We start from the raw sequence: 72089 nt of genomic DNA, 5'->3' as shown, positions 1-72089 counted from the left end.
TGCACTATAGTGCCTTGGAAAAATGACCTATTTTATAGGATTGAGGAGTTTCAAGATTGTCCAAGACTCCAAGGTGATTCTAGGCATTCTTTGTGTGATGAGAGAATGCAAAAACGTAATTTGTTCTCTTGCGGATGGGATGATGGTGTTCTTATGGTCTTTGGTATGTCTTCGACCTCGTTCTACATTTGGACGACTAGTACCGTTTCTTGGAGTTGGTTCTCTGATCTATACGGATTGGGAATCTGTTTGAGTTTTTTTTTTCTTTAGTGAATATTTGTTCTAGTGTATCATCTGGTAATGCTATGTGCGTGTTTTTTTTTCTGTTTCATTAATTTTATGATCTCGTCTGGACTTGCCTTCACTTTCTTCATCTAATAAAATTGACGACTACTTATAGAAAAGGAAATGTAACAGATACTTGGCTTGGACATGTGTGCCGACACCATTGTGGGTGATGAAATGAGAAGGGGAATTTCTGGTGGTGAAAAGAAGCGGTTAACCATTGGTATGCATGTATTCTTGAATTCATACTTTCTTTTTACAGTATATTACGATTGATATTTTGTTTATTTACTGAATTTCAATTTTGGTACAGGGGAAATGTTGGTAGGACCTGCAATTTTTTTTTTGATGGACGGGATATCAACAGGTTTAGATAGCTCGACTACATTCAAGATATGCAAGTACATTAGTGAAATGGTCCATATTCTAGACATGACAACAGTCATATCTCTCTTGCAACCAACTCCCGAGACATACGAGCTCTTTGATGATATCATTCTTCTTTCGGAGGGTCAAATTGTGTACCAAGGACCAAGGGATCTTATCCTCGACTTCTTCGAATATGTCGGGTTCAAATGCCCCAAAAGAAAAGGAGTAGCCGATTTTCTCCAAGAGGTCACCTCTATTAAAAACCAAGAACAGTATTGGTCTAGTAAGGATAAGCAACCTTATGAATACGTATCTGTGTCAGAATTTGTCCAACATTTCCGATCTTTTCAAGTCGGTCAAAAATTGACCTCTGATCTTGGTATTCCTTATGATAAATCTGACGCTCATCCTGATGCTTTAGTGAAGGATAAGTTTGGTATTTCCAGTTGGAAATTACTGACTGCTTGTTTTTCGAGGGAGTGGTTATTAATGAAAAGAAATTCATTTTTGTATATATTCAAGAGTGTCCAGATAACAGTTATGTCAATTGCTACATTGACTGCCTTCTTTAGGACAACAATGAACAATAAAACGGCGGCTGATGGGGAAAAGTACTTGGGAGCTATCTTCTTTAGCCTCACAAATTTTGTGTTCAATGGAATGGCCGAAACTACCTTGACTGTAATGGGCCTCCCTGTATTCTACAAACAAAGAGATTCTTTGTTTTATCCAGCTTGGGCTTATGCATTACCAGTTTGGGTCCTTCGGATTCCTATATCGTTTATGGAGTCAGCAATTTGGGCAATCCTTACTTATTACACAATTGGATTTGCTCCCGCTGCAAGTAGGTAAAACTCAAATTTCATTATCTGGCTCCCATATTCATTTTTAGTTTTTTACCTTTAGGTTTTACAGCACTAGCTGGTCCGCTTGATACATATCTTGATCTACTATATGTTTGTAGTTCATCATGTGGTAATGAGTTTCGGGATCACTCTAATACAAACCTGCCATAAATAATAGGTAAATTTGATTTCTACATGGGAAAACATGCATAAAACTAGAACTCCTGATGACCATTGTTCCCATATTTATTATGCTCATTTGAATGTCTCTTTGTGTTGGTAACACCGAATAAGTTGCTTATATGTAATGCTCATGTCTTTGCTATGGGTGGAATCATTTGAGATAATTGGATAATATTTTTATTATTTTATTATTTCAGGTTCTTTTGTCAATGGCTTGCTTTCTTTTGTATCCATCAAATGGCTTTATCCATATTTCGGTTCATTGGTGCCGTTGGAAGGACGATTGTGATAGCTAATGCTATTAGTATGATTTCAATGTTGGTAATTTTTGTCCTCGGTGGTTTTATCATTGCTAAAGGTACGTCCCTAACTTGTTTCAAATACCTCTAGTAGTACATTAAACAAGAGTTATGCCCTTGCTATCATTAGCTTTCTTAGAGAGTTCAAGAGGTCTGAATTATGTTGCTGTCATAACATTTTTTTCTTGTCTAGTCAAAGGCAAATTGCTGTAAACATATCCAAAATAGTTGCTGTTCTAGCTTTCTCGAGTAATTTCAATCAAACTGTTCATTTTTAGCCTGTTATTAGATATTTTTTATACATTTTCCAACAAATATTAATTTACATAATAATACTCCCTCCGTCCCGGTCAATTGTTGTCCTTTGGTTTTGACACAAAGACCAAGGAAAGAGGGAGGGGCCAATTACTAAATGACAAGTGGAACAAATTGAGTGTGAATGATCAAATTACTCATCAAATTCATTCTTAAAATAGAAAGGACAACAAATGATTGAGACACCCCAATATAGAAAAGGACAACAAATGACCGGGACAGAGGGAGTATGTGTGCTAACTGCTAAGCATTAAAATAACAAATATTACATAGAAGTATTAGATTTAGTATGGTATAGATTTCAAGCCTCCTGGCACCTTTGAAATCAACTACAAAGTAAGAATTTGAAGTTAGGGGGCTATATTGTAGATCGAAATTCTAGGGTGAGCAAAGTAGTAATGCAATTGTATGGTTATGGAAAAAAATGAAAATTTTAACTAAAAATTCATTTATTTTATTGCCTATGGAGTTGTAGCCCCCTACTAGCCCCCTTAATCTGCCAAAGCAGTAATGCAATTGTATGATTAATGGATTCTAGTCATTCTAGTGTTTGGTTGGGATATTTTGGAATGGAAATCCCATACCCATCTCCTCCTATGGATTCAAACTCCATTCCTTTATATTTATTTTTCTCATCAACCAAACATGTTTTGAAAGGTATGGAATTGGAACCCCATACTTCTATGGTTTCTCATTCAATCCATTCTATTCCTAAGCAGTGAACCAAACAACCCCTAAATCTTCTCAAGTAAAAATGTCCAGTGAAGTTTTATACAAGTTTTTTTTATTTTACCTCTTCTAATTTTTGTGGCCGTGTATTTGACTATTTGTATAGGTGACCTTGGCCCTTGGATCAAATGGGGGTACTATCTTTCTCCTATGATGTATGGACAACATGCTTTAGTTATTAATGAATTCGTCGACAAGAGATGGAGCACGGTAGGGTATTGGCGATACTTTGGTGTTTCTTCATAACTTGTGAAACATATTCAACGCCCTAGCAAAGATAACCATTGTAATAATGTGATAAGTTTAAATCAAAAATATTTTTAACAAGTATCACCCAATTATAAATTTAATAGCAATATCAATATATCCTTTTTTTTCGTAAATATTAATTGCTTGGTATTAATGCAGCCAAATACAGACTTAAGAATCAAAGAACCAACTGTTGGCAAAGTTGTACTTGCATCAAGAGACTTCTTCGACCAGGAATATTGGTTTTGGTTAAGCATCGGAGCACTCCTTGGATTTTCTCTTCTTTTCAACCTACTATACATTCTGGCATTAACCTACTTAAATCGTATGTGGCATTATTCTCATTATATTTTTTTTCTTTGTTTTATGAGATTATAATAAATGAAAAGTCAATGTAGTAAAACTGTCAATTCTGTTTTTCGTTTTTGCAGCTTCCATTGATGCAAAAGCCAGAGTGCAAGATCATGATGGTGCAATCAAAGATAAAAAGGTGTTCTCCTCTGAAGAACCTAATGCCATAAATATTGATACTCGAACTGATAAAGAGTATTCAAGTCTAGATACCAATGCACCGAAAATGGGAATGGTGCTACCTTTCCGTCCACTTTCTCTAGCATTCAATCACATCAATTACTATGTGGATACCCCATCTGTGAGTAACTCAGCTTTCTGTTCGCTATGAAATGTTGGTCTATTTTGTTTTTCACAAATTCTTGTATGAGACAACCTCATGTAGGAAAAATATGATTACCAACATAAATTAGTATATATGCCTCATTTAATATATCCTTAATGGGTTAGTCTCTCATGTAAGACAGTCTCATGCATGTTTCTAAATGTGTCTTTCTTATAATATGTTCTCCTCAAATTTTAAGACATCCTATTACTCCCTCCCATTTAGCGGATTCTTTATGTTTTATTAAAATACTCCTCACAAAAGAATAAAAACGTAAAGAACCTGTAAGGGACCATTTGTACAAGATCTCTGAACGTTGTAGGGTTTCATAATATTTACACGTATATCTTATGAGGTTTCGAGGTGGGATATTTGTACATGGATCCTGGATTCCTGTGTATGATGGGAAAAGGGTATCAAATATGCCTAACATTTCCCCTTGTTAAAATAACAAAAATATTTAGCTTGTTCGCAGGTGACACATAGCTTGTTTTTGGGTGACACATAATAGAAACTATGTTTATAATGGCACTCAGATCAACTGCTATTTCACAATATAGCAACCACATACTTCATACAGTTTATTCGATTATTTAGTTACTTTATTGTATCATTACAGGAGATGAAAAGTTTAGGCTATGGGGATGATCGCTTACAATTGTTAAAAGACGTGAGTGGAGCATTTAGGCCAGGCATATTAACAGCACTTGTGGGTGTAACAGGAGCTGGGAAAACTACTCTAATGGACGTGCTAAGTGGGAGAAAAACAAGTGGTTATATTGAGGGCAACATCACCGTTTCTGGTTATCCAAAAAATCAAGCAACATTTGCTCGAATTTGTGGCTACTGTGAACAAATTGACATTCATTCTCCAAATGTCACAGTCTATGAATCTCTCTTGTACTCTGCCTGGCTTCGTCTCTCTTCAGATATTGACTCAAAGACAAGACAGGTTTGTTGCATATTTTGATTAAACAAGCATGTTGCTATGTTATTATGACTTAACTGTAAGTGCAGACGCGGGTTCATGTCTGTGTCCGGCAGTATTTTGTTCTAGAATATTTACATAGTTTTGCCTTAATGTCAACTGTTATGTTGACAGTTGACAGTACTTGACACAATTGACTCTTCATATGATCTGTGGCGCTGGGATTTAAATATTGGGGTAACTAATTGGCCAGACTTGAAGGGGAATTTATATATTCAAACTAGAAGTCTAGTGAATATTTGGATCATATTCATTGGCAACACTGTTTCTCTAATTGGCCACACAAATATTTGCCAGTAGTCCGATAATATTCGAATCAACTTTAACTGAAATTTGGGTATTATTTTTTTTCCGCTCTAATATTTTTGGTATTCTAAATTTGCAGATGTTTATTGAGGAAGTAATGAAATTGATCGAGCTTGAGCCGCTGAAAGATGCTATAGTTGGCTTACCAGGAATAAGTGGGTTGTCAAGTGAACAAAGGAAGAGATTGACAATAGCAGTAGAGTTAGTTGCAAACCCTTCCATTATATTCATGGATGAGCCTACCTCTGGTCTTGATGCTAGGGCTGCTGCAATTGTTATGCGCACTGTAAGAAACACAGTTAATACTGGAAGAACTGTGGTTTGTACTATTCATCAACCCAGCATAGACATCTTTGAGTCCTTTGATGAGGTACTCCATCTAATTTCAATGTCTCAATGAAATGTGGCTGTTTGGTTGCCAACTAAATAATACAGGAACTTCAATTGACACAATTTGTAAAAATGATGAGATGTTGGTTAACGTAACACACAGGGATTGGAATTCAATTCCCATGAATTCCAATTCTTCCAGAAATGTAGAACCTGCTTACCTTAGTTACCTATGCCCCCATAATCCCATATGGCCTAGGTAAGTGAGAATTCCCATGGCATTCCATTTTCAGTTTTTGACTGGCAGTTTTCGCCAATTCATGGAAGTCAGAAAATCACTAGAAATACTACTTCCTAGGCATTGAGAATTCGTGCGGTGAACCAAATGCTGACTAAATATCAACCTAACAACATCATCCATATGCTAATGCTTTTGTTTATGATTACGCAATCTTACTCCCTCTTGCATTGAAAAGGCAATGAAATTGTTTTCAGATTATTCATAGTAAATGTCGAGTATAGTGCCACTTCAAAATACTGGAAATATTGAAATTTCAGCAAGTAATGTTTTTACCATCCTACTATACTACAAACTTAAAGAAGGGTGACTATTAGGTCTATGGATATAAGAATATAGCGATCTGCTGATCTACTCCATAATCTATTGGTATATGTGATTGCAGCTCCTACTAATGAAGAGGGGAGGACAACTAACCTACGCAGGACCCCTTGGACGTGATTCTCATATACTTGTTAAATACTTTGAGGCAAGTGTTTTTGTTTACGTTTCATAGAGCGTCTTTATTATCGAGATTGTAAGGGACTCAATTTGAATTACATATTCAATTATATTCACAAACATGTCATCTATTATTAACTTGTAAGACTGTCATTTACGTCGCAATACCTTTCTTTATTCACGCTATATCTAAAATTAGGGACCTCTCTAACGGAAAATAGAAGGTAGTGTTCGTGGTGATAAATGGAGGAGATAAATTGAGAATAAAGGGTTACCTACCCCGTAAAGGAAGCCATTGTTACCCACCTATGATCTACCCCTAGGGTAATAATTGTCCGTACGTAGGTTGCTTCACTTAAAATTAAACTTGAAAAGTTTGATGAAAGATTGCACTTATGGTTATTGTTGCAGGCCATCCCTAAAGTTCCTAAAATAAAAGAGGGTCAGAATCCAGCCACATGGATGCTTGATATAACTTCTCCTCAGATGGAAGCCGAAATTAATGTGGATTTTGCAGAGATTTACACCAATTCCTCATTCTACATGTATGCTAAATATTTTCTGTTATAACTTCTAATGCTTGAAACTATGTTTAATTTATTTTTAATAATACTTGTCTATATACATATAATGGATAATGATAAATATGCGGGCCTAAATAAAGTCCGCGGTTATGGGACTGTGTGTGTATTCACATGTAGCATGCCGTGCTACAAGTCTCCTGAAAGAGGGTATTTAAGAGGGGTCCGATCAATAATACTGTATTATAGGAAAAGTTATGGATGCTGAAACTAATTTGAAAAAACGCAACCATAAATGGAATATTCACACCATTGTGAGACGATCTTGTATGAAATTTTGTACTTCATTTCTCTGTGCTCGTGACGATATTGTTATATGTATCTTATGCAACTTTTCATTGGCTGTTACATGTTTGTAGAAAAAATCAAGAAATAGTTGACGAGCTTAGTATTCCGAGGCCAGATTCGGAGGATATCCACTTCCCAACTAAACACTCTCAACCACTTGGTGTTCAATTTAAAGCATGTTTTTGGAAGCAGTATCGGTCTTATTGGCAAAATCCATCATACAATGGTGTTCGTTTCTTTATGATGACAGCCATGGGTATTCTGCTTGGTGTTATGTTCTGGAACAAGGGAAGTCAAGTGTGAGTTCTTCATCCTCTATCGATAACTCTTATCCCCTCTCCCAATAAATATTCCGAAAATAGTAGTTTACCACTTTACCTTGATCCCCAATGAGACTATTCGAGGAAGAATTCTAGTGCGTTATTATTTTCGCTTCTTTAAACAATCAGCAAATAAAATTAAATGCACCCCTCTCTCAAATTCTCAATACAATGAACAGGTATGGTTTGATGGGCAGTAGGACTTAGGGAGGGGTAATGTAGTCATTTTTGTTTATCGTCACGATTTTGATAAGCATTTCGTCAATAGTTAAGGTGGAGGATTTTTCTTGTCAACCTTTTTGAAGTTCTAGATACTTGTTATGTTTCACATTTGATACTTATAGTTATCTGTTTTGATATTTGTTAACAGGGTGAATGAACAAGGTTTGATGAACTTTATAGGAGTGATGTTTTCTGCCATCCTTTTTCTTGGTGGGAGTAATGCCTTAAATGTCCAAACGGTTGTTGCAAGTGAGAGAACTGTTTTCTACCGCGAAAGAGCAGCAGGAATGTACTCGGCTCTACCATTTGCCCTAGCTCAGGTGAAAAATATTGCCAAAAATTCCTTGATTCCAATCACATAAAAATACTGTAACTGACAATTCGATATGTCAAAATTTGTAAAATAAAATCGTAACCTAACACAAAACCCTGAGTTAGCTAGATAAAGTATATGCGAAGCTGGATTAAAAAAACCATGAATCAGCTAGATAAAAACAATGAGTTAGCTAGATAAAATCATAACCTAACACAAAACTATGACAAGAAAATAGATATATATTGTTGTAGGTATTGAAAACATGCATTTTTATTTGAAAATTTATGTGAAGCTTAAGGGTCCGTTTGGATTGAAGGAATTGGAGAGAAGGGGAGGGGAGGGAAAGGGAGGGATTTAATTTCTTTTGTTTGGATAAAAAATATGGGAGAAAGGAAATGGAAGGGGAGAGAAATGAGAGGACTTATTTTCCCTCCTATAGAACAAACTATAATCTTTCCAAGAGTGGCAAGATTTGGAAAGAAAACATTATTTGGACTCTAATTATACCACTAGCATCCTTCAATCCTCCATCCATTCTTCATCTCCCTCCTTCCTCCCCTTCCATTTCCCTTCATAATTTTTGTTATCCAAACACCCACATCCCATTTGCCCTCCCCTTCTCTCCCCTCCCTTCACCTCCCCTCACTCCCCCTCCCCTCCCCTTCCCTCCTAAAATTGTATCCAAACGGACCCTAAGTCTTACTATACCCTAATGATGATCAAATAGTTATATATGTGAGTTTATTAACTTGTTTTTTCATTAAAATTTCTACAGCTAGTGATAGAGATGATTTACCTCGCAATTGGATCATTCATCTATGTCATTCTCATGTACTCTATGATCGGATTCGAGTGGACATTTACCAAATGCTTCTACTTCTATTACTACATCTACATGTGCTTTATGTACTACACGGTGTATGGGATGATGCTTGTTTCACTGACACCACGACCAGAATTTTCAGCCATTTTGATGACTTTCTTTGTTACCCTGTGGAATCTATTTGCTGGGTTTTTACTTCCTAGAATGGTACGTCTATTTTCTCTTGTCTCGATTTAAGAAAAAGTGACGAAATAACATTATTATTCTTCAGAGATAAGCGCAAAATGTTGGTAGTTACTTGTGTAGGGGTAATCTGGGGTCTTTCCCGTTTATATTTACTATATTATGTTCAAGAGACCATTAATTTGGCAAAAACCAAAGAAAATAGAGAATATGGGAACGATATAATTGAGATGGAGTGCGTAAATAGATTACTGAGAAAGCGGAGTGTTTTAAATTCAGGTTACCAGTCTATCTTTCGACCTATATTTATAAAAATGTGAATATTGTGTAAATGCAGTTAATACCGGTATGGTGGAGGTGGTACTACTGGGCATCCCCAGTGGCATGGACAATGTATGGGTTAGTTACATCGCAAGTCGGTGACAATAATTCAATTGTTCTTCAAGTGCCTGAAGTTGGAAGTGTGCCCTTGCCTACTTACCTCAAGCAACTCTTTGGTTATGACTTCCATTTTCTACCTTTTGTAGTTGTTGCCCATCTTGGTTGGGTCTTCCTCTTCTTTATTGTCTTTGCCTATGGCATCAAGACCTTCAACTTCCAAAAAAGATAGTTCACTATTTTTCTTTTACGGAGTATTATTTTTTGCCATCAAAGAAGGCATAAAAACATTACGATATATAGGGGTGGAGATTCGAACATGATGTTGATAGTTGGTTGTATATAGGCGTCAGATGGGTCTGGACATTTTCTTTTGTTTCGGATTAGAATTCTTGTAATAGTAGCTTCATCTTAAATTTGTAAATACGCTGATATGTCATGGATTATTAAGTACGTCTTTTTTTATCAAATGTTTGAGTGCTTAAGTTCATTTATTGATATAAATTATAAAACTATCAATTCGTATCACGAGTCCTTCAAATTAAGGACCGTATACAAGGTTTAAGACGGTATTTACAACCTCAAATGTGTCTTAGTTAAACGTTTTACGCAATTTGTGTTGTGTTTTAGAAAGAGGGGCTCGGGAAAGTGAATTTTTTTCTTAAAACCCCCCTATTTTTTAACAGAGTTCCAAACTTGTTGCCCCTTCTTATTAGGCTTTGGTTTGGGAATCTAATCGGATTATCGAACACCCTATGAGCCATCCCTGAGCCCTCCAATATTTACAAAATTAGTGCTCTTGTATTTCTTATATATATATATATATATATAAAACTGGGTTGAAACGTTGTGGATGCGCCACGTGTCAACCCAGCCTTAAATACACACATTAATTACAGCTGAAATTAAATACAAACATAATAAATGATGTATAAATCTCAGAAAAATATTAATTATAGTTTAATAAATTTTATTATAAAATTATATTAAATAATTACGGTGATTTGATTCTAAATTTACTAAAAATTTATCTTGATAAAAATTCTAAAATGTAAATAATTAATTAATTACGTTCATTGTGAAAAATGCTTTCAATTGAGCATAATTTTCATTATATTTATTGAAATATTTATTTTGATATGTAGAGATGATTAAAGTGAGTGCCTCACATTGTTTTACATTTACGTAAAAAAACATTTTGAGAAAGTTATAAAATTTAGACTATTAAATCCATTAAGAAAAATATATTTGGAAGAGTCATTGTATATATTAAAAACACAACTTTAAAAAAACTACTAAAAGATAAGTTTTTATAGTCTAGAAATGAAAAAAAATTATATTAGGCAAATTGAATACATATGAGATTTTGATAGGTTTCAATAGTGTGATAACGAGTATGTGTACGAGTGTGTATGTACATAGTGATCACGAGTGCATTTGAATAATCAAAACAAAAGTAATGATTATTAAGTAATATAATATTATAAACGACATGAAAAAGTAGAAAACACGTTACATTTTTCTTTAATATCTTTAATTAAATATGTATAAGTCAAATATAAAATATTGATTATGACTAACCAAATACTCCGTATTACTTTTAGCTAAATATTTTATATGTTATCTTTTAAATACTTTGAATTTAAACATCAAAAAATAATATTTGAGAAAGTCCAACCTATTATATTTACAGGTAATAAACTCTTAAACATCATTATATATATTTGTTTAAAAAAACAAAAGGTGCAAATTTCTCATAGATATGTTTGACACATATCACATACAAGACACAATCAAAACATTTGAATAAGTTGAGTTTGAACTCTATATGTTTGATAAATAGTCACATGTTATACATAAAAAATTAAAAATTACATAAAATTATGTTCACATCATTTTGAATCCCCCTTAAACTAAAAGAATAAGAGATTCTCAAGTTTTCCCGCCTAAATGAGTTGCTTTATATTGGGCTTTGGGCTTCATTATATTCTATCTTTAACTAGGCCATACTGATTTATTTCATATAATAAATAATTCTATGACACTTTAAAAGGGGATAATATTTTTTTTTTCAACTTGCATTGCTCTTTATATTTAGAGAATAAAAATTTTCAATAGTTTTTCCTCCAAAGGAAGTTGGCTAAATAAGGAAACAAAACTCTATTTTTATTAAATTATTATCTTTTAGTTAAGATATAATCTTTAATTATTATAATTTTTTTAATTAAATTATAATCTTTTAATTTAAAAATAAAACAAAACTGGTATAAATCTAAAATTCGTATATGAAAAACCAAAAAATTTGATATTATTAGTTTCGCATAATTTTGTTTTACCAAGTACGGGTATTTAATTCGTATAAAAAAATTATGAACTTATATTATTAATTTCTTGACAAATTTTTTTTTTAAAAATTATTTGAGAAAATTTATAAATTGTAATCATTAGTTTTGTGATGAAAAATTTCATTAAAATGTACATTTCATGAATTTACTTAATTCTTTTATATAATTTTCCATTCAATTTTTATTCTTATATTAAAATTTGAAAAATTAATAATACGTTAATTTTAAATCTTAAATAATACATTATAAAGTAAAAGATCTATGAATACCGCGCATGTATGCGCGGGATCCATACTAGTAAATATTAATTGATTTGAGACATAAAGTATCGTGAAATGATATAATTGAGAACTTATTTTTGAGTGTTGCATTATTCGAATAAATTTTATTTTGAATAATATGATATTTCACCAGTCACAAATTTATTTATAAAACGTTGATCATGCATAATTAATTATCACTTATTAATTTTAATTAAAACTCTTATGTATTTTATTTTAAAACATTGAAGTTAAACCTACAAATATTAAATTTGAGAAAAAAATATTTATAAGAGAAAATATCGAAGGTCATATATGAATTATATAATTTTTCTTCAATTATAATCATAAAATATTAAAACAGGCTGCGCGAAGCGCGGGATACTACCTAGTATGAAGTATTTTTAAGGTTGGAGAAGTACACATTAATTATATACAGTACCACTGTTGTCTGTCTGGAAAAAATATCAACATAGTCGAAACTACCTAGCCAACATGCATACATACAAATACATTTAGTCTGCCTTAAAACATAGATATCCGTTTTATAATTGAAACGGGATCAAAAGCAACATTAAAAGTTTTATGCGTATAAAGGTAAAGAAGTTGATTTTCTGGTGAAGAGGAGGTTGCTTTTAGTTTCACACAATTTGTGCAGCATTTGTTTAGCCTGAATTCGAGTTTGGTGTACATTGAAGACGACGCAAACTTCCTTTCCTGATTTTTAATAATAATTCTGATTTTACGCATCGAACTTGAGACCTACTACCAGTTTAATACCCCATAGCTATAATGCCAAACGTTTACGAGTGTGTTACGAAAAATTCTAAGGTATATTGGGTTTTTGACATTACCGTACACCCCGGCCAATGATCAGTTTTAGTTATTATTCTAAATATAAGATTCTACTGTATTGTTTATGGAGGAATTGAGCCAATTTTAGTTTATTTTCTCATTGGTTAGAGTGTATGATATGTGTGTATATAATAAAGCTCTATATAAAAAAAATAAAGAATATTCAATCAACTTGTAATATACTCTCTCCGTCTCGATTATTTGTTTACCTATTTCAATCATTAGTGTCTCAGTCAATTGTATACCTTTCTTATATAATCATGAGTGTCTCACTCAATTGTATACCTTTCTTATATAATCATGAGTGTCTCAGTCAATCGTATACCTTTCTTATATATATTGACATTATTTTGAAGGGTAATTTGATCATTCACATAATTCATTGTACACTTGTCATTAAACAACAACACTTTTAAATGGTCCCTTCTCATCTTCTTGGCTTTTGTGTCAAAATCAAAGGTAAACAAATGACGATAATGGAGGGAATAAATAACTATGCACATCATGCACATATATGTAGTTATATATATATATATATATATATGAGTTTATTGACCCTTTCATAGATGTTACATTATTTGACATATGATTTTTATTTCTTTTGCCCTTATTAGTTGACATGCTTTTCTATGCTTTGTATATTCATAATTACATAATAATGACTTGATGAGTAGTAATCCACATGTTTTAGGGAGGTGTCCACATAAGTGGAAAGCAAAGGCAATCAAATGAAGAATGATGTTCAAAAAATGGGAAGGGAAGAAAGGAAGGCATTGGTTGATGCAATGCTCATAGATGATGATCATGAGAAGTTTCTCATCAAACTTAGAGAGCGTTTTGATCGGTGAGTTGCATAATTTACCATCTCTAGGCTGCGTACATTTGACCTTTTCTTATCCTATAATTTGTAGAACCCCTTAAAACTCTAGGATATGTTATTGATGTGGTATTATCTTAGCTAGTATTCTTTTTTCATCCTTACCCCTTACTCCGTCACTGAATGACATATGAATATAACTTGAAATGAGTAACATTATTTTGAATCATATGCATATAGGGTGGGAATTGAGATACCGAAAATTGAGGTTAGATATGAACACTTATCAGTTGAAGGAAACGTCCATATTGGAGAAAGAGCACGATCGACGTTACTCAACGCTACCATGAATACGATAGAGGTACGTGATTTTTCCTACACGAGTAAGGTATAGATTTAGAACTCGATACCTATTTATAGTTGTTTGGTTTGGATCTTGTAATGAAATGTTTACCGAGCATAATACTCTTTCCATTTTTCTGTTTTCTTTCCATTTTTCCAATATGTGAGGAGTATTTTAATAAAATGGAAATAAAACAGAAAAATAGAGGGAGTAGTAAACACTTTGGAGTTTGAATCTAAGTGTGCCCAACCCAATTGGCACTAAATTTGTATACTTCTTTTTGGTAGGTTTTAGTCCTAAACAACTTATTACGATTCAAATTCACATATATTATTTTTAATTTAATTATTTTTTAATTACTCCGTAGTTATTTTGAGAACAACTACTGGTTTAGTGGTAGTTTAATTAATTGGGTAACCCTTTTGGACGTGGGTGCTCTCACGAATAGGTAGACAGCTGATCAAGAGGTTTGTTTCATCTACGTGGATAATTGTTGACCTTCTGACTTAATGGTTAAGGAATGGGGTGACTGAGCAATGACGATGAAGTTTGTAAATAATAAGTGTAACACAAATTAATGATTTGTATTAGTAGCCTAATTATAATGTATAAACAAGGTGATGTATTTAATTATCATTATAGACACTAGTTGACTTTGTGCCTGCAATAATCATGAAATGAATAATGAATCATGTACATGATTGATTATTTGATTACGACATGGTTTAGGAGAGAATAATAGCTAATAGGTTGATTAAGTTGCCTCGTTTGTTGAAGTTTACTGATGCGATCGAAATTAAGACAAATAGAAAAAGATAGAGAAATGCAACTGTTCAATAAAACTGATAGGTTGCAAATGTAGAACTGTGATGAATAATTTCATCTAGGTTCCAAATAGCTGAGTTCACTCAGAAATTGTTGTCAAACATAATTCATAATCGATAAAAATGAAACTATAGCTAAGTAGTGGCTTATATAGCCATGAGGAGAATAACTAAAACTAAGCTGAAATGACTAAAATACTCCTCCTTGTATAATGGGTGTGTATCATTTACTGGTACTGAATATTCCTAACAAGTCCAGGCAAGCCGGACGTTAGTGAGTCTGATTTGTACACAAATTCTCATTTAAGACGACATTATACGGTTTAAGCTTAAAGACGGGTCAAATATCATATCATTAGTGTATACTATAAGACAAATATATTGCTTTTTCTATGCATTCTTATATACACAAGTGTCTAGTATTATATACTTGACGTGTCTTAAATTTAAGACGGATAGTGACATCTTAAAAAAGACTTACTACGATTTGAAAACGAGTTGCATAATACTAGTTGATCATCACCTGTGATTCTGTGAATTTGAGATATGTTGCACACATATGGCTCTTCCGTCCTCCCAGAGGACATCCTCCCTACTCACACATAAGGAGGACAAAAATGGAATTAAATATTGTATCCTCCTCATGTGTGAGTATGGAGGACGTCCTTCGGGAGGACGGAAGAATTTCTCATGGCTCCGAGTTGCATGCACCTGATGTTCTCGTACAATATGAAATGCAAGGGCAAGGTGTTTCGTTCTTAGTGAAATATTCGAGTAATTGAATAGTGAGTAACGACTTGTTGCGGTAGATGACAAGTGGTTTTATGGGTATTATATCAAGCTCGGTGAGAAGGGCACATCGTATTTTTTTAACTTAAATTTTTTGAACTTTTTAAAAATGAACTTCTAAGTTGAATTTATCTGAACATAATTTATAGGAAGTAAACTGAATTTATAAAAGTCACTCTCTTTTAAAGTGGATTTATATGAGTTAAACTAAATTTATAGAAGCTGACTTGTAGAAAATGGGGAGGATCCGTCTTCTTATAGGAGCTAAATTTACAAGTGGTTTTATAGGTATTATTATATCACATTTGAGTTTAATTTAAATTATCACATTTTTGGAAATTTATCTCATTACAGGTGATTACTAGGATAGCAAAACTTGGCCCTTCGAAAGAGAAGACGCTTAAGATACTCCAAGATGTCAACGGAATTGTGAGGCCCTCACGGTATATTTGATTTCAAAATTTCATGGAATAGTTGATCGTAAAGTGAATTAAAATATACAAGTGGTATGATACTTAACTCGTTTTAAATGAAAATTTGTGTTACACTATAAATTACGTACGGTTGCCTTGTAATTTGATCCAATTTAGTTAATACTCTGTATTTGTTATACGATTATACACCATATTATAAATTTATAATACGACAGATACATGGATTCATATATTCTATTCATAATACCCTGTATGAGACTAGCTACGGTAGGTTATATCCACAAAGTTGTGAATTTGTAATGCGATCATTATACAAGTCTAGAACTTACAACGTTTGTGATTTAGCGACATTTTTTTTTATTCTCACATCAAACGTGCGATACGATTAATAATTGAACACTTGAAGAAAAGGAATTTTATAGTAGTAAAGTTATATGTTTTCAAAAACACAATACGCTTTTTTTTTACAGGACTTATTATGTATGACAATTGACAATAAAATTCACCTTGTACTACCAACCATTTTTCCAATTAAATTTGAGTAGATTCATCATATCATATTCTTGACAATTTCGTGTAATTTAATTTGCTCATGAAAAAGCTCACAATTCCATTGCTATTTATGTTGTCTTAGTTTTTTTCGGTACAATAGAGGGGCAATTCCCAATCAATATATCTTACTAACGTGTTAATTTTGATGTGCTTAAATATCAGGATGACGTTACTTTTGGGACCTCCAAGCTCCGGAAAAACGACATTATTACTAGCTTTGGCAGGGAAGCTAGATAACGATAATGTTAAGGTGATTGCTTCTTTCGTTTAATTCTTAATATGTCAATACACGACTTATATGTATTCATCATGGCCAGGTAAGTGGGAAGGTAACATATAACGGACAAGAGTTAACGGAATTTTCTCCGAAGAGAACATCTGCATACATTAGTCAAAACGACCTTCATTATGGTGAGATGACCGTAAAAGAGACACTTGACTTTTCAGCACAATGCTTAGGTGTTGGTTCCAAACAAGAAATGCTTGACAAGGTTTATGAACTAGAAGAGGATATGAGAATCGAAAAAGATGTTGAACTTGATACTTTTATGAAGGCCTTTTCAATTGAAGGCCAGAATAAAAGCATTATCACTGATTACGTGATAAAGGTATGTCTAATGGAATTATGAGGCTCGTTATTATTTGATTTACTCCCTCCATACCACACCAATCAATGGTAACATTGACTTTTTCACACTTGTCGAGACATGTTTTGCAACGTGAATATCTTTAGTTACGTATTATTAAAAATTATAAAAATTTGATATTCTTATAGCATTCATGACGATAAATCAAACAAGATCTCACATGACTATATTGTGTCTTATAGATTAAGAATAATATCGAAGATTCCCTACGACCATGAATAGTGCCCAAATTCTCAATGTTACCATTGGTATGGTATGGAGGGAGTATTAAATTGTATGCATTTTTTTTTTATATTGATTGATGTTAGATATCAATCAAATAGGAAAAAAAGGATGGAAGAGAAATGCAATATCGTCCTGATGGTGTTTTGATATAATTTATCTGTAACACCCCCTCATACCAATGTGCCTTACCAGGACCACCCTACCATAAAAGTGTGTTACCATCTCGGTTTCCCGAGGTTAGTACATATCAAAAGCGTCTGAACTGAGCACATTTATTAAATGCCATAAAAGGGTTAAAGTTTACATCAACCAAAATCCAAAAACTAATTCAACAAATACAACTCCAATGTCTGACAACTAATAAAACAAAACTAAGACTCGAACGATGATGCTATGACTGGTGATGACAACGCTCCCATGACTGCCCCAAGCTCACCACTAGCATATACCTGTCAAGCCTGCTCACCATCCCCGAATGGATCACCGCAGATTCCACAAACAACAACGGGGTCAGTATTACTCAATCAATATAAGACAGACAAACGAGATACTAGCTGATCATCCTCCAACCCCAGTCTTCCGATCTCACACAGTAACCGACTACACACCAAAGTGTGTAGCCCTGCCAGATTACCCATCGCAACAGGTAATCCTCGCCGTCGTCGGTGGGTGACCGGCCGCTCCCACCTAGTCCCGGCTCATCAACGAGCGACTAACAATCCTTGTCCCTTAATGTGCACATCCCCTCCCGTGGCGGGTTCCACGGAGGGCAAACTAGGGTGTGAAGCCACTCCCGCAAGTGACTCCACCACAATCACAATCACACAACATCACAGCCGTCACAACATCTCCACACCAACACCATCACCACAACACTCATACTCCGATTATCAGCAGATAACAAGATTTACAAAACAACCATGTCTTAACAATGAACAGTAAACTGAGTAGGGAAACCCTACCTTAGCAATCAACAGTAGAATGAAACTCGGACAATCAGAAAGGCTCCTCTACAAAGTCTTCTCCTATACAATAATCACATAACACAATTACACATTGCACAATCCCCCATATTCCCAATTCCATATATGTATACAGTAATCCCAAAGAATACAAATAACATAGAGGTAGAACTTACCAACAGTAGAATGAGGAATTATACGCAAGAACCACGAAGATTACACACACAACGACCCTTAGAAATGATTAGGAAGTGATTAGGGTAAACGTAGAAATGATGAAGTTTGAAATAGGTTTTTAGAAACTGACGCGGGATATAAAATAACCTTAAACATTCCCTAATCAAACCGTCAAAATACGCTTCGCCAGACCGGATACTCGGTCGAGTAAAGTGTATACTCGGCCGAGTATCCTCTACTCGGTCGAGTATCCACTATATTCGGCCGAGTATTCCTCGGCAGAACCGAAACACCCCATACCAACAGCACTACTCGGCTGAGTAGACTCTACTCGGTCGAGTAGTCACTTAAGAAAATCCGTAGTATTACAGTCTTCCCCCCTTAAAAAGAACTTCGTCCCGAAGTTCACACTCCACCTCAAAACAAGACACTACACAACGCAAAAAGACTACACTAACAAGCATTTACCAACGCCAAAGGACCATAGAAGACACCACAAAACTCACTAACCCGACTCAAAATAAGACAAAACACAACCGCGACCATCTCCTACCCCCCTAAAAAGACAACGGTTACGTCCCCGTAACCAAACATACCTGATCAAAAAGACTAGGAAAACGTTCTCGCATGGCTTCCTCGGGTTCCCATGTGGCCTCTTCCACATTATGATTAGACCAAAGGACCTTGAGTAAGACCGTCTCACCATTTCTTGTCTTACGAACCTTGCGATCAAGAATCTCTTTAGGAATCTCGGCGTAGGACAAAGATTCATCAAGCTCGATGTTCTCCATCTCAAGGATATGCGATGGATCACTCACATATTTCCGAAGCTGAGAAACATGGAAAACATTGTGGACTCTATCCAAAGCTGGTGGCAAGGCTAATTTGTAGGCTACCTCGCCTATACGGTCCAAAATCTCATAAGGACCTATGAACTTTTGGCTCAGCTTACCTCTCTTCCCAAATCTCATCACACCTCGCATAGGTGACACTTTCAAAAGGACCTTGTCACCTACTGCGAACTCAATGTCCCTGCGGTGTAAATCGACATAGCTCTTCTGACGATCTTGAGCTGCTCCCATCTTTTGCCGAATTAACTGGACTTGCTCAACCATATCTGTACCAGTGTGGCCCTAAAACCCTTTGTCTCGAACTATCATCCCAACAAACTGGACGTCGGCACTTCCGGCCATACAAAGCCTCAAAAGGTGCCATCCCGATGCTCGTATGATAACTGTTGTTGTATGAAAACTCGATCAGATCAAGCCTGTCTTCCCAGCTGCCCCCAAACTCCATAACACATGCCCTCAACATGTCCTCTAAGGTCTTGATGGTTCGTTCCGTCTGACCATCAGTTGCTGGATGAAAGGCTGTACTCATCTTCAAGGTTGTACCCATCAACTCATGTAGTTCTTGCCAAAACTTGGATATGAACCTCGCATCACGATCAGAAACGATATCTTTAGGTATACCATGTAACCGAACCACATGCCTCCTGTAACCCGAGGTGCAGTGCATCTTAGACCAAGTATCTTTCATAGGAACAAAGTGAGCTGACTTGGTTAACCGATCAACAATCACCCAGATCATGTTGTTACCTTGCTGTGACCTAGGCAACCCCACAATGAAGTCCATAGAGATCGACTCCCACTTCCACTCAGGTACTCCCAAAGATTGTATCTTACCTTGTGGTCTCCTTTGTTCACCCTAGACCCTTTGACATGTCAAACATCTGGCCACAAACTCAGCTACATCTTTCTTCATGTTTGGCCACCAGAAAGTCTTCTTAAGATCTTTGTAAAGTTTGTCACCACCCGGGTGAACTGAATAAGGAGTACAGTGAGCCTCCGTCAAGATCACTCTCCTCAACTCTGCATCCTCAGGAACACACCATCTCCCATCAAAACGAACACTCCCATCTGTATGGATAGAAAATCTGGAAACCGTCCCACTCTCTACTCTCGACTTCCACTCTTGAATCTTAGGGTCAAGCTCCTGCTTACTCTTGATGTTCTCATACAACTTTGGCTCGATCGTCAAATCCCCGATGGTATCCCCCTTTCTTAACATAAAGATCCTCATCTTGGACATCTCATCCCTCAGCTTTAGCAAGGACATGGCTGTACATAGCGAGTGAACGCTCTTCCTACTCAGAGCATCTGCAACAACATTAGCCTTACCCTCGTGGTAGATGATCCCCATGTCATAGTCTCCGATAAGCTCCATCCACCGTCTCTGTCGCATGTTAAGCTCCTTCTGAGTGTAGATATACTTTAAGCTCTTATGATCAGAAAACACCTTAAAGGTTGCTCCATAAAAATAGTTCCTCCAAATCTTAAGAGCGAAAACAACTGCACCCAGCTCCAGGTCATGAGTAGGGTAGTTCTCCTCATATGGCTTCAGCTGCCTCGAAGCATAAGCGATGACTTTCCCTGCCTGCATCAAAACACAACCAAGACCATTCTTTGAAGCATCGGTATATACCTCAAAATTCTCACATCCTTCTGGAAAAGCTAGGATAGGAGCTGTGGTCAAGCGTTCCTTTAAGGTCTGAAACGTTGTCTCACAACTCTCGTCCCAAACAAATCTGGTCTCTTTTCTCATCAAAGACGTCATGGGCCGTGCTATGGTAGAGAAATCTTTCACGAATCTCCTGTAGTAACCAGCAAGTCCTAAGAAACTCTGAATCTCAGCAACATTCTTCGGTGATTCCCACTTGGTTACAGCCTCAATCTTACTAGGATCCACAGATACCCCCTTCTTACATATCACATGGCCCAGAAAAGCCACTTCCTCCAACCAGAACTCGCACTTAGATAGCTTGGTATAAATTGATTCTCTCTCAGAGTCTGCAAGACTATCCTCAAGTGCTCTTCGTGTTCTTCCTTAGTCTTAGAGTAGACTAAGATGTCGTCGATGAAGACAACCACGAACCTGTCCAAGAACGGTGTAAAGATCCGGTTCGTCAAATCCATGAAAGTTGCTGGTGCATTGGTCAACCCAAAAGGCATCACTACGTACTCATAGTGACCATATCGAGATCAGAACGCGGTCTTAGGAATATCCTCATTTGCTATCCTCAACTGGTGATAGCCTGACCTCAGATCAATCTTGGAAAACACACCTACTCCACTTAGCTGATCAAACAGGTCATCAATCCTAGGTAAAGGATACTTGTTCTTCACTGTGACACGATTCAGCTCTCGGTAATCGATGCACAGTCTCATAATCCCATCTTTCTTCTTTACAAAAAGAACTGAAGCTCCCCACGGTGACACACTGGGCCTGATATAACCCTTGCTTAGCAACTCATGTATCTGCTTTTTCAACTCTGCTAACTCTTTAGGTGCCATACGGTAAGGTGCTTTGGATATCGGACCTGTTCCCGGTTTAAGCTCCACGCTGAAATCAACATCCCTCTTGGGAGGCAAACTCGATATCTCCTCAGGAAAGACATCTTCGAACTCTCTCACCACAAGTATCTCAGAAGCTGTCGGCGGCTCTACTCGGTCATCCCTCACATGACAGAGAATCAAGGGGCACTTCTTCCTCAAACATGACTTTAAAGTCATCATAGCTATGAACTTACACTTAGGTTTCACCACAAACCCTCTATAAGACACCCTAACACCCTTAGGCCCCTTTAAAGACACTCTCTTTTGCCGACAATCTATCCTGGCATCATACTTACCTAGCCAATCCATCCCGACAATCACCTCAAACCCATCCATAGGAAACTCTAACAGATCTATCGGTAAATATACCCCTCCAACCACCATAGACACTCCCTTATACAACTTGAGACATGACACCGACTCACCTGAAGCATGAACACATCATCTTTTATAACCTCAAACTTACCCAAACCCATAGACATGGCATGACCCTTAGACACAAAAGAATGTGTAGCCCCTGAATCAAACAAAACAAAGGATGGTACATTATGAACAAGAAAGGTACCGGTAACTACATGAGCATCATCATGTGCTTCCTGTTTGTCCATCATGAAAAGCTTCCCACTGTTTTTCTGTCCTCCACCCTGAACTGAAGCATTGGAGGTACTTGGCTTGGCTGCTGAATCCTGGGTGGTGCTATTGTTCTGACGTTGATATGACCCACCACCATTGCGGTTATAACTGCCCTGGTAGCCCTGTCCACCTCTGTTGCCCCATGATCCTCCAGGTCGGTTACTAGCAAAGCTCTGAGTTGGCCCCTGAGAGAAATTCTCTTGCCGAGCTCTTGAACCAGTGTCGGGACTGTAATTCGTGCATTCCCGTCTCCTGTGGCCTACACCACCACAGTTGAAGCATGTAAGGTTAGAGTTGTCACTCACACTCCGACCTCCATTCTTGCCCCAGCCACGAGATCCCCCCGAGACACCAACTCCACCAGAAAAAGCCTTAGCATGATTGAAGTTCCCTTTCTTGTTGGTCGACTGACTGTTGCTTCCCTTGTCAGCCTTCCTCTTTTCAGCAGCAGTCCTCTCATCAATCTCTCTTGAGAGATCCACCATTCTCTCAGCTTGGCCCGCTCTCAGATACACTTCCTTGAGGTCAGTAGCAACCCCAGTTGGCATACGACTCACAATCTTGGCAGATAAACCCCTATCAAAACGGAGAGCTAAACCCCTCGGTCCTAGCTGCATGTCGTCAACATAACGAGATAGCTCCATAAACTGATGATAGTAGTCAGTGACTGTCATCTCCTCGGTCATGGTGAATGAATCAAACTCGGATCTCATCTTGTGTCGGATATGTTCCGGCACAAAATGCTCTCTCATAGTGTTCTTCAACCCGGACCAAGGAATAGCTCCCAGACCCTCAGCCTGGTAATAAGCTCTAGCATCTTCCTTGACGTTTTGCCACCAAACTGCAGCTTCACCTCTCAGGTAGTATACTACCTGCTCGACGATCATGTCTACGGGGCACTTAACCATTTCCATGAGAACTTCAATCTCACGGTGCCACTTCTCGAGTAGCTTTGGTTCACCAACCCCTTCATATGTAGGAGGGTTGAAGCGAGCAATGATGATGCTGAGCTGAGTAGCATCCATCGGCTTCTCATTCCCTTTTCCCACATTTCGGAGAGCTTCAAGGAGAGCCTCTTGTTGCTCAATCATGCGAGCAACCTCATCAAGAGTCATCTCAGAAGCTAGGATCTGTGCGGAGGTTCTTTTGGGCGGCATTTTGAGCTGATAAGAAACAAGGAAACGTAAGCACAAAAGCCTACGGCTCAAAATGTAACGCTCTTCCGCCAAAGGAACACTCGGCCGAGTATACTAAAATACTCGGTCGAGTAACGACTACTCGGTCGAGTAAAAACAATACTCGGCCGAGTAGTCACTACTCGGTCGAGTATACCTTCTTACTCGGTCGAGTAAACATATACAGTAGCCATTGCTACTCACTGCCAAACAACACTCGGTCGATTGCTTGGTTACTCGGTTGAGTACTCCCTACTCGGTCGAGTACCTGCCCTGCTCGGCCGAGCCATACTATAGACGGGTTTAAACAGTAAAAGTCCCCTATCATGCTTTCTATTTCCCCAACAAACATGTATCAACAGAAACTGAATGCCACGTTATAACATATAATCATACAACTCATGCACAAGCTAAATCCGATACACCAAAAGTTCACAAACCTGTCCCCTCAACTATTCTCAAATCACCAAACTACAATTTCCACGTATACGTTTCCAACCATCAATTATCATCAACAGTAGCCTTCACAAACATGCACATACAAGACACAACTCTCTCATCACACTTCCCCATGTGACCGGCTCGAGTTAATGAGGGCCAAATTGTGACTCCGGGACGTCTCCCGAGTCTTTGCGGTAGCTCCAAACAACTCTCCCCGGGTTCATTTTATTTATAATCCCTAAGTTCATTAGATTCATTTGTTTAGGTGCCGAAATCTTCGGCTCTGATACCACTTTGTAACACCCCCTCATACCAAGGTGCCTTACCAGGACCACCCTACCATGAAAGTGTGTTACCATCTCGGTTTCCCGAGGTTAGTACATATCAAAAGCGTCTGAACTGAGCACATTTATTAAATGCCATAAAAGGGTTAAAGTTTACATCAACCAAAATCCAAAAACTAATTCAACAAATACAACTCCAATGTCTGACAACTAATAAAACAAAACTAAGACTCGAACGATGATGCTATGACTGGTGATGACAACGCTCCCATGACTGCCCCAAGCTCACCACTAGCATATACCTGACAAGCCTGCTCACCATCCCCGAATGGATCACCGCATATTCCACAAACAACAACGGGGTCAGTATTACTCAATCAATATAAGACAGACAAACGAGATATTATCTGATCATCCTCCAACCCCAGTCTTCCGATCTCACACAGTAACCGACTACACACCAAAGTGTGTAGCCCTGCCAGATTACCCATCGCAACAGGTAATCCTCGCCGCCAGTGGGTGACCGCAGCCGCTCTCACCTAGTCCAGCTCATCAACGAGCGACTAACAATCCTTGTCCCTTAATGTGCACATCCCCTCCCATGGCGGGTTCCACGGAGGGCAAACTAGGGTGTGAAGCCACTCCCGCAAGTGACTCCACCACAATCACAATCACACAACATCACAGCCGTCACAACATCTCCACACCAACACCATCACCACAACACTCATACTCCGATTATCAGCAGATAACAAGATTTAAAAAACAACCATGTCTTAACAATGAACAGTAAACTGAGTAGGGAAACCCTACCTTAGCAATCAACAGTAGAATGAAACTCGGACAATCAGAAAAGCTCCTCTACGAAGTCTTCTCCTATACAATAATCACATAACACAATTACACATTGCACAATCCCCCATATTCCCAATTCCATATACGTATACAGTAATCCCAAAGAATACAAATAACATAGAGGTAGAACTTACCAACGGTAGAATGAGGAATTATACGCAAGAACCACGAAGATTACACACACAACGACCTTTAGAAATGATTAGGAAGTGATTAGGGTAAACGTAGAAATGATGAAGTTTGAAATAGTGTTTTAGAAACTGACGCGGGATATAAAATAACCTTAAACATTCCCTAATCAAACCGTCAAAATACGCTTCGCCAGACCGGATACTCGGTCGAGTAAAGTGTATACTCGGCCGAGTATCCTCTACTCGGCCGAGTATCCACTATACTCGGCCGAGTATTCCTCGGCAGAACCGAAACACCCCATACCAACAGCACTACTCGGCCGAGTAGGCTCTACTCGGTCGAGTAGTCACTTAAAAAAATCCGTAGTATTACATTATCTCCAAATCTTTCATATGATAACACCACCAATAGAATAACATTTATTTGAAATATTGGTCATATAAACTACTTAGTCAAATAAACTAGCTAAAATTCTCTATGAAACTAAGCTTATATTGCCACAAAAGTTTAATCATTGACAAATTTTAGGTAATCAGAGTGAAAATAGCCATAACCAGGACAACATAATGAAATTATCCAAACCATGCCATTAAAATGAAATTAGTCCAAAACTATGGATTTTTTTTTTTAGATTGATATATTTCGCACTTCTCTTCTATTCCATCCAATTAGATCAACTATTTTAAAATTATACAACAACAACAACATCAGATCCTTAATCTCAAAATGATTTGGGGTCGGTTGACATGAATCATCTTTTAGAACAGTTCATGGGTGCACGCAAACCTCAAAATGCGAAAAAAATAGAAAAGGAAAAATGAAAAACAAAAGGGAGAGCGAAACATAATAAAAAAGTCAAGGTAAACTTATAGGTTTTAAAATCGAAGTCCGGATTTCTTTTATAAAAACTTAAAATTTAAATCGAGAATAAAGATTATTAACGATTTTGAAAACCGAAGTAAAATTTAAGGGTCCGGATTACCTTAAAAGTAAACCAAGTAAAATATATAAAAAAGTGTTTGGTAAAAAAAGGTGTAATAAAGGAGAGAAGAACAAATATTTTTTAAAAATTAAATTAAAAACACTAAATATGTCAAATAACATCAAATACTAAAGGGTTTTTTGATAACTTAGGCTCCGCTTGGCAAGACATTTCAGGTACCTGATTTGGTCAAAGTAGCGTATTTGACCAAAATTTCAGGTACCTTATTTTTTTGGAAGCGTTTGGCAAATGGCTTATTTAACCAAATAAGCTACCTGGAGTAGCATTTGAGATTTCAGGTACCTGATTTGATTTGCTTTTCCGTTTTCACCCCTTAAATTTATACTATTAAATATCATATCCTTTTACGTCATTTCATCAAAATCAGTTACCTTTTCAGTTAGTTTGCCAAACACTTTTTTATATAATCAGCTACCTAATCAGTTCCTAATTTTCAGCTACCTTATTAGTTACCTTTTCAAGTTTCAGTTAGCTTTTCAATTTTCAGGTACCTTTTCAGGTTTCAAGTACCTTTTCAGTTAGTTTTACCAAACAGAGCCTTATACCTTGAATAACGCCCTTTTTCAAATCTTATACTTAAGATAACTTTCTTTAAAATCTTATACTTAAAATAACATTTTTTTACAAACTTGATACCAAATCTTAAAAAATGCTTTAAATTGACGATTTTGTCCTTACTAATTTGATGGTTTTTAGTGGTGGTAATCGTTGATGTGTGGATTAATAGGCGGGAAATTAAAGGATGATGGTGTTTAATTAGTAAGGACAAGATTGTCAATTTAGGGCTTTTTTTGAGATTTGATATCAAGTTTGGAAAAAAATATTATTTTAGATATAAGATTTTAAGGAAAGTTATCTTAGATATAAGATTTGAAAAAAGTGAGTTATTCAAGGTATAAGTTATTAAAAAACCCCAATACTAAAAATTCACATGTATCATTTCTCTCCATTGTGCCCTCTCTGTCACCATTTTCTCCTCAAGCCCCAGAAATCGCATATCGTGCTCTATCACTCTCAAGTCTCAAGCAACCATGTCTGTCTCGGTCTCCCTCTACCCCTAGGAACCTTTTCTGTCCTCCAAGTCTCCAGCCTCCTAACAGGTGCGTGTGCGTCCATAGGTCTCCTTCTCACATGGCCAAACCATCTTAGTCAATTTTCCATCATCTTGTCCTCTATTGGCGCCACTTTTACCTTTTCCCTAATTCCTTAATCGATCTTTCCTTGTATGGCCGCACATCCACCTCAACATACGCATCTCCGCCACACTCATCTTTTGAATGTGACAGTGTTTCACGGCCCAACACTTGGAACCGTTCAGTAAGGCAGGCCTAATTGTCATGCGATAAAATTTTTCCCTTTAATCTTTGGGGCATATCTTTATCGCATAAAAACCCTGAAACACTCTTCCATCTCAACCATCCCGCTTTAATTCTGTGAGCTACATCTTCGTCTAACTCTCAATCTTTTTGAATAATAGATCCTAAATATCTGAAGAAATATGACCTCTCAACAACATTCCCATCGAAAATAATACTCCCCACCTCTGTCGATCTCGACCCCGCCACGTTAGTGAACTGACACCTCAAATACTCGGTCTTACTTCTACTCAGTCTAAACCCACGAGTCTCTAAAGTATGCCTCCACAATTCCATCTTTCTCTCCACCCCTTCTTTCGTCTCATCAATCAACACAATATCATCGACAAACATCGTACACCAAGGGATGTCATCCTGAATATCCTTTGTCAACTCATCCATAACTATAGCAAAGAGAAAAGGACTAAGTGCGGAACCTTGATCCACCCCGATGGTAACGGGAAATTCTTCCGTTCTCCCAACATTAGTGCGAACACTTGCACTATCCCCCTCATACACGTCCTTTATGAGGTCCTTTTTATTTTCGAGACACACCCTTTCTCGCCAAAGCCCACCAAAGTACTTCTCTCGGTACCCTATCATATGCTTTTTCCAAGTCAATAAAAACCATATGCAAATCTTTCTTCTTGTCCCGACGGTGTTCCATCAACTGTCTCAGGATAAAAATCGCATCCATAGTCGATCTCTCAGGCATAAATCCAAATTGGTTATCCGAGATGTCCTACAAGCCTTTGCTCGATTATCCGCTCCCATAACTTCATCGTATGACTTATAAGTTCAATTACCCGATAATTGGAACACTCTTGCACATCACCTTTGTTCTTGTACAAAGGGATAAGAGTGCTTCTCCTCCAAACTGATGGCATCTTTTTTATCCTCCAAATCTTGTTGAAGAGCATGGTTACCAATTCGATTCTTCTCTCTCCGAAGCACCTCCAAACTTCTATGGGTATACCATCCGATCCTTCTGCTTTCTTCGACCCCATCTTTAACGCCTTTCTAACTTCACTCTTTTGTATTCTATGCACAAATTCCCAATTAACCATGCTTGTTGTTACTTCTAGGATCCCCAAAACCTTGCTCCCGATGTCCATTGAATAAAGTATCAAAGTAAGAACTCCATCTAGCCTTTATTTCGTTATCCTGAACCAGAATCTTGTCATCCATATCTTTCACACACACCTAACTCTCCCAATATCTCTCGTCTTTCGATCTCTTATGCGAGCCAGTTTATAGATATCCTTCTCTACTTCTCGTGTCCAACCTGGCATACACTTCTTGGTTAACTTTTGCCCTCGCATCACACACTGCCTTTTTAGCGGCTCGTCTAGCCTCCTTATGCTTTTCAAAGTTCTCACCACTCATGCATTTCCCCAAAACCTTATAACATTCACGTTTTGTCTTTATCGCTTGTCTCACCTCATCGTTCCACCAAGATGTGTCCTTTCTTGATGGTCTATTTCCTTTAAATTCCCCTAACACTTCTCTCGCCAAATCCTTTACAACATGCTCCAATTTATCCCTCGTTGCATCTATATCTTTCTCCTTGCAATCCGACCAAATATCGCTATTTCCGACCTTATCCAAAAATGCTTGTTGGTTTTCCCCTTGTAGCTTCCACCACTTGATTCGTGTCTCACCGATTATCTTTCTCTTCCTCAAGTCTCTCTTACCCCGAAAATCAAGCACCGCTAGTCTATGTTCTGTTGCGGTACTTTTCCCGGGTATGACCTTGCAATAAGTGTACTCTTTCCTCCACACATACCTTACCAAAAGGAAGTCAATTGACTACATTTCCTCCACTCCTATAAGTCACCAAATGAGAATGCATTTTCAAGAACCAAGTGTTCATTATACCCAAGTCATATGCCAAAGCAAAATCTAATATGCCACTTCATGCTTCATTTCTCTCCCCGAACCCAAAACCCCCATGAATGCTCTCGAAGCCAACTCAACTAGTACCCACATGCCCATTAAGGTCACTACCAATGATCATAAAAAATGTCCTCATAATAAGAACAATAGTTAGTTCAAGTGGTAAGAGATCTCTTATCCAACCATAAATTAAAATCTCATTTGATTTTTACCCGCAATATAATACACTCATTTGAAACAAACAAAAATGTACTCATAATATACTGTACACATCAAAAGAGACTAGTTAAACGGATTAAGGTTCACAAGGAATTTTTACAATTTCAAACGCCGTACTTTATGTGGGTAGGGCCGTAGCGGTACTCTCTTTTTCTTACGGGGTTGCAAAACGTCGACATTTTGTAATAAATCGTCGACGTTTTTTAAAAAAAGTACAAAAATACTCTTACTTATTTTATCTCTCTACCTTATTGTCTCCCAAATTCTCCCAAATAACAAAATAATTAAAAAAAAAACAACCAATACAACAACTGCATACAACAATCTGTGATGAAGACGAAACATCGAAATTAATCCCGTCATCTAACAATTGCATACAACATGTTTAATACTTCCTCCATTCTCATATGATGTACCCATTATATTAAAATACTACACTTATATATTCAACAAATGGATACATCATATAAGAACGGAGAAAGTACAAAAAAAATATAAAAATAAACCAATTTCAATGTCTGCCGCAGGTTAAGACAATGAAACCCAACATCCATGGCCTATTGAGAGTTTGAGACGTTGAGTCTGATCGTCTCATGTCTAGCGAGAGGTTGTTTTAACTTCTTTAAAATTAATTATTTGGTCTAAGAAAAACACTTCTAAAACCGGGCCAAATAACATCAAAATTTTAAGAAAAAAAAATCAAAACAAATTCCGATTTTTTGTCTACACCGGATAATTCTGGTCTAAAACGGAACCGGATCGAAAACCGAAATCTTAAAACATGTTGGATCGGAAATTGGACCAGAATTTTTAATTCCGGTTTCAGTTCGGAGATTCCGCTCCGGAGTGACAGTTTGACTTGAAATGCTACTGACATACTCTTATCGTCCCTATGAACAAATACTTGGCCGCCGCTAAAACATCAGCCGGCAGCGGCGGCCACTGGTATGTCGGCATTTGCTTCCAAATTACTCCATTTGTTTCATCATGGATTTAGGTAACTGTTCCTATTTTTTTTTTTTTTGATTGTTAAGTGACAAATTCTTCCTGTTTGTTATTGTTTTTATTGATTACTCCGTCCAATCAAATGAATTCCGTACGTTTGTTTAATATAGGTGATGTATATTTTAATTTTTTAATCAAAGTATGGAATTCATTTAAGCGAGGGAGTATTATGCATGAATGTTACGGCTTTTTATGAAGTGATTGTTGAGGTCTTATGGTTAATGTGTACAGTATATGTTTGTTATAGAACGTAGTAGAATAGATGTAGTGATGATCGTTGGATTATTTTTGTAAATTTCCTAATTTGGGTTTGTTATTTGGAAAATTCAATTGGGGTTGGAGAGGTTTTTTCAGGATCGAGTGTCCAAGTTAATGGTTCTGAGTTGGGAGTAAGTCTGGTGAGAGACCGTCTCGTACGAAGGCAATGTGAGACATAACTTATAACACATTAAAAACTAACAAAAAGAAAAGAAGAGGAACTAATAATAAAACATATAATTATAATTAAAATTATTCATCATGCGATAGCTCACGATAATCTTATTACAAGACTGTTTTATATATGTACTGATGCTCGTATAGATTGACCCATGGAATTGCTTTTTAGATTCATTTTTCCTAGCTGCAAATTCGCTTGAGCTTGATTGGAACAATGATATTGGTCTAATGCGGCGAACTTGAGTGTAATGGTTTTGTTTCAGCTAAGGGTTCTACTTAATGCACCTGTCAACTTAGCTAAGAATAAATCGCGATGCTCTCAATTCTGAATTCTTGAAAGGGTCACAGAACATTTGTTTTGGATCTTTTGATACTTATGGTTCACTAATCTGATGTCAGTTAGACTTGGAGTGGAGAACTCTGGTATTTGTTTGCGAGTTGGAAACTCTTCTCCGAATTGTGCTGATTTGAATGGTGTCACGTCACTATCTTCCGGTGGTAACGAGTAACTCTTCTTTTGTAAAGAGAGATCAAATCGTTCTGAAATGCAAGTAACTGTTTTCATGTCTCAGTGATAGACCTCAATTCTTTTTTCATGAGCTCCAACATTCATTTCTCCTCAAACTCAAAACTCTGTTAGATAGTCTAGCAAAGGCCAAATGGTGTTAAGGAATGTTCAATTTCAAAATACGATGAATATTCTAGATTTCTAGTATTAGCGCTAACAAGAAATGAGTTTTGGATGCACTAAAGTTTTATTGTAGTGCCTTGGAATATTACTTATTTAGTAGGATGTATGAATTTCAAGCCCGAGGGGAAAAGAGACGTGTCCAATAGATTTGAAAAGAAGAGTTTTCAGGGAGGTTCTAGACTTCTAGGCAATCTTAGTATGATGAGAAAATACAAAAGGGTAATTCATTCTCTTGCGGATAGGATGATTGTGTTCTTAGGGTATTGGCTATGTCTTAGGTGTTCATCCTTCATTTGGAGTCCGTCTGAGTTTTGATTTTATTTTTCTCGGGTGACGGTTTTGTTCTAGCATATCTTCCATCATTGCTACGTGGGTGTTTTGTTGTTGTGTGATGGGCTCATTTGTTCTTGAACTCACTTTATCAATCTGATAAAATGGACTACTAATTGGAAAAGAGTGAAAAAATTGACAGATCCTTGGCTTGGACATGTGTGCGGACACAATTGTGGGTGATGACATGAGAAGGGGCATTTCTGGTGGTGAAAAGAAGCGACTAACCATAGGTATGCATGTATTCGTGTGGCTCATATTTGCTTTTAACTGTTCTTTAGCATTGAAATTTTACTTTCTTAACTAAATATCGAGTTTGGTGCAGGAGAAATGTTGGTAGGACCGGCAAAATTTCTTCTGATGGATGGGATGTCAACAGGTTTAGATAGCTCAACTACATTCAGAATATGCAAGTGCATTAGCGAAATGGTCCACATTCTAGACATGACAACCGTCATCTCTCTTTTGCAACCTACTCCTGAGACATACGAATTGTTTGATGATATCATCCTTCTTTCAGAGGGTCAAATCGTGTACCAAGGACCAAGGGACCGTATCCTCGACTTCTTTGAATATGCTGGGTTCAAATGCCCCAAAAGAAAAGGGGCAGCTGACTTTCTTCAAGAAGTTACCTCAATAAAAGACCAAGAACAGTATTGGTCTAGTAAGGGTAATCAGCCTTACAGATACGTCTCTGTGTTGGAGTTTATTCAACATTTCAATTCTTTTGAAGTCGGGCAAAAACTGATGTTGGATCTTGATACTCCTTATGATAAGTCTAACGCTCACCCTAATGCTTTAGTGAAGAATAAGTATGGTATTTCCAATTGGAAACTACTGAGTGTTTGTTTTTCAAGGGAGTGGTTATTGATGAAAAGAAGTTCATTTCTTTATATATTCAAGAGTGCCCAAATAACAATAATGTCAATTGCTACGATGACTGCCTTCTTTAGGACAACAATGAACCATAAAACGGCGACAGATGGGGAAAAATACCTGGGAGCTATCTTCTTTAGTCTCACAAATTTCGTGTTCAATGGAATGGCAGAAACTACATTGACAGTAATGGGGCTCCCTATATTTTATAAACAAAGAGATTCTTTGTTTTATCCAGCTTGGGCTTATGCATTACCAGTTTGGGTCCTCCGGATTCCTATATCATTTATGGAATCGGCTCTTTGGGTAATTTTTACTTATTACACAGTTGGGTTTGCTCCGGCTGTTAGTAGGTAAGCTCATGCTATGGATGACTTTTCATTATTTATTTTTTGCATTCAGTCACTGTGTATAAGTGTGTTTGCTTTTCATATAGTCGAATTTCAATTTAGGAGCTGATCGAGTGGTATCGAGTTTTTTGTACTTTTTTATATACCCCTTAACAAACAATTCATCATGTGGATCCCAGTAATGTTGAAAAGAAGTTGAAATGTTTTGAAACTATGCATGTAGTGAAACTCAATTCCACCTGATGTCGTGAACTCGTTTTCCAAGTTTTACTATGGGTCAGGCGGAAACCGTCTCTGTCTCTGTCAACACCCAAGAGTAAGGATACTTGCGCTGACTATGTTGGCCAAAGTATTCGTCATAATTGGATGATATTGTTGTCTGTTATTTCAGATTCTTCTGCCAGTGGCTTGCTTTCGTTTGTATCCATCAAATGGCTTTATCCATATTTCGTTTTATTGGTGCCTTCGGAAGGACGATTGTGATTGCTACTGCTATCAATATGACCCTTATGTTGATTATTTTTGTCCTTGGCGGTTTCATCATTGCCAAAGGTATGCCCTTACATAAAATACCTCTCACAGTACATTAGACAAAAACGCGACCCCCTTTTTTTGTGTAAAGGTCCATTAGGGCAATATTGATGCTGATATATGATATGATTCAAACTCACGTTATGAGTACCACATTTATCTTGATTTCACCACTTGAGCTAGGTGACATTTGTAAACGACGGCCATTGCTCTAATCAAGGCCAATTAGTACTCATTTAATCCTCGTTTGGAATTCAGAGTTAGTATGTTACAGATTTCAAGCCTCCTAGAATCTCTAAAATGTTTTCAAATAAAAACATCTTGTACAGTTGTATAATGAATATTTTTTGGTCTCTTCTAATTTATGTGGCTTTGCGGAGTTCCATAGGTGACCTCGGCCCTTGGATCAAATGGGGATATTATCTTTCTCCTATGATGTATGGACAACATGCTTTGGTTATTAATGAATTTCTCGACGATAGATGGAGCACGGTAGGCTTACTCCTAATTCATCATGTTTGTGTTTTTCGATTGCTGATTATGCACGTTTCTTGATAAAGCTTATATTAATAAACATATAATCTCTTATTCGTAACTATTAATTGGTCGGAAACTTATGCAGCCAAATACAGACTTGAGAATTAAAGAACCAACAGTTGGCAAAGTTGTACTTGCATCACGAGACTTCTTTGAACATCGATATTGGTTTTGGCTTAGCATTGGGGCACTCCTTGGCTTTTCTCTTCTCTTCAACCTTTTATACATTGCGGCATTGACTTACTTAAATCGTATGCCATTCTCATTTTATGTTGTTTCTTTGCCTATGAAGATCATAAATAATGTAGAAGTTATTATAGTAAAATTGTCAATTATGATGTTTGTTTTCCAGCTTTCATTGGTGGAAAAGCCTCGGTGAAAGATCTCGACGGTCAATCCAAAAATAAAAAATTTGCCGCTTCTGAAGAACTTAATGACACAGATGTTGAGACACGAAATGAGAAAGAGGGTTTAGTTGTAGATAGCAAAACACCAAAAAAGGGAATGGTTCTACCTTTTCAGCCTCTTTCTCTAGCATTCAATCACATCAATTACTATGTGGATACCCCATCTGTGAGTCACTCAACTTTTTATTATTTACTATCGAGTACTGCATAATACCTTTGATCTTTCATTATATGTTTTTCTCACATTTCAAGATATAGTACGGAGTATTGTGTTCCAAATTTTACAAATTCTGTTGTTATTGTATTCATATCAAAATTATTTTCGAAAACTAATGTTTCATCAACTTTACACGTATATCTTATGAAATAATAAGGACTAATTAAGGATATATGTCAGTATTTGAAACGTAGATATGGTATACATCAGGCGTATTTTTTTAATCATACCGTAGCTTAAGAGTCATCCATTTTCACTAGAATCAACTGATCACTAATTTTAAGTTGCAATATGGTGGCATATAGCAAAATGGCACCCGTCTTTGTTGGTGTTAAATATGTGTAACATTTTCTCAATGTTAAATTAACTAAACTTGTTTGTTTTCTGATGACTCGGGATAAAAATTAAATATCCATGTTCATAAGTGCACTTGGTTCGATTGCTGTTCCACAATCGCATGTGTTGTTTGATTTTTTTATTTTAGTTTGTTCTACTATATTATAAACTATTTTAGTATTTTTGGCTACCTTGGAGAAAGAAATTTTCCACGCATTAATGTATATATAGTTGATAGTTGATAGTTGATAAAATTGTCTTGACATTTTATCAGGAGATGAAAAGTTTAGGCTATGGGGATGATCGCTTACAGTTGTTAAAAGACGTGAGTGGAGCATTTAGGCCAGGCATATTAACAGCACTTGTGGGCGTAACGGGAGCTGGAAAGACAACTCTAATGGATGTGTTGAGTGGGAGAAAAACAAGTGGTTATATTGATGGCAACATCACTATCTCTGGTTATCCAAAGAATCAGGCAACATTTGCTCGAATATGTGGTTACTGTGAACAAATCGACATTCACTCTCCTAATGTCACAGTCTATGAATCCCTCTTATACTCCGCTTGGCTTCGTCTTTCTTCAAATATTGACAGAAAAACAAGACAGGTTTGCTGAATTTGTTGTCAAACAATCGAGTGAAGTGTGAAAAAAAATACATAAAATTGTTGCATAGTCTACTTGCAGTATATGCTAAATCAACTTTTAATATTACCTCGCATAACCATGTGTCACCCTGGAAGCTCAGGCATGGCAACGAGTTTACAACACTGGGTAGTTCATTTTAAACATAAAATATGAGCAGCTTTCATAAATAGCAAGTATGATGCTTGAACACCCACCCATGTCTTTAATTGAGAAGGAGTCACACTTCCATCATTTTTATTAATGTCTTGAGTGAACTTATTAGTGGCTTGAAATTCATTATTCTATATTTGCAGATATTTATTGAAGAAGTAATGAAATTGATTGAGCTCGAGCAGCTGAAAGATGTGGTAGTTGGCTTACCAGGGATAAATGGACTGTCAAGTGAACAAAGGAAGAGATTAACAATTGCAGTAGAGTTAGTTGCAAACCCTTCCATTATATTCATGGATGAGCCAACATCTGGCCTTGATGCCAGGGCTGCTGCAATTGTTATGCGCACGGTTAGGAACACTGTTAATACTGGTAGAACTGTAGTCTGTACTATCCATCAACCCAGCATAGACATCTTTGAGGCCTTTGATGAGGTACTTCTTCATATTCCTAAGTCTTTATGAAATAAACATCTACTCCCTCCGTCCCGGTTTTAATCCTCTACGTTTTCAAAATATATTAGAATTAATTTTGAAAACTAAGATGATTATCGTCAGACAAAGGGAGTACTTAACAACCCATATGCTTTAAATGCTCCCCGTCTATGATAAGGGGACTGATTATGCAATCTGTCTTGTGCGTTGAGAAGACAGTGAGATTGTCTTCAGATTACCCATAATAAATCTTGCATCCGGTGTTATTTCACAAATGTAAGAAATCTTGACATTATAGTAGGTAGTGTTTTTAAATTCTATCATATTACAAAGCTAAAGAAGGGAGAATGTTCGATCCTATGGATACAAAAATATATGACCAACTCCATAATTTGTTGCTATATCTGACGTTGCAGCTCCTATTGATGAAGAGAGGAGGACAACTAACTTACGCTGGACTGCTTGGACATAATTCTCATGTACTTGTTAAATACTTTGAGGTAAGTGATTTAATTTATGTTTCATAGAGCATCATTATTAGTAAGATTTGTCAGGGGCTCAATTTGAGTCTCATATTCAGCTTACAGCATTAACCTTGTGTTGGCAACACAAAGAAGCTGTTTCCGAATGACCCAAATTGATAATTGCACAGAGAGCTGCATTGAATGACCCTGAATTGAAAAAGAAAATATTAATAGCTACGGGCATAGCTCTTGAATTTGGAGCAATAAAAACAAGAAGGAATGCTGTGAAGTCGGATAGTACGACTTTGTACGTTATGTCATAGTCCTGGATTAGTATTGTACCATAAAATTGAAATTTGGAAACATACAGTATTGATTGATTGAACGAGTGTGAGAAGAGTGACACCACTGTACGACTCTACTTGTATAGGTGGTCATGTACTACAATGAAACTGAAATTTGAAACCATATTGTATAGATCGAAGAGGTGCAATAAGAGTGACAAAGTTATACAACTAGTCATTTAGCTTTAAGGTACAAAGTTATACAACTAGTCATATTAATACATTTACATTACCTCACAATTTATGATATGTGCTTGTTATAGAATTGTTAATATGTAGATTACTTCATTGAAATATACTTCCAACAAATGTTGATGAAGCATTGCACTTTGCAGGCCATCCCTGGAGTTCCCAAATTAAAAGAGGGTTACAATCCAGCCACATGGATGCTTGATATAACTTCCCCTCAGATGGAAGCTCAATTAAATGTAGATTTTGCCGAGCTTTATGCTAATTCCTCATTTTATGAGTATGTTAAATTTTTTCTTTTATTTATACCGTGCTCAATATATGTAATCATATTTTGCTTTGCTTTTGTGAAGATACCCATATTTCCACAAAAAGAAAGGGGCTATCACTAGATATATGAGTAGCATACCCAAATTACCTTTCATTTTTTTTTTCTTTTTTTTTTTTTTTTAAAATTTGTCTCTTTGTGGCCATTCTATACAGCTATGGCAATGTATTACGTATATTATCAGCTTGCTAAGAGGAGTTTCATTGGCAACATTTTTGTAGGAAAAATCAAGAAATAGTTGAATCACTTAATATTCCGGCGCCAGGTTCGGTGGATATCCACTTCCCAACTCAACACTCTCAGCCACTTGGTGTTCAATTTAAAGCATGTTTTTGGAAGCAATATAGGTCTTATTGGCAAAATCCATCATACAATGGTGTACGTTTCTTTGTGATGACATTCATGGGTGTTATGCTCGGTCTTATGTTCTGGAACAAGGGAAGTCAAATGTGAGTTGTTCATCCTCTACCAATAACCATTGCCTCCTCTCCTAATAATTATTCCGAAAATAGTAGTTGGAACTGGAGTTTCTTAGGAAATTACAATTCATCAGAATTAAATTCCTTTCCAAAGTTGTTGTCAACCCGGCAAGTGTTTGGTTGCTCATGTAGGTATTTAATTATACTAGGTTAGTCACTTCCTACATTACGTAGGGGTTGGGAATACCTGGGGCCTGGCGGTTTGAGATTTCTACACTTTGAGAGAAGTATAAGACTCAAATTTTCAGTTGATGAGATTTACGAATTATTATGTTTTTATGTTTTATCATGGTTGGCCTTTTTAAACTGTCAATGAAACTTAAAAGCTCCCCTCTGCATTTGCGATTTGCGGAACTGCGGAAGTGATTTGATGCAAGCATTGCGCCCTTGTGCGTATAGTTAATTTTGGGTGGAAGTAGTGTTTTTTTCTTGTCATAACCTTTTTGAAGCTCTTACATGCTCAGTTAATTTTGAAGTTCTAAATACGTTTCTGTTTTGATATTTGTTAATAGGGCAAATGTACAAGATTTGATGAACTTTGTAGGAGTGATGTTTTCTGCCATCCTTTTCCTGGGTGGAAGTAATGCCTTAAATGTCCAAGCTGTTGTTGCGAGTGAGAGAACTGTTTTCTACCGCGAAAGAGCTGCAGGAATGTACTCAGCTCTACCATTTGCCCTAGCTCAGGTAATAGCATTGCCAAACGTTTCTAGATCTTAATCACATTAAAATATCTCATATAACAAGTTCTCACTATAATTCACAATTCAATATGTTTATTTAGAGAAATAAGGTTGTAGATCCTAACACAAAACCATGAGTAATCAAGATAAAGTACAGTATACTGAAAAATATATACATGTTGCTCTATGTATAAAAAGCTTGTATGTTTATTTGAAGTTATGTATTTTTCAACCACTCAACTGTAAGTCTTACTGTACTCTAATGATCATCTTTGCTAAATTGTCTTATATTCTTATAAGTTATAACCCTCGACTTTTTATTTAATTTTTGCAGCTAGTTATAGAGATGATTTACCTCGCAATTGGATCATTCGTCTATGCCATTCTCATGTACTCGATGATTGGATTTGAGTGGACATTTACCAAATGCTTCTACTTCTATTACTACATCTATATGTGCTTTATGTACTACACGGTGTACGGAATGATGCTTGTTTCACTGACGCCACGGCCAGAATTTGCAGCCATTTTGATGACTTTCTTTGTTACCTTGTGGAATCTATTTGCTGGGTTTTTGCTTCCTAGAACGGTACGTCACTTTTCTTTATACTCAAAATGAAAAATGAGTTAATTTTCACTTGTGATATTAAGTTCCCGTATCACTCTTATCATATACTCCGTATGAAGCATATGTGGTCTCCTCCCTATTTGCGGGGAATCCGGAGATACACATATTGGCATTGAGGCGAAGTACAGACAGACACTTGATAATTGATATTACCTGGTGATTTCACACCATAGTTTTCTGTAATAGTCCTCCTGTCTCAATCATTTGCTTACCTTTGGTTAAAATAGTAAAATACCTCTCACAAAGAAGAAAAAAGGTACACATGACCGGGAGGAGTAATACATATAATATATATATACATTTCAAGCAGTATTTACAATTACGATTTATGACTATTGTGTAAATGCAGCAAATACCGGTATGGTGGAGGTGGTACTACTGGGCATCCCCAGTGGCATGGACAATGTATGGGTTAGTGACATCACAAGTGGGCGACAAAAGTTCGCTTATTGAAGTGCCTGAAGTTGGAAGTATGCCCTTGCCTATTTACCTGAAACAAGTCTTTGGTTATGATCATAATTTTCTACCCTTTGTAGTAGTTGCTCATCTTGGTTGGGTTATCCTCTTCTTTCTTGTCTTTGCTTATGGCATCAAGGTCCTCAACTTCCAAAAAAGATAGTTCACAAGTCACTATCTTTTATGTCTATATTTTTAGTTGGCGTAGAAGGTATAAGGTTAGTACAATATATACTCGTAAAGGGGATTGAATATTTGGTCATGTAAGTATGTGACTTACCATTCATAGTGCTTCCATCTCAGCCACTTAAATGTAGCATTTTTTTTTAAACTAGTCGTTGCTCCGCGCCCTCCCGGGCGCGGTGCCCCAATTTGATTAATCGTGTAGGTGACCTCATTAATAAGCATCGTAATGAAAATGGATATTGCGATTTACATTTCCCAAAATCCGTATCGAAGATAGCAAGAACTATTCTACACACACTACAATGTAATTTAATTTGAACCACACAAATCAACCCAAAAAAGGAAATAGGAAAGAAATTCCGAATATGGAAATAGGGAAAAAAATGGTGAATAGGAGGGAGTATTGTAAAATACCTACAATACAACATAGTTTAGCAAAACACATCAGAGGCATTGTCATATACTCCTATGAACGAACACGGCTCAACAACCGAACATATACGTACATGGAACACAGTTGACACTATATAACTTAGCTTACGTGTAGTTGGAGTAAGATGAAGTTAGTAATGCAAAGCATTCGTAGTAGTCCGGCTAACACTATAACAACGTTATATTGACACTTACTGATTCAAAATTCGCTCCTAATTCAAGAATTTCCTTCACTAACATTTCCCGTGTCATTGGGAAGGGTACCTTGTGCTTCAAGCTTTCGGATCAATTGCTGAACTTCCAACGGCCTTGCCATTATCAGACCCAACGCCCGCCGTTTTCACCTCCGTTATATTAGCGCACCATTGATGTCTTTCCTGCTGAACTGTAGCGCGCCCTACATATCCCAAGTGATCCCGCACCACAACTCCCCATACCACATCCCTTGTCATTATATGTTGCAGCTACTTTAGTAGTTCAGTGCCTGCACTATACACCAATTCCAAATAATTGTTCCAATATTTTATTGCATTTCTCAACATTTTACTGAACTCCTTCATATCCTTTATCTTTAAATTACTTCGGCTCCATTCCTCATTACTTCTGAATCGACTCCATGCTTCATCCGTGTCAATGGCCAAAGACTCCCACTCTTTTGGTAAAAAGGCATTGAATTAGAGCATGTACCTCCTACTCATTTGTCAAATTACATCGGCTGTAGGTAGGATTAAATTTGTGTACTCTCCTTTAGTAAATTTGTGCCACAAGGAAGAGCGTCACAACAGCCAGCAGGCGCTCCACAGGAAAGATCTGACCTTCAGTGGGGTTTCAATCTTCCAAATAGCATTCCAGATGGGGTCTTTTTCTGTCACTGCTTTTTGAGGTTTCTTCACGGCTCATCCATCATCAAATGAAAGCAAAACCCCTCTTCACCGAGTACACCCCATCCCTGGAATAATGCCATATCAGTTCATCCTCGCCCGGGCCTATGCATATAGGAATTTTAGTAATCTCGTTAACTTCAATTCCTAATACACTTTCGTATACCCTCCCCACAATCCATTCACTGCCATACAACCATTCTGACACTCGAGCTTCCTTATTCGCAGCACAGAAGGACCAAACTCGGAAACTTGGTGCCCCAAGCATCCATGCTTCACATACCCTGTAACTCTGAAGCTCGGTAAAGAACATCCCAGCAATGGTCTTTCAAAGTTTGACTGCTTTTCCCTTTTGTAGTTCAGAACTCGAAGCTGATACAAAGTACAAGAGAAGTAATAAGATATACTGTAAGAGTGCTTCTTGTTTTTTAATGTGTATAGATAGATATATATACTAAACTAAATGTGAGAATTGGTTGGCACAGTGAACAACGATGTTGATGGCTTTATACTTTCACATTCTAAATTTGGAAATCTCTTCGATGCGAATAAAATTTTAGCTAAATGCCTTCCCATAACATCACCGGTCATAAGCTATTTCAGCGAGAACTTAGAGTTGTAACAGCTAGAAGCACAGCAGCCGCACAGAAGATTGGGAAGACTGGCCTGACGCGAGACCGAATGAGACCTAAGCATAATTATACGAGAATGGGCCTATATGGCAATTGAGACGAACTAAATAATATTGTCCCGAAATTTATTGGACACTGTTGACCCATTCCAAAATGGATCAGCACAAAAATAATCACATCAAAACTACCAGAAGACACCTAAATTTACCGAAATTAATAAGTTGAAATTACGCTCTAGTAAATCTACATAACAAATATAGTACTCCCTCCATATTTTTTTGATGTTCCCACTTTATTAAAATACTCGTCAGAACATCATTAAAAAATGGAGGGAGTAGTAAACAAAAACTACAGAGATGAGACAACATCACAGTTGAGACCCGAAATAATCAGAAAATAGCACACATGAAATAAGATCTACCAAAGTGTCAAATACTCGAATGACTAACCTGAGCTGACTCAATCCTTAGCCAATTTAAATGAATAGATTGCGAGCTGCATATGTATGTTGTATAGCAGGGCGCTACCCAAGCCGACTACTGCTAGATGGACTTCAAATGCAAAATATTTCTGGCAAGCGAGAAGTCGATATGCATTGTCTAGAATATAGGCAGAGAACCGTTTATTGCAATTACGTGGGCTTGGTAGTTCATGACTTTATGGTCGTACTTCATTACCTGTATTTAATTGAAACCAGTAAAGGAATATATCAGAAATTGCAACAATGGGTTACAGGTTTGATTATCCTTCGAAGTTCCAACTGTCTTAGTGTCACTTAATCTACGCACTCCTCATTCATCTTAATGACAACATCAGGCCTCATAAGTTATGAATAAATTCAACTTTTAAATAAATGTAGCGCAATGAATATAAGTGTTTTAGAAACTATTTGAAAAAAGAAACAATCAATTTTACCACAACCCCGAGACAAAATAATCAAAGTGAAAATACTAGGCAAAACTTGTCCATCTCATCCCTAAACAGACATAACGTCTCTTGCATATAAGACCAGTGTTGCATCTCAACCCTGGCCTGTTACATTGGTCATTTAACTATGGCTTTACACTGCCCCGAGCACGCCTCAAGCTCATCCTTTTAATTATGGTTTGAACGAATCTGGACGCAGCCAAGTACGCAGAAACTATCTCCCCCTCCCTCTATTCCCCCATCCGCCCTCGCCTCCCAATCTCAACAGAATCTGTCACTCCCCTTGTTCCTCCCTCCCTAATACAATGGAAAAAAGGGACCATCTCTCCCTTGGTGTATTACTTGCCCCTTCCTCTTTCCCCCACCCTTCATCTTACTACTTTCATCCCTTCCCTGTCTCTCATCTTAACAATATCAAACACACAAACTCTTCCTTTCTTCCTTCCGCCCCTCTTTTCCTCTCCTCGCCCCCACCCCTCTCAATATGAATATAATCAAGTAAATACTTCTTCTCCCATTATCTATTCCTTTTTCATCCCCCGCCCCTCCATCTAAACAAAATGCAAGCATAGACTACCCCCTCCCCTTCCTCCAACCTCGACCAAATAAAGGAAAAACTATTTATTTAAAAAATAAAGCAGTGGCGTACCCAATCTACTCACCTACCCAATTACTAATATTCCAGCCTAAGTAACTCCAAAATCAGCCATACTTGTTAATAAACTTATTGTAGCAACTTTAACCATCAATACATAGCCCAAATGATGATCCCAAAAAACAAAGAACCACCAAAACACACCGAACTAATTCATTCGGAGGTTCACATATACAAATTTATGAATGGTAAGAGGGAAATAGTTCGCACTCCTCTCGAAATCCATTTAAAATAAATTTCTATATGCGATTAAATTGTATAAAATCATAGATAGCATTAACTAAAGTCCTCGATAGTTTGTAGGGAGAGACTATCTCTCCCTTCCTCTATCACCCTACCCCCCTCGTCCTTCAATCTGAACAAAATCAAGTATAGACTACCTCTCCCTCCCTTCACCCTCCGTCCTTCCAATCACAACAAAATAAAGCAGAGGTAATCTCTGCCTCACTCAATTCTCTTTCCCCTCTCTCCTCTACCCTTCCTCTCCTTAACCCCGACCATCTATCCACCCCCTGCCCCTCAATATTAACAAAACCAAGCACATACATACGCTCTCCCTCTCCTCCTCACTTGGATCTGGCTCCCACCATTTTCACACTACCCCATATTACAATTAAACAACAATCTCTAAAATTAATGCTGTGATTTTTTAAGACAAATCAGAACTCATGATTTTTTTGTTATGATACTACGAGATTGAAGCGATAAGCCCCCAATAACTCAATAACATAAACATCAATCGCCCCTTCCAATATAAATGTTTCCAGAGAAAGAGGGATCTAAATTCTGTAACATCTCAATTCAGTTCCCCATCATAAACCATCCTCTATCACAAATTCTACAAGTAGTGCCTACCCAATCTTCCGAGCTCCTAAATTACTAATACTCCAGCTTAAGTAACTCCAAAGTAATCCATATTTATTCACAAATTTCATTGCCACAGCTTAATCCATCAATACCGAAGGAAGGTGGAAAAGGAGAGTTGATCCATATGCTTCACCTCACATATAAGCTAGTATCATATGATTCATATGTGCATCTAAGAGATATGTCATACAACATAATGAAGGATAAATAACTCTTATTGTACAAAAACTATCCTATACATGTGAAGATGGTAAACAGAGAATCAGGAATAAAACGAAACACACATGACAAGTACATAAACAACCTTAGGAAGGTGGAGAAGGAGAGTTGACCGGCATATTAACGGAATAGTAAATGTGTTACAGGCTGCAAGTTTCTCAAACAAATAGTGCCTTCTCCATATGTACTTGTGGTCATTAAGTTAGCTTCTAATAGCTTAATAGGCCTTTCACAAATTCCTATATCAAAGATGCGCTCGATCTTGGGCCATCTCAACTATCAGTTACGTCTCTTTTTCAGGTAAGTTATGGGCTATACTTATTCATGGGAGGCCTGCTTAGTTTTTGAGTTAGGGAGTAGGGGTGGTGTCCTGGTGGCCAGGTTGGGGTGGCGTGGGGGGTGAGGGTAGGGGTAAGTTGAGGGAGAGATGTAGGAGGTGAAAGGAGAAGAATTTTCAAGAAAACAATAAATGTCGGGAGAAAAATGCATATTGAAAATCAAATCCCAAATTCTCATAGAATATCAGGGGAGTTAGTAAATATTTTATATTCAGTCGTTCAGAATCAAATCAATCAATATCTCAAAGTTGAAAATGAAGGCTAGAGAAAAACAATTTGGCTTGTTAGTTGTTATTGATATGTCAGCACCGAGCCGCCATCAGTCGTCACGGTTTGGTCGTGGGTTGTATTTGATTGGTTCAATTGTTTGGTTCACTGGATTAATTGATCTTAGAGTCATCAAAATTATTCCTGTGTAACAGCTAGCATTATTGATCTCAGAGTCATCAATCAGCATATTACTACCATCCGCCATTTCCACACTCTCCACAGTTATGCATTCAACATCATTAGCCGGAACTATGGTGTTGATATTTGCTATGGGATTATGCAAATTGTTCATCAGTAATGTTCCTCCCAATGTGCAGTGACCATATCTATTATTGGACGTGGACTGATCTCATTAGTTTATACCACTATCTTATTTGGGTATGGTCAATTCAGATTAAGATCAAGCTTAAATCCTCAATTCAAACGTAGAATCACATACAAATTAAGGATTTAACAATTTGGCGGATATGTAAACAATTCGGTGTATGTTTTGTGTGAAATGATGAGATTTGAGATTTAAGATTTTTGAATTGGGAAATAAGGGTGGTGTTATACAAGGAAAGGGGTAGCCAGTTTTCTACTTTCACCAACCGTTTCCGCTACCCAAACCCTCCTGCCCCGGGTGTTACCGTTGACATAATACCCCTCCGAATTTTGAATTTTCAAATAGTTTTATAATTATGATCATTCATGACTGGTTAAAAACGAAGAGATGAACATGCCTGTGATAACTGAGAGGATAGATCAGCAAGGTCAAATCGTCTGGAACTGGTTGCAGAGCTGGGAACCGAGCAGTTTGAAGCAGACAACATGGAACCATACACTTCTTCCATTCTCTTCAACAACTAATAGCAGCGAAAATCGTTTCTTTTAGGGCTACACTTTGACACTAACAATGATCAAATACAATAGGGAGAACGCCGATCAAGTTACCATGAAACGTGACCCGAAAGTAGTCATAATATTCAAGTGAAATAATCAGAAAGTAGTCATAATATTCAATCATAACGTGTCAAATGATATTAACTAAATGTCAGAAGATAAGCGCATGCAATGCAATTAAGCCATCAAACAATCATTAATTAGCATGTGATCAAAATATATAATTACCGGTGGGGCTAAAGTTGAAACCTTTTTTTTTAAGGCTTCTCCCTTTCATTTCCCAGTTATCCGATTGACTGATGACTCTGAGATCAATCTCTCCAACGACTCCAGGTTTGGGCACGAAAATGCAATACAAGCCAGCATTGTTGCATCAACACCACTGCAATCAAGCACTATACTTCAGAAGTGTACATCTCAACTTGCAAAAACAAATTGAAAGTCATTACACATCAGTTCACTGATCAGTAATTGAAACATTGGGGATGTGTCGAATGTTGGGCCAGTCTTCCCCCGTAAGATTTGCTATAAAAGTCCTCATCACATATGAAGATGATGAACTACCGCGTCACGTAATGGATTATATACATAGAGAAGAAAGGGATAAAATAAATCTCAACCACCTGGAATTCTCAGTTATTTTAGTATATAATCTTAATTAATTATGCTCACAACGGTCACAGATATCAGCTTTTATAATTAAATGAGATTTCCTAGACATGATCCAACTTGTCTTAGTTAATCTAACGGTAATTCTCAAGGCTTGATAAAGATTAGAATCGTAATTAATTTAGCTAACGGGGTTTACGAATGTGCTAATTAAGAGGAGGCCAAGGTTTGCCTCATATCCCACCATTTTCAGACCTACAATTGTATCTAAAAATGAACAAAACTAATGAAATTACCAATGAAATGAGGTCCTCCTGAAACAAACCTTGAATAAATGGAAGCCAAGACCGCCTAGAAAAAGGATATGCCACCTTCAAGGAAATCCTTCATCAGAAATCCTAACCCAAAGACGAAAAGATTAAAATATTCAGTATAAATAGTAATATTAGTTAGAAGCACAACTAATAAAGAAAAAAAACAATGAGATCTTCAGAAAATATCAATAATAACAACCACAGTAACAAAAAATTGAAACGGGTATAACTAAAAACAAAACCAAGATCTTCAATAGTGGTAATAATAACAACAATAACAGCCAAAAATGGAAACAACAACTTAAAATGGCTGCATAATCGTTCACATTCGAGGAGATTCAGACTTGCTAGGTTTCCTACGGGTTTCTAAGAGTGAGATGGGAATGGTTGGGTGAGAACGCTACAAAGTGAGGAGGGAGACGGAAATGAGTGGTTGAAAGTTGTGAGAGTGTGGAGGCAGCGATGCAAAGGGTAGGATCAATGGCTGAGAAAGGAGATCAATGGACGATTCATAAGAGCTAAGTACTCGCATACCTCTTTTTTTAAAGGGTATAGATAAAATCCCATAATACAATATGAATAAATCGTTTTAAAAACGCAAAGAAACACTGTGAATAGATCATTTTAAAAAAAAAAACCCACAATACAAACTGAACAAATCATTTTCAAAACTCCGGGATATAATCTGAAAAGATTGTTCTAAAACCCGCATAATATAAGAGCTCAAAAAGGCAAAGAGATCAAATATCATGTAGTGGGAATGATCTGGAAAACAAACCACGACTATGTATTAAACAAGCAAATTACATCAGCAACTTACACCATAACACAATTAAATAAAATAATCAACAAGGTCAAGCAGCATATTCGGAATACTCCGGTGAAACCTAAATAAACGCCACACTATATAAGGAAAGAGTAAAATCTTTGGTAGGAGATGTTCTTAATCATAGCCACGTTAAAAAACCAAGAATACAATAATATGAGCAGCACATACAAAGAGCAAATTTATGCAGAAGTTGGAATGCAAGGCTTGTAATTGAACGCCCAAAAAATATGAACTCCAGCCGCCGAAGACCTGATGGAAAAAAATAATGAATCAGCAAACTAAACCTAATATAGATTGATTGAGTAACAGTATACTGGTGGAAGTAATGGTCCAAAATCAGCACATAATTAGAAACTCCAAAAGCCTAAACGGAAAGATGAATGGAATGCAAAATCGCTTATAAGAAGAGTAAATACCTTTGAAGAGATTCAATCATCTCAGCCCCCGCAAACACTCCAACCACTACAATGTCGTCAATAACTCAGATTACATAACATGTTGCAGGCGGTCTGCCAAAACCCAGGGAATAAAATATTAGTAATATTAAAATCAAAAAAGGGAGAGAAACAGTTGTATAACCAAAGCCATGAAATACAATAATCAACAATAAACCCGTGGAACTCTAACCAAGCCGGTGAACCCACCATCGACGGCCGAACCAAAAGCGCCCCACGCTGGAAAACACAGTTAAAGAAGCAAACCAATTAAACAACAACCTACACGAGAAAACAACTGATCTCGCCACGCCCATAATTTCAGAACCCTTGACACGGCGAGGATCAGGTTTATGCAATTCTGAAAAGAGCAAACTATAACGGCGTATATGGGTTCACAAAACACTTAAGGAGTACAAACAAACCCGCCACTAAGACAGCTACCAAAGCATCATATCTCAACAAAGGGCCAACAAATAGATCATTTTAATACCCCAGCAAAATCTCGGCGATAAATACTAAACATTCCCCACGCCACTGCCTAAAAAGACAACCAACAATACAAAGTACAAGAAGCGTTAAAAAACACAATATCCACAAGTCCACACCACACCACCATTGATTCTTATTCCCTTCACCCCCAACCAAAAGAAAATTAGAGAACAACAGAATGATCCTTAAAGCTTAAACTCACAGTTCAATAATTATAACAAGCAAAAGATACACAGCACCCAGAAAACCGCAAAAATTAATCACACAAAATACCAAATTTATTGCATAAAACTGAATCCTAAGGCACAATAAACAATCGCAAAGACAACAAAGATAACAACTTTTAAGGTGCAGAAACTATAAAGATTACCAAGTTGTTTAGAGTGAAGGATTAAAGTAATAATATCAAAGTATTAAAGTAATAATACCAAACTATAAAGTAGATAGCAACTACAATGTTCAGTAGATGTAATATCAAAGTAATAAACACGAAACCAAGGAAAACATATGGAAACAAATTAAAACAGGAAACCATCAGCATATAGACACCACAAGTAAATCAGTTCAGTTTGAAGATACTACAAGTACCTAAAAGCACATAAACAGATTAAGACAATTTACCGAGAAGCAGGAAAAAATTTATGGCTGCGCTATAAGCTACAAAGGTCAGCGCCATAAAGCCAAACTCCAGGAGACAATATCAAATCAATAAACCATCAATGACAACAACACTACAACACTTGATCCCCAAATCAAGACCTAGTTACAATATCCTAAACCCTAAACAGAAACAATTCACTCGACAAAATAGGGATCTAAACAAACTACGAAAATCGAGTTCGCAGAGCATCAACATCGTAACCCCGTAACAATAATAATAACGAAATAAAATTGAAATAAACAAAAAAGATGGGATTAAGAGTAAATAAATACCTTAGAGAGTATGTGAGATGCTGGGTTTTGCTTAGGGAGTTGTATTGAGGAGTGAGGAGCAGAAATTGGATGAGAAGTGGTGGAGTAGAGCGTTAAAAAGTATGGGAAAAGATGTGGTTGTGAGTGAAGAAGAGATGGAGGGCTGGGATTACAAGGCTGAAAAATCAACGGCAGTGGAGTGTCTTTAGCAAGTACTATTCATCGCTACAGTATAGCAACTCCTCTCTTTTTAAAGGGTAAGGATGTGTGATATGTACAGATTTATGTTTTTGGCACAACCATTTCATTTTTCAAAATGATAATCTTAAGATTCACAAATTCTTATGAGAGACGAGACTTACTGGTTAAGGTTAGAGACTTTTTGAGTGGTTTATGCTTTTTTAACCATTATAAGATGATCGTTGATCTCAAAATGGAGATCTTATAATATTTCTTTAAATTTGTTATTAAGCGTATATTGTTGTGTAATTTTACTATTATGCTTTCCCGATCAACCTATTTGAATTTGTATTTTTGTATTCATGAGTATAATCATCTCTAACATATATTTTTCTTTTTCATTTCATATTAACTATTATCAAGGCATGTACTAAAATAAAGCGTACTAAAAGGAAGCGAAAGTGAACCTTTAGATAAATATTAAATAGTATGGTTTCTAAATTCTAATCCGTATATTTTTAAGTTTATTTGTGTAACACCCCCATACTCCAAGTGCCTTACCAGGACCACCCAGGTATAAGGATGTTACCATCTCGGTTTCCCGAGGCAATGATAATCATAAGACAATAACGAAACATACTTAAAAGTAAATAGTTTAAGTGATTACATGATCAAAACCAAAACTGATAAACTGAAATACAACATTCTCGGACGGTCTCATCGCTAAAACTATCAAAGCTATAAAACACCGTCGACACGCGGAAGACTTCTAATCGCCACGTGATGACTCATCCCGGCTATCCCATACGCGTCATATCATACCGCTCAATAATCGCTCACCACCCCGAATGGATCACCACCGTTTTAAAAACATTTAAACGGGTCGATACTATTTACACAAGTTATATATCAACAAGACATCAACCAACACACTCAAGCAATCATACACAATCGGGCACTCCACTCCATTTCCGTGACCGATCGTCCACCGGACCAGCCCGCCGCCGGTGGGGGACCGCAGCCTGTTCCCACCTAAGCCCCGCTCATCATACCGAGCGATAACCCTGTCCCATTAATGTGCACATCCCCTTCCGTGGCGGGTTCCACGAAGGGCGAAACTAGGGCGTGAAGCCACTCCCACAAGTGACTCCACTCAGCCGAGAACGCATCTCGAGAACCACAGACAAACAATCACAATCACAATCACAATCGTCTGAATCAACCAATTACACTAATTACAAAGACAAACACCACACATCATGTAAGTAATCGAGTAGGAAACCCTACGGAACAAAGAACACACAGTCAGGACGGTCTCAACAATTTGTATCAAAATTCCTCTTTTACGAATCCTCATCCTAACATATAATCACATAATTACTAACAATCACGAAATACAACAAAACCCCCAAATCCCTATATTAGGGTTTTAAAGAAACTCAAAGAAACAGTATAAAATTGGTATGTAGATCTTACCCTTGATGCAAGGAATACTATGATGCAAAGAACAAGATGATCCGACACTCCTAGCCTTGGGGATTTGCCAACAACGCGACGAGAGAGAACTACGTAACTCCTTTTTCTTTTGAAGGGTTTAGAAAGGTTAAAAGTGATTAAATAAACTGACGGAAACCTTTTTATATTAAACTTGCGTTATTAGCAAAACCCGTCAAAACAACCCCGTAAAACACACTTACTCGATCGAGTAGCTAAGGTACTCGATCGAGTGCCCCCTTACTCGATCGAGTATCTAAGTTACTCGATCGAGTACCCAACAGGTCAGAAACTATTTTAAACTGCAACTCACCCTTACTTAGAGTTGGCATTGGGCCGTGCTGGGCCGGCCCGCGTGCCGGCCCATCGTGCCTTCCCCAAAAATTGGCCCGGCCCAGGCACGGATATTGGGCTGGTCGTGCCGTGCCGTGCCTGGCCCACTCACCCAAATCTCCACCGCGGCCCGCTCCTGGCACGCCCAGTTTCGTGCTCGGGCCGTGCCTGGCCCATGGGCTAATCGTGCCTAGCACGTGGGCCGGCCCAATAACCTTTAGTATTTTTTTTCTAAATACTCTTTTATTTATATAAATAATGAATATTAACGATTTAAATATATAATTTATTAAATATTAATGTACTTGATGTCTTGATTAGTTGATTGCTTGTATTTTTAATGTAGTAGATTTAATTAAATAATTAAAAAATGATATTAAAAAATGGAATTTAATTAAATAATTAAGAAACGGGCCAAATCTCGGGCCGTGCCGTGCCAGGCCCGCCGTGCCTGGTTCGTGCCGGACCCTCCGTGCTTGGGCCGTGCCGTGCCTAGGCACGAGAATTTCCAAAAAATGCAGCCGCGGCCCGCCTCAAACCCGTTCGTGCCATGCCCGTGCCATCAGTATTATTCATCCGTGCCGTGTCGTGCCCGTGCCGGACTCGTGCCGTGCCCGTGCCGCCCGCCTTAGCCTGGCCCGGATTGCCATCTCTACCCTTACTCGACAGAGTAAGGCCTACTCGATAGAGTACCCAGAGACTCATAAATACGTAGTATTACAATGTGTCTTTTTTTTCAAAAACGGAATAGATTATTGTATAATCTTTAATACTATTTTTATTTTTATAGGATCGTGGACATAAGTATAACAAGAGATGGATCAAATTCTTGAAATAGTAATAAGGAACTTAAAAAATTTTATGAACCTTTTGGAATTCGGATTTAGGGAATATAGTTTTTTAGATTATTGAGCTATTGAAATGAAAATTTATTCGTAATACATGGAGTAGATACCGACCATACCATTGAATCGTATCTAATATTTTTCTATCGATATAATAAATGTTTTTCGGATGTAAATAATATTTGAAGCATGCACGTGGTGATAAAATTTCAAAGATATTTCTATGGGAGGGTTGATGAAGAGGTCTGGAAATAATTTGGAGATGACTATACTGAGGTATTGAGTTTACAACCTTATAAGGCGTTATTGAAGATTTTTCCATACGAAATTTATTATATACAGATGGTTTCAACTTTTAATATTTAAAAAACTCACTTTATTATATTGCGGAGTAAAACACACGTATATATAATGAGTCGCCTTTGTCATTGCTCCGTTGTCAAGTTTCTCAAAATTAGTAGCTACCACATTGTCACTTACCGGATTCGATTTACAAAAATAACCCAAAGTTGTCAAAGAAATAAGGTATTAAATAACTAATTTCTATGTATTTCAAGACTGTATATTTTTAAATGGATCAACAACTAATTGCTCGAACAAATATTAACAATGCAATAAAAATATCAAAACTAAAACAAATAAACCCGTGAATTTCACGGGTGTCAATGTTTAATGTTAAGTATTTTATTATATGCCCTTAATCTTTGCAAATACTTTATTATTTTATAAACGGCGTAAAATTAGAATTATGTAATATTTATCTGTTGCTTAGAATATTCTAACAATAAAGTAGAAATTTAAAATTTAGTATGAATTTTATTTGATTTTTAATTGTTGTTTAATTTATCTAGAAATTAAAAAGCCAAATTTTAATGTTTGTTATGCTATTTGCATTTAATGTTTTAGATTTTTTTTTTGTCTCACAAATTTTGTCATCCATCAAAAATATATAAAAAATTGAGGATATTTTTTAAAACTTTTGAACATCCTTTTTCATTATTATCAAATTTAATATAGGCATAAATATGGAGCAAAGTTCATGACTTTTGAGCATCATTTTTTTTTCATTATTATGACATAAATATTATAATAAATATTTGTGTTGATTATGTTCTAAATTCTACATAAGGATAACATTTTTTGTGAGACCGTTCTTTTGTATGACCGCAATATTTTCTCAATTTTTAAGTCACAAATACTTAAACTATTTTTAAGTTGATCCCAAAAAATTGTAAATATTACTTTGTAGGGTAATTTAGTTACTTGTAATGGTCTCATTCAAAATAAACAGTGTTATATTAGAAATAGTCAAAGTTTCGGTGTTCATGTGGTATTTTTTTTATTGTAGAAAATTACTTATAATTGATATACACCTCCCCAAACAGGCTTTTACTTTTTTTTTTGGTGGGGCACTAACTCAATTATCATTCAATGTGTGTTTTTTTAGTAAGAATTATCCGTCAAGACGTCACTATTGTATTGTAATTTGTCACTAAGCAAATATTATATAATCAAATACAAAATACAAATTAATTGTAAAAATGGCTCATGGAATAAAATTTAATATTTTATGTAGTCTTTTAAACTATATTGTATAGATTGATAATATGTGGATTATAATATTACCATGTCACATTTAATTTTGCCTTGTCACATTTGTCATGTCACATTAGCCTTTTAATTATATTGTATAGAAGTGAATAGAAACTATTATAGGTTTTATAGGCATTACACAACCATAAACTCCCATATTTTAATTTAATTTTTAATTTATTTTGTGGTATTATTAAATTAGATAATTGATTGCCGAGGACCTCAAGAGATGAATTAAATAGGACAAAATGTTAATGAAAATTATGGGTGTTGAGTAATATAAGGAGTTTTAATAAAATTATTAACATAGTATATTACAAAAATTAATTAAATAGGAAAAACTTTTAATTAATTTGGTGTGTGTTAAATATTAGGATTAATTGATAGAAATACTCTCAACTATAGGTGTACCGCTTAAAATACTCTAAACTTTATTTTAACTAACAATAAAACGAACTAATGCCCTCCCCCACTTTGAATAGAATTGGCTATTTTGTTAACTTATTGTAGGAGGTAAAATTCCATCTTCACTTTATCCTTCTTTTAATCTTCATCTTCTTCCTTTTAATCTTCATCTCCTTCATTTTTCCATTTTAATTTCCAATTACAAACAAAAAGAACAACTTAATTAATTAGCCTCCTAATTATAGTCCTTACCCAAATTTCACATCCCTTCTCTTACCCATAAAATGCGCTGCTTTCAATCTTCAATCCACCTAAAAACTCGTTGTTTTGATCTCCTTTACTCTTCAATTTCCTACCTTTCTTGAAAATTTGAACATTTTTTTTAGTAAACTTTACCTAGCTTCTCACGTTTCCCTAAAAAATTGAAACTTGCCCAAAATCAATTCCTACCCAGATCAAAATTCGTTCAAAATCTGAAAATTTGATTGATATCCAGATCATAATTTGGGAAATTAGTTTAATTTATTGATTTACCCACAAATTACAAAAATTTGTGGGTATTTTCTTGAGAAATGCCCACTACCGATTACCAAGGTCCTGCAAGTCTAGACGAGTTTTGGTCAGCTTCCGGCGCCTGTTGTCTCAGTTTTGGATGACAAGATTGAAGGCGGTGAGGACGACGTCGTATACTCGTATGCCAGTCCGAGTGGTTGTGCGGAAAATTATGAGGAGAAAGAAGAGAAGATGTGGTCATCCATGGCATTGGAAAGATAATCAATGCAGTTATTGTGGGTTGGAGAAGACAGAGCTTCAATGGTGTGATTTATTCACATATTATAAGATTTTAACATAGACATGAAAGGAAAAGAGGGTTAGAAGTTTATTAACCTGCTTAGCAGGTAGCCAGTCATATATTACAATAAGAGCGGAAGGGGGTATTAGTTGATTTTATTGCTAGTTAAAATAAATTTTGGAGTATTTTGAGCAGTATAGACATAGTTCGGAGTATTCTTATCAATTAATCCTAAATATTATGAAGAGTTTTAATCAATTTATTACCATGTTTAATTAAAAAAAATTAAATAGGAAAATGTTAATAATGGTGGGTGTTCAGTAATATGAAGAGGTTTAATTAATTTTTTAACAGGTTTTATTACAAAAATTTTAAAAACAATGAATTTAATAGGAAAATGTTAATAATGGTGAGTGTTTAGTAATATGAAGAGGTTTAATTAATTCCTTAACATGTTTTATTACAAAAATTTCAATTTAAATTATAAATTATGAAATTTATTAACATGTTTTATTACAAAAAATTCAATTAAAATGTCAATATTAATTATAAATTATGAAATTTGATGTAAATTTGTAAGGGTTATATAAACTTTGGAAGACAATATATTTAATATACAAAAATAATTTAAGAATAATGATAATATCCTTTAATATTATAGATATAAGTGAATTAAATTAATTTATAGATAAATGATTTAAATTAATGTCATGTAATAATAAATTGATAATCCATGTCACATTAAAAATATGCAACATCACATTTAAATATGCCACGTCACATTAAATTTTAATTTAGGTGGCTTTTTGGATCCTACGTGGCTTTGTCTAGGTGGCGTTTATTTGTCATTTTAGGGTAGCCTTTTAATTATATTTTATAGATTAATCTCAAGCGCACCCGTGATTTTCACGGGTACAAAAACTAGTTAATAATTTATTCGGCAAATATAGAATCAGAACTTAAAAAGTTGAAAACATATATTAGTTCCTTTTTTACTTATGCTATACGGAGTATTTGTTTTCTGAGGAGATGATTTTTACCCAAAAGGTCTTAGAATTACATCATCTTACTAGTCTTAAACCCGTGCAAGTTGCACGGGATTCTTGTTTAAAGTTTTGTATCAAATTATGTAAATAGCGAATATTGCTCTTTAATTAAAGTCATATTTAATGTTTTCCATGTATATCATAAATTCATAACGTCATTTGCAATTAGCAAGTTTGTATCTATCGGAGATATCTAAAATATAGTAATAATAAAACTAAATTTTATATAATCATATGTCAAAACATAACAAAACATGGACAAATTGAAAAAAAAAAAAAAAAAAAAAAAAAAAAAACTGTTACAGTGTACAATCATATAAGTAAATTGTACTGTAACTTCTCAAAAATGTATTCACAGATTTCTTAAACCCGTGCAATTTTGCACGGGTATGCAGTTTCAAATTTGTTGTCTAAATTAATGTTTAAATGATGGCCGAGTTTTGTATAAAGTCATATTTAAAAATTTCAATTGAAATGATTGACAAATTAATATATCCAACCTTAGTCATTTTAACACATTTAAAACTTATAATATACTGTATTAACAAAATTAAAAGGGGAATAATATCGAAGATCTCACATGAATATATATTGTCTTAGAGATTGGGAATAATAGATTCCCTACGACCATGAATAGTGCCAAAAAGTCAATGTAACCTTTGGCCTGGATCGGAGGGAGTACAAAAGTGCGAGCAGAAGACAAAATGAACCCGTGCAAATTACATGGGATTGTTTTACACGTGTTGGCTGTTAATTAGGACCCGTGTATTAAACTTATTGTGTAAATTGCACGAGATTGTATTACACGTGTTAACTGTAAATTAGGGCCCGTGTATAAAACCTATTGTGTAAATTGCACGGGATTGCTCAAGATATTTGTAATCTGGCCCGTGCATTAAAATTATAATACGTATGCATGTGTAACACAAAACCGTGTAAATTGCACCAGATTGCTTAAACTTTTCGTGTGTTAGTGTTACGGTTGTTTTAATAGGAGACAGTCTCGTGCAAATTCTTAATATAGTTGTTGCAAATTACAGAGACCCTGAATTTGAAAGAACGTACCTTTAGATTTACACGTGTTGTCACTTGTCACGGTTGTTTCAATGGGAAACATGTATGATTGGTAGGTGAATATATACCCGTGCAATTTACACGGAAGTAATAAAAGTATGAAAAATAATTGACAAATTAGTATAAATTCGTATAAAAAAATTATGATTATGTTAGTAGTTTTTAAATAAATATTACTTTGATAGAAATTTTTAAAAGTGGATTATTTGTGACAGTAATTATCAAAAACTGTAAATTTTTTATAAAAAAAAATGATCATTATTTTGTATAAAGTCATATAAAAAACTCGAAACGTAACTCGTATCATCTTTTTTTTTTTGGGAAAATGTAAGTTGTCATTAATTATAAAGTCCAAACATACAATTAGAAGGCATAGTTATGAACTAACTTCCTTCATTACCTTACAAATTACTCATCCAAGTCTTAGTTGTACTATCCTTACATATTTCCATATACTTTCTAATGCGAAATCTAACATCATTCTGTAGTACCCTCATCAGCTGCTCAGGCCTTGTCATCAAACAGTCCACCCTAGCAACATTCCGAGCATGCCATATATGGTACATCAAACCAGCTATAACACACCCCATAACCTTCTTCCTGCATAAGGAACGGTATCTTTTCCTACACCACCAGAGAATACAGTCCTTCTCAGGCAGCACCTCCTGACACCATGCAGTAACCAACTGACAACATTTCCTGCTATACTCACATTCAAAGAAGAGATGAGCATGTGATTCAGTCTGTTCAGCACATAAATAGCAGGTATTTGCAGTGGCAATATACATCCTCATCAGGCGATCTTGAGTCAACAATTTTCCATATCCAGCAACCCAACAAATAAACCCATGCTTAGGAGTTACCCAAGAATTTTTTGCCCACTGATACCAGTCACTCTTATCACCATTAGGTCTCAGCCAAACATATCCATCCCTAATACTGTACTGTCCACTGCTCTGTCTCAACATCTCCTTAAAAATAGTTTTGATTTGACAAATTTTCCTCCAAGCCCAACTGGAGTTATTAGTAGGTTCATAATCAATCCATTGCTTATCCTTAATGTACACAGCATGCACCCACTTAACCCATAGATGGTCAGCCTTGTGTTCAATCTACCATACATATTTAGCAACAGCTGCCATATTCCAAGAAAGTAAATGCTTAAGCCCTAATCCCCCTTGATGTTTAGGTCTACATATGATATCCCAAGCCACCAAAGAAGGACCACAGCTGGTTGAACTCCCTTTCCATAGGAAGGCTCTACAAATGGACTCTATCTTTTGAATAATAGTTTTGGGAAGGATAAAAATCCTAGCCCAATAGTTATGGAGGGTGCTAAAGACAGCTTTCACAAGCACAAGTCTGCCAGCATATGACAGCTGCCTAGCCCCCAACCCCTTAATTCTCTCCACCACTTTATCAACAAGACAACTACAGTTCAAAACTGATAGCCTTTTTGGAGCCACAGTCACACCCAAGTATTTAAAAGGAGCAGATCCTTTCTTCATACCTGTAGCTCTTGCAATCTCAGTGATCAACCAATCCTCCATGCCATTACAGTAAAAATTAGACTTCCTTGTGTTAAGCACCAGACCTGAAGCTTTAGAGAAATAATCAAAAGAGTTTATCATCACACTACTACAAATACAGGCAACCACAACGGCCCTTTAACAACGACTATTCACGAAAATCACAATAGACGTTGTAGAATGTGTGACGCGAATTTTACTAAAATAAATTAAAACGGGTATGGTTTTAAAAACCGTTGTTATTAGTGTTAACAACGGGTAACACATGCACAACCGTTGTTAATAATTTGGCGCAAAATTGGCGCAAAGTTAGTGAAAAGTAATCACAACGGTTATTTTTGAAACCCGTTGTTAAAACTTATTTAACAACGGGTGTTGTTTACAACCGTTGTTAAAACATATTTCACAACGGTTGTTGTTTAATAACCGTTGTCAATACCTTCCATACTATAAACCACACAAACACAAAGTCTCTGCTGACCACAAAACACAAACCTTAATACACAAACACAAACCCAGAAAAGACCAAACACAAACACAAAGCACACACTTTCTCATCGTCTCTTTCTCTCTTTCTCATCGTCGCTTTATCTTCTCGCCGTCACTGTTGATTTCATCGTCTCTTTACGTACGTTCTGTAATTATCAGGTTTGTTTCATCGTCATTATTTTATTTTTCTAATTATTGCATTTCCATGTATGTGTTTTTATCGACCATTAGGTTCCGTTCAGCATCTGCTAATTATTTCATTTCCATGTATGTGTTTCTAATTATTTCATTTCCATCTTCTTTGGCGTCCTTCAGTACGGATCGAGCATAGTAAGAGTCTTAAGGATGATATCATTCATTTTGTTGGAGTTTGGAGTTTGTTTTGAAAGATTAAGGAGAGGGTTAATTTATTTGGAGTTTGTTTTAGCAGTTAGGGTTTGGAGAATATATTGAGATAATGGAAATGCATGTTAGTTGAGATAATGCAATGTATTTATACTAAGCAATGTGTGGGTTGAGTTGTTTTTTAATTAATATATATGTTAGGAAGTTGTGCCATAATCAGCATCATCATATCTCTCAATCTTCGCTTCAAATCTTATTGATGTGATGGCGGTAATAACTGGATCTTGATGATGATGATCTATGGAGTTGAAAAAATGGAAGCAAATCAAACAAGCATAACTCAACACTTTCAAAATGATCATTTCATTTAATTTTAAACCAAATACATTACAGCAATTATCAGAAATCAAAAGATGTATAATAAGCCGGAACAACCCCGGTTAAGCGTAAAAAGCGCTTCTCAACCTGCCACCAATCACGCCACTCTGGTATACCGCTAACTTCCGGGTCATTGGCTTCATATTTTGCAATAACAGATTGAATATATGCAAGGACACGACTTGCATGTGGATATAAGGTTGGAAGAGTACAACTCAACATATCTCTGTCGCTGCATGACCAAGTTGCGAGTAACAGGCCGACGAGGGTATGAAGATGATGATGATAATGAGGCTTTGTTTACAAGCCGGACTGCTTCACGCCTCTTAATCCAATAATTCCGTTGATGTTCAAGGGATGCTTTGATTAATGGGTGTTGATCGGCGGGAAGCCCGGCGAGAACCTTCCCATCATCTTCAATCGTTTGTGTAAGCCATTCTTCGTTGTTGATAAAATTAGGGTTCATTGCCATGTTGTTTCAATTAATGAATGTTAGTAAAGGATGCTTTAATATGTTAGTAAAGGATGCTTTAATATTTATAGATAGTAATATTTAATTTAATTTTTTTTTATTTTTTAAGAACAAACAACAACGGTTATTTACAAACAACCCGTTGTTGTAACTTTCCCCCCAAAATTGAGTCACACTTTCCACAACGGGTTTTTATACTTAAAACCGTTGTTAATATTTTTAACAACGGTTTCCTTAAGAAAAACAACCGTTGTTAAAACCTTTTACAACGGACGCTTTAACAACGTCCGCTTTTTTATATAACAACGGTTTTTGACCGTTGTTATATGTATCTGTAGTGGTGTCAGTTCAACAGAGGACTTATCTCCCTTACAAAATAAGATCAAGTCGTCAGCAAAACAGAGGTGAGATAGTCCAATTCTTTGACATAAAGGATGGAATCTGAAATGGGGAAGCTGCTGTGTCACTGCCAAAATCCTACTGAAGTACTCAAGGCAAATTGTAAAGAGCAAAGGGGACAGAGGGTCCCCTTGTCTCAAACCCCTCTTACCTTTGAAAAAACCAAAAGTTTCCCCATTCAAAGCAATGGAATAGGATGGAGTAGAGATGCACTGCATAAGTAATTTGATCCAAAGCTCAGGGAAACCCAAATACTTCAACATCTCCTCCACAAATGACCACTCAATAGAGTCATATGCTTTTTGGAGGTCAAGTTTCATCAACATCCTTGGGGAACAAGTCTTCCTATTATATAACCTTATTAGGTCTTGGCAAATTAGAATGTTCCCTACAATATCACGGCCCTGAATGAAGGCACTCTGGGACTGACAGATTATATCAGGCAAAACCTTACTCAATCTGGTACATAACACTTTGGAAAGGCACTTGTAAATGGTATTGCAGCAGGCTATAGGCCTGAACTGCTTGACATTATCAGGTAAATCCACCTTAGGAACAAGTGTAATCACTGTGTTATTACATTGTTTCAAGAGCTGTCCAGTGTGAAAGACATTCTTAATGGCATTACAAACCTCCTGACCAACAATGTGCCAGCAGTCTTTAAAGAATTGACTACTGTACCCATCTGGTCCAGGGGCTTTAGTGCCAGGAATAGAGAACATAGCCCTTTTAATCTCCTCAGAAGTAATATGGGACATAAGCAAATTACAATGCTGACTATTCAAGCAATTACCAGCTTGCACCACCCTCTTATTCACCTTAGTGACCTGCTTAGAAGTCCCAAGAAGAGAGACATAATACTCCTCAAAAGCATTCCTAATCTCATCATACTTAGAACAAAGTTTATCATTCATATCCCTCACCTGATAAACCTTGTTTCTAGACCTTCTTTTCCTAATGCTAGCATGAAAGTATGCTGTATTATCATCCCCATCTAAAACCCACTGAATTTTAGCTTTTTGCTGTAAGTAATCATCTCTTACCTTATGCATCCAAATAACTTCCTGAGCACAAGCCTTCTCAGCTTTACATAAGCCATCATTCAGAGGATCCTCACGAAGAAGGGTTTGAAAATGAAGAAGAGCAAGTTCAGTGGCATGAGTAAGCTTCTCAATATCACTAAACTGATCTTTGTTAAGAGCTTTCAATCCCCCCTTAAGTCTTTTTAACTTGGTAACAACCTGAAACATTAGGGTACCATGCACCTTAGGCTCCCAGTTGCTAGCAACCATCTCTGCAAAATTATGAGCCTTGGACCACATGTTGAAATACTTGAAAGCAGGTTTTCTAGTCACAACAACTTCTTCAAAACTGATTAGGCAGGGGCAATGGTCAAAGAGACCTTCAGGCAGGAAGTGAGCAAAGCTGCCAGGGAACTCTGCAAACCACTCAGCATTAGAGAAGACCCTATCAATTCTACTATACACCTTGGTACCAACCTTATGCTTATTGGACCAGGTGAAAAAAGACCCACAACCCTTCAACTAATACAACTCACAGTCCTGAACTACTTGCTGAAGAGGTTTAATATCAGCTAAGGAGACAGGAGCACCTCCAATTCTCTCATCTATAGCCATCACAGAGTTAAAATCACCACAAGTTATCCAAGCACCATTAATACTCTGATAATAACCCTTCAAACTAAGCCATAAGCTTTCCCTTTCCACAGGTTTGTTAAACCCATAAATCATAGTGATCCAAAACATCTTTTTCCTCACTTTATCATATGCCTCAGCATGAATACACTGAGCAGTTATATCAATAATGTTCAACTGAAACATAGAGGGGTCCCAAATCAGCCAAACTCTACCCCCCTTATGCAAACTGGTATTAGTAACAATAGACCAGTCATCACAAAGAGAGCTACGAACTTTATTCCAATTACTAGCTTTTATTTTGGTTTCTAATAGTCCAAAAAGACCTACATTATTCTGAGAGAGGAATCTCTTTATTTCATACTGCTTCTTACTACTATTCATACCTCTAATGTTCCAAAACCCAATGCTACCCATTATCCTTTGAAGAGGTACTAGATTCACCTTTCTCACACAAAGCTCTCTCAATCAGACCAGCCTTAGTTTTCTGAATTGAATAATTCAGAGATTCCATAAAGGATAGTCCACCTGGAGTAAATAACCTCCTCTCACCATTATCTCCTCTCATGAGCCTAGTAAGCAGCTTCCTTGGCATAGATTGCTCCACCACAGGTTCCTTAGTAACCACCACAGGAGTGACAATAACTCTTTGAGGTGTGATTGTCCTCTGCAGTGGCTTTTTAAGTTGCTGTGTTTTCTGAACCACCTTAGTCTTCTGTGGTTGTGGAACCATACCAGGAACAGGTTTATGTTTTTTAGAATCAGGTGCTTTTGGCTTCCACACCTTCTTTGCCCCTACTGCAACATCACCCTTCCTACACACATCTGCTGTATGCCCTATGCCCTTACAAGCAGAGCATGTAGTTGGGAGCCAGTCATAGACAAGCCTAGCCCTTTGATTCTTTCCATTTTCATCCATGAAGTTAATCTCAGAGGGGAAGTGTTGGCCAATTTTAATCTCAATCATGACACGAGCATACCCCAGGAATGCCTTGTTAGCAGTCGCATCATCACATTTAATATAATCCCCAACAATCCCACTTAACTTCCTGAGACACTCAATCCCCCAAAATTTGATATCCAAACCATAAATCTTCATCCAAATAGGAACCCTAGATACATCGTGTTTCATCAGTTCAGCATCAGGAGTCCATTCTGTAATTATCACAGGCTTGTTATCAAATATGAGGTGTCCAGTTCTAATCACTGCTTGCTGTTGTTCCTTAGTTTTGAACCGAACTAGAAAAATACCATTGGGCAAGAAGGAGACTCTATCTACCCCATTAGATTGCCAGACACGCTTCACAAACCCAGTAATCACGCTACTAGGCGGATTCGCACCCAGAATGTAACAGTAGACAGAAGTAGACCAGAATTTTACCTCAGCAGCGACGTCCACCTTAGTGAGTCGAAGCAACGGCGATGTAGGTGTCTCTGGAACCTCCTCCATAACCTCAGTAACCAATTCCTCCTCCTCGAGAATCGATTCTAAGTCCGTCTCAAATTCCTCCGAAGAAAACCTAATATGTCTTGCTGCAGATTTGCCTTTGCCTTTCGAAACATTGATTCCATCATTTTTTTGTGATTTTTGTCCTGAATTTAATAAAGGATTTTTATTATTTCTTTTTGATCTCGCCATTACGTAATTATCAAGCAGAAACCTAGAAAATTAGGGAGAAGTTTCTCTCACTAGCTTTCTCTCTCATCCTTTGTAACTCGTATCATCATACTTGTATTATGACTCTACCCGTATAACTTATCTGAGACGATAACTTATGAAATACCCACCTTTCTATTCACTAAGCCTCTCACCGTCTCAAGTCTCAACTCTCAATTCTCACCTACTCACTCTCACCCTTGCCAACAAAATTTGATAAACTGCGCATTGGCTTTCCTTTGATTTTGCTCTTTATCATAATTCTAAAATCTACCTCATTCTATTATTTTTGTTACAAAAGTTCTTTGTACATCAAGTTTGATTTTTTTTGTTTTGTTTTACAATTTACATCAACTTCAAGCACATGCAGAAAAAAACTATAGTTGTATCCCGACGTTTTGTTTTATAAGGGTTGATCTGATTGTTTTAAGTGCTGGTATGATTTATTTTTAGAATAATTTTTTTTCTTATCTTTTGTTTGGATCCAATCCTTCGTCCTTCTTGATTTTTACAATCTCTAATCTTCTTAATTGTATTTAAGTAAAATAACCTGTTGTCAATAAAGGGATAATCATGAACTGTGAACTATATTAATTTAGTTAATTAATTGTCGATTTACAATATTAATTTTGTTAATGGTTAATAATTAAAACCATATTTGTGATCAAATCTTATATACTCTGTTTGTAAAATTCTTAAAGTTTATTTCTTTTTTTTCAACTGAAGTTGGAGATTATGATTTATTATATTTAATTTACTGAATAATTAATTATTTGTCAAATTTAAAATTATGACATTATAGTGTATTTGTTTTTTTTCCATGAATATATAGCATTAAATTTAGTGATTGTATTATTTTAGTTGTTGATTTTGTTAATCTTTTGTATCATAATTATTAATTAAGTCAATAACTATTTTATTTAGATTAATTTAATTTATGGATTGTATTATTTAGCTTATTTTTATAGCTTGATTTTTGTATATAAAAGATGATTTTGTAAATAAAAATGGCGACAGAACGTGGGAGATAATGGGGGCCACTTTATTAAAAATAATAAAATAGTCTCTTTTCAACCACAACATATCAGCTCTATGGTTCTTCTTTTAATAAAGAGGATATATTTACATATTACTCCGTACTAGTGTTTAAGGAGTGTCCAAATTTATAAATTATATTAATAAAAAAGTGAACACGATTATTTAAGTGCCCGACAAATTTCCGAGTGTCGATATTTGACGCAATAACGGACAAGGACACGCCATACGAATACATTGTTCTATGACTTCAGGTTCTCTCGATTTTAATTTCGGAAAATGTACACTCTTTGAAGTTTGACATTTTGCTTAAATTACCCAATTTTTGATCCTGAAAACATAAATGGTCATAACTCGTGATTACGAGCTCAGAAAGTAACGATTTTTTTTTTCAAATTGGTCATCTTTCCATGAACTACGACTTGAAAAAAAAAATTATCGAGTTTAAAATTCTTGACCAAGAGATATGGTCACTCAAAGTTTGTTCGGTCAAAAAACCTTTGACATACAAATACTTCTAGTCACGGGATCCAAATACGTCAATTTTTTTTTCAAATCGTAGTTTTCGGAAAGATGATCGATATGAAAATTTTTTGATCACTTTCTAAACTTGTAAACTAGGTAGCACCAAAACGGACATGGACACGGACACGTGACACGACATCCCTTGAAATTTAGGACACGGGACACGTTAATTATATATTTTATAATTATAAATGTTCAATTTTATTTTTATAAAAGTATTTAATATTAAATTTAAATAAGTGAAGGTAAAACTTGCCCTTAATTATAACTCATTTTCATTTACCATCCAAACGCATCTTCTAATCAATCTCTTTCGACAACTCATTTCTCGTTTAAAGAACATCATTTACCCCAAATGATGTCCAAATGTCATGGACACGCGTCGGACACGGCCCAAATACCATGGACACGCGTACGACACGTGCTCAAATAAATGTAGAAAGTTAGACACGGTTTTATAGGTGATGAGTCATAATTATATACATATTTATGCCTCCCCTTGATTACTTTTGATACGGTTTTCGTGCTAGTTTATATCATTTACATGCCTTTTATGTTAGAATGTTGATACTTCTGCCTTTTGATGTTTAATGCATGAATTATGTATTTGAGGAGCAAAGAAATGAAATGGGCATCGCGGAGTGAGCATTAAGGGATACACGAAGCATGGCACGAGAATTCATAAGAATGAAGGAAGAGAAGTTAAGAAGAAAACACGAAGAAAAGAGCTTCTTATTACAAGTGTCTACTTTGAAGAGCCATATCTCGAGTTCTACAATAGATTTACAAGTGATTCTAATTGGAGGTGAAATCTTATCTTCTTAGCTTTCCAACGCCGCAAAAATCGCTTGTTTCTGACAAGTAACGAAGAAATGGCGGCCGTTTGAAGTTCAGTGCGCGAAGCAGGAAATTGGTGCCTCGATCGAGTCAAGCTTGGCTCGATCGAAGAACTTCATGCTCGATCGAGTCACCTCTCGACTCGATCGAGGAACCAACCTAATAAATAAACTTTGCAATGTCGAGAGTTGGGGTATCTGGGAATTGGTGCCTCGATCGAGTGCACCTTGGCTCGATCGAGGAACCACTAGTTTCCGCAATATTCCGCAAATTTCCTTAAGTCGGTTATGATTACTATAAATACCAAAACTCGTACTTTAGGTTAGATTATGCCTTATTTTACATAGGTTTAGTATAGCTGTGTAAAGATCAAGTAAGTCCTTATAGAAGTGTGAGTCCATAAGTCCTCATCCAAGCCATTGGATGAGGAAAATGGATGGCTGAGATTAGAACAAGAAAAAGGATTAATTAGCTAATATAACACTCTATCTCTCTACTTTTACTAATCAACTTAATTAACCACTAATTCAATATATATACTTTTTAATCCCACCTACTCATCTCTCATCCCACACAATTCCCCTCATATTCTCTCTCAAAAACATCTCCTCTCTCAAAATCAAAAAACCAATAAAATTCAAACCCAAAAGTTATCCCGCCAATGCCCTTCACGCCGCCAACAACCCACCCACCAGCCCTTCCCGCTGCCAACAACGACCTCCCACCGCCGCCAACAACCCCTCTTTCTTCCTCACCACCCACGACCTCCCCCCACCACCAACAACCCACCCATATCTCCCTTTTTCTCTTCCTCACCACCCACGACCTCCCACCACCACCCACCACCCACCACACCCCCACCACAGCCACCGTACCACCCTCCACAGAGCCACGCACAACCACGCAGCCACCACCACCAACGACCCTCAACCTCACGCACACCACCGCCAGATCTGTCCCCTCAACCTCACGCACAACCTCACGCAGCCACCCGCCTCACGCCCCACTGCCGCCCCTCTTTCTTCCACTTCTCATCGTTTTTTTTCTTTTTTCCAGATTTGAAACTTTGCTTTTTTTTTTTTTTTTTTAATATTAATTGTGGAGATATCTCCTCACATTTTTGTTGGTGATGGTGTTGTTTTTGTTTTTCATTTTTTCAATTTTGATGGTGTATTGTTTTGTTTTGTTTAGGTTTTCCTTTTTTTTTGTGTGTTGTTGTTTTGTCTTAGACGGTGGTTGCAGATCTCGTTTTTTTTTTTTTTTTTTTTTTTTTGAAATTTTTGAGATCTCCTTCTTTTTGAAGGATTTTGAGATGTTAGGGTTGTGGGTTGGTAAAGAGTGTGAGACGTGTGTTCTATTATTATTATTTTTTTATTATTTTTGTTTTTTTAGTTCTCCTTTTTTTTGAATTTAGATCTCATTAAAGACATCGTCTTAGATCTCATTTAAAACATCGTCTTACTTTTTTTTTTATTTTCGGGTGTTAGTATTATTTTAGATCTAGGTTTTTGAAATAGATCGAAAAAAAAGATCTCACATAAGTTGTTTAATTTTGTGAGATTTTCCATTAAATTACACTTTTTTCCATTAAATTACACTTTTTGTTGTTGTTAGAATTACACTTTTTTCTGTTAAAATTTCACTTTTCTCCATTAAAATTACACTTTTTTCTGTTAAAATTATACTTTTTTCTGCTAGAATAACATTTTTTTCGGCTAAAATTACACTTTTTGTTGTTAGAATTACACTTTTTTCTGTTAGAATTACACTTTTTTAATGTTAAAATTACACTTTTCTCCATTAAAATTACACTTTTTTCTGTTAAAATTATACTTTTTTCTGCTAGAATAACACTTTTTTCGGCTAAAATTACACTTTTTGTTGTTAGAATTACACTTTTTTCTGTTAAAATTATACTTTTTTCTGCTAGAATAACACTTTTTTCGGCTAAAATTATACTTTTTGTTGTTAGAATTACACTTTTTTCTGTTAGAATTACACTTTTTTTCTGTTAAAATTACACTTTTCTCCATTAAAATTACACTTTTTTCTGTTAAAATTATACTTTTTTCTGCTAGAATAATACTTTTTTCGGCTAAAATTACACTTTTTGTTGTTAGAATTACACTTTTTTCTGTTAGAATTACACTTTCTTTTGTTAAAATTACACTTTTCTTCATTATTCGGCTAAAATTACACTTTTTGTTGTTAGAATTACATTTTTTTCTGTTAGAATTACACTTTTTTCTGTTAAAATTACACTTTTTTCTATGGGACTAATGTTACACTCTCAATGGACTTGGTCATATTCTCATATTCTCATTGGACTAATGTTACACTCTCAATGGACTAAAATTACATTCTCAAAGGATTTGAAATTATACTTTTTGGACTAAAATTACACTTTTCTGGACTAAAATTACATTCTCCTTGACTAAAAATAACAATCTCATTGGACTTAAATTACACTTACCTGGACTAAAATAACACTTTTTGTCATTAAAATAACACTCGTAAAATGCTAAATTACAATAACTTGTGATAAAATTACAAAAATTCAAAATATTATTCGTTAAAATCACTCGGAAAAGATTGAAGTTAAACTTTATAAAACGCTAAATTCTCGAAAATATTGCTTAAAATTACACTTTTTGCTGTTAGAATTACACTCGTAAAATCCTAAAATGTCGAAAACTTGTCTAAAAAAAACGAAAAAAATCTGAAACTGGAAAATTGTTAACAAAATTTCCATAAACTTTGAAGTATAAGATAAATGGTGGTGTTAATTGTGTATCATTAATCCATTAGTGAATGTATAATTAAAGCTAGAGAGAGAAAGTGGATTAATTAGTGTATAGGAAACTCATTAGTGTTAAGTATGCTTTTTTGCTTTCAATCTCAACCATCCTTAGTGGATATCTAAGGGATGTAGTGAGGACTTATGGACTCAAAATATATGGTGGACTCATTAGAACTTTACTCTAGTATAGCTACTGTTCCGGGGCTAATTCCAGAGCAAGTATTGTTACCACCCGTGGCTTGTAGAATGATGTCTTGAGTTGGGTTCCTCGCGTCTCTATCGTTCCTCTCGGCCTCTCCTGCAACAATGAACGAACTGAGGGCTTGGCTTTGTGCCAAGCGTACTCACTCCGACGCTCAAGTCAGTGAACTTAGTGGGACAAGTTGTTATTACTTGGCTAAGGATATATTGTAGAGAGATAAGGAAGATATTACCAGATGAATAGTGATTCTTAGGTTGATTTATGGATCCTTTCCTCAATGAAGGTTGTGGAGTAATTATAGGCTTTCACCTTTTGTCACGTAGTGGCCAAGTGGCCAAGTGGCTAGCAGGTGGAAAAACCGTTCTGTCCTCGGCCGATGGACCTATGGCAGGCCGGCCGAGGGTCTTGGATATGAGTACGCGGATATGTGTCCCGGCTGGCTGGCTGTCAGGCCGAGACCCCAGGTGACAAGCCGATGGGTTGCATCGGCTAGACTGTTTAAGTCGTTGACTTTGCTGTGGATATCCTTGACCTTGCTCAATATGTTGACTTGGTCAGCGGTGCAGAATATGCCCCATCAGCTACCTTAAAAAACTCTCTCAAATACTTAGTTTAGTTTAATTATTGTTCGGATCTATTGCCTTTAATTACGGTATTGTTCTAATCTTTCTTCAATTATTATTTCAATTACTTGTTTATCTTTATTATTGTTCATCATGTTTTCCATTACTATTATTGTTATTCTTTCTATTATGCGTAGCTAATTTCCTCATCTAGGATGAAGGGGATCTAGGTTAATTAAAAGGGGAAAATTGATTAATTGCTAGGGAAATCATATAAGTTGTCGTTTGATTATTGTTCTTATTCTAGTTAATTAACTTAGGCCTGAGTTGTTAATTAGTGTAGCGAATTAATCCTTTCAACGACCGGGTTAGAATTAATATAGGCTGCGATAATCGAATAGATTGTATCTAATTATAGCGAACGCATGTTAGAATCGATCTAAAGGGCATAATAGAGTCGACCGATCTTATGACCTTAGACAACTTGGTAGATCTAGCAATTGATTAATAGACCCCATATAATTGACCTAGTGAACCGAAAATCCTAGACTTTTAATATTATCGTTATTCATCTTTTATTTACTTTGCAATTAGCTGTTAGAAATCAAATCAAACAAACCCCCACAATTGGTTACCTTAAGACACTATAAACATCAACAAACTAGATAATCACCGCTTCCCTGTGGATTCGACCCTGACTTACCGCTAGCTATTTTGTTAGTAGTAGTTTAGGTTTACTTTGATTAAGGCCAACTGTAACAACCCGGATTATAAAACAAAGGAAAAACTTATATAAAATAAATATCAGAGTACGATACTGATAAAAGGGTCAAGGTGGCGGAAACATCAAGCCCAAATCCGGTTCGCTACTAACTCCAAAACAAACTAATACATTATTCGAAAGGTTCTTAAAACATAAAGTAAAATCCTAATTTATTATTCATCTCGCCGCACAGAACTTCCCAGCAAGATATCATCCCAAAACAGCAACGAACTGAACAAC

At 36.3% G+C, this 72089-nt stretch overlaps 3 protein-coding genes and 1 long non-coding RNA gene across 9 annotated transcripts in view; 2 read left to right on the top strand and 2 right to left on the bottom strand.

Annotated features, from left to right (window-relative positions):
- Positions 1-9894, top strand: part of LOC141600585 (ABC transporter G family member 39-like) — a 21373-nt gene extending 11479 nt beyond the window's left edge. For 4 of the 5 annotated variants that reach the window (XM_074420829.1, XM_074420832.1, XM_074420846.1 and 1 more), the window contains 14 exons: positions 418-508; positions 599-1502; positions 1880-2040; positions 3132-3235; positions 3434-3599; positions 3706-3926; positions 4570-4902; positions 5324-5614; positions 6258-6341; positions 6725-6858; positions 7254-7481; positions 7873-8044; positions 8816-9070; positions 9384-9894. In XM_074420829.1, the coding sequence (XP_074276930.1) occupies positions 418-508; positions 599-1502; positions 1880-2040; positions 3132-3235; positions 3434-3599; positions 3706-3926; positions 4570-4902; positions 5324-5614; positions 6258-6341; positions 6725-6858; positions 7254-7481; positions 7873-8044; positions 8816-9070; positions 9384-9656 (3417 nt within the window). In that variant the 3' untranslated portion in view covers positions 9657-9894. Of the gene's footprint in view, positions 1-38; positions 164-417; positions 509-598; positions 1503-1879; positions 2041-3131; positions 3236-3433; positions 3600-3705; positions 3927-4569; positions 4903-5323; positions 5615-6257; positions 6342-6724; positions 6859-7253; positions 7482-7872; positions 8045-8815; positions 9071-9383 lie in introns of all 5 variants that reach the window. The other variant, XM_074420833.1, reaches the window with a different exon arrangement.
- Positions 9895-13488: 3594 nt separating this feature from the next.
- LOC141600572 (ABC transporter G family member 39-like) lies at positions 13489-40889 on the top strand. 2 transcript variants are annotated; one of them, XM_074420816.1, is made up of 19 exons: positions 13489-13728; positions 13942-14062; positions 16012-16100; positions 16806-16893; positions 16961-17251; positions 32649-32739; positions 32832-33735; positions 34124-34284; positions 34652-34755; positions 34886-35051; positions 35153-35373; positions 36035-36367; positions 36700-36990; positions 37407-37490; positions 38134-38267; positions 38537-38764; positions 39307-39478; positions 39809-40063; positions 40452-40889. In XM_074420816.1, exons 1-19 carry the CDS (start codon positions 13613-13615, stop codon positions 40719-40721), a joined length of 4119 nt encoding a protein of 1372 aa, XP_074276917.1. In that variant the 5' UTR covers positions 13489-13612; the 3' UTR covers positions 40722-40889. The 2 variants fall into 2 exon arrangements, with proteins under 2 accessions (XP_074276917.1, XP_074276922.1); XM_074420821.1 differs by lacking the exons at positions 13489-13728; positions 13942-14062; positions 16012-16100; positions 16806-16893; positions 16961-17251 and adding an exon at positions 30688-31039.
- Positions 40890-46664: 5775 nt separating this feature from the next.
- Positions 46665-50544, bottom strand: LOC141654873 (uncharacterized). Its single transcript, XR_012548164.1, has 6 exons — positions 50459-50544; positions 49212-49273; positions 49016-49108; positions 48768-48848; positions 47782-47854; positions 46665-47229 (listed from the first exon to the last, which is right to left on the bottom strand). It is a non-coding gene; the product is annotated as an uncharacterized LOC141654873 (long non-coding RNA).
- Positions 50545-58601: 8057 nt separating this feature from the next.
- On the bottom strand, positions 58602-63851 carry LOC141641438 (uncharacterized). The gene is made up of 4 exons (XM_074450099.1): positions 63371-63851; positions 61964-63214; positions 59544-59800; positions 58602-59312 (listed from the first exon to the last, which is right to left on the bottom strand). The coding sequence occupies exons 1-4, from the start codon at positions 63849-63851 to the stop codon at positions 58602-58604; spliced, it is 2700 nt and encodes an 899-aa protein (XP_074306200.1).
- Between the last annotated feature and the right edge of the window lie 8238 nt (positions 63852-72089).

This window comes from Silene latifolia, chromosome 1 (genome assembly GCF_048544455.1).
Source record: "Silene latifolia isolate original U9 population chromosome 1, ASM4854445v1, whole genome shotgun sequence".
Taxonomy (NCBI): Eukaryota; Viridiplantae; Streptophyta; class Magnoliopsida; order Caryophyllales; family Caryophyllaceae; genus Silene; species Silene latifolia.
The sequence above is the reverse complement of the archived record's forward strand: the minus strand, read 5'-3'. Positions and strand labels throughout refer to the sequence as shown.

Excerpts from the sequence above, each read along its gene's own strand:
- LOC141641438 (XM_074450099.1), bottom strand. The coding sequence starts at position 63,851 with ATGAATAGTAGTAAGAAGCAGTATGAAATAAAGAGATTCCTCTCTCAG. Across the intron at positions 63,215-63,370 it reads TCAGCAAGTAGTTCAGGACT|GTCTCTTTGACCATTGCCCC; the intron begins GTGAGTTGTATT and ends TCCTGCCTGAAG. Across the intron at positions 59,313-59,543 it reads GACTTGTGCTTGTGAAAGCT|ATTGAACACAAGGCTGACCA; the intron begins GTCTTTAGCACC and ends TATGTATGGTAG.
- LOC141600572 (XM_074420816.1), top strand. The coding sequence starts at position 13,613 with ATGAAGAATGATGTTCAAAAAATGGGAAGGGAAGAAAGGAAGGCATTG. Across the intron at positions 16,101-16,805 it reads GGAATTGTGAGGCCCTCACG|GATGACGTTACTTTTGGGAC; the intron begins GTATATTTGATT and ends CTTAAATATCAG. Across the intron at positions 34,756-34,885 it reads TCGACGATAGATGGAGCACG|CCAAATACAGACTTGAGAAT; the intron begins GTAGGCTTACTC and ends AAACTTATGCAG.